General features: G+C 35.8%; 2 protein-coding genes across 8 annotated transcripts; both read right to left on the bottom strand.

Moving 5' to 3' along the window:
• Positions 1-14,928: 14,928 nt before the first annotated feature.
• LOC120259998 lies at positions 14,929-17,177 on the bottom strand. Its single transcript, XM_039267444.1, has 5 exons — positions 17,133-17,177; positions 16,300-16,553; positions 15,597-15,945; positions 15,268-15,504; positions 14,929-15,183 (listed from the first exon to the last, which is right to left on the bottom strand). The coding sequence occupies exons 1-5, from the start codon at positions 17,175-17,177 to the stop codon at positions 14,929-14,931; spliced, it is 1,140 nt and encodes a 379-aa protein (XP_039123378.1).
• A 2,841-nt stretch (positions 17,178-20,018) lies between these two features.
• On the bottom strand, positions 20,019-37,449 carry LOC120262160. Of its 7 annotated transcripts, XR_005536709.1 has the most exons (3): positions 37,145-37,449; positions 34,686-34,803; positions 34,298-34,560 (listed from the first exon to the last, which is right to left on the bottom strand). XR_005536709.1 is itself a non-coding variant. In XM_039270232.1 (2 exons), exons 1-2 carry the CDS (start codon positions 26,646-26,648, stop codon positions 20,158-20,160), a joined length of 711 nt encoding a protein of 236 aa, XP_039126166.1. In that variant the 5' UTR covers positions 26,649-26,937; the 3' UTR covers positions 20,019-20,157. The 7 variants fall into 7 exon arrangements, 1 of the variants encoding a protein (XP_039126166.1); XR_005536710.1 differs by lacking the exons at positions 34,298-34,560; positions 34,686-34,803 and adding an exon at positions 20,019-20,228; XR_005536712.1 differs by lacking the exons at positions 34,298-34,560; positions 34,686-34,803; positions 37,145-37,449 and adding exons at positions 20,019-20,228; positions 29,665-30,756.
• Positions 37,450-72,089: the final 34,640 nt, after the last annotated feature.

The following is a 72,089-nucleotide window of genomic DNA, read 5'->3' as shown; positions in this document are numbered from 1 at the left end:
TTCCATAAAAGGTATCATTGTGTGATGATATATATATATATATATATATATAGTCACATTAATTCTTTAGCGAGGGAGAAAAGGGGACAAAAAGCGGTGACAACAAAGAAATGTCACAATTACTTTTAGTGACGGAAATATATTATTTTATGGCATTATTGAATATCTTAATAATTGATAAATTTGTTGTAGTATATGTTTTTAATCCCAAGAAGAACAAATCATGCAACTTCAAATTGTTGGCACAAAGGAAAACCCCACTATTATCACTACAAAAAGTTTGGGCATGTCGAAAAGAATTGCAGATTTAAAGTTGAAAATCAAGCAATGAAGAAAGATGTTGATGATAGGTATCTCTTCTATCCTTGTAAAGAAAAGCCTTTTAAACATGCACATTTGGTATTTTGATAGCGGTTGTAACAATTTTCTGACAAGCAATGAGAAGTTTTTTTTTTTATTTTAGATACCAAAAGTTCATCTTGTTGATAAGATAGTTGTGAAATCTAAGGGAAATATGAATGTTTTTTTGAAATAAGAAACCAACTAAAATTGTCCTAGATGTGCAATTGGTTTCTAAATTCCTTCAGAATTTGCTAAGTACAAAACAACATATAGAAAAAGGGTTATACTTTGCATCTTAAAGCAAATAGAGATCACGTCATGTGTTATCAAGATAAAAAAGAATAAAAACTTTCTGCTTGAAGTCATGTGTGAAGCTTCCTTGTTTCTTGGCTATGGCTATGAGGTTTTGTCACCTAATCATCTATGGTTTTAATGTATTATAGCAGAAAAACATGTTGATTAGACTTTGAAAAATTGAAATCAATCTCAATATATTTAGATGAAGTTTGTATCATGGGAAAGCAACATAGGCTTCCATTTCTGAAAGAAAGAGCATCATGAACAAAATAACAGCATTGGAAGGTCTAGTCCTAATCATCTACCAAAATTTTATAGTGAAAGTAAAGTTTGAAGACAAGCTTGGAAATAATGAACCATATGGATGCAAAGCATATGTAAAGAAAAAAAAGCTGGAAATGATGGAGGGTTAAGAGTTATAAGTCATCTAGAGAAGTATTATAATGTTTTCGTGAAAGATAGGAACGTGAGATAGTTATATGAACTCAAACATGCGTTTGAAGACCTCAAAGATGCTAATGAAGATTTTTAGAGAAGCCTCATTGAAAATAGTGACAAGTTGAATGAATTTAAAATTAAGGTGAAGGCTAGAGATTTAGCAAATCTAAAAATAGTAATAGTTTATTTCTGAATCAAGCCAAAAGAAGCACTACTGTATTTCATGATTTTCTTGCTCGATGTAGATGAAATCTTCCATAGATAGCTACTAAAATATAACTTTAAGGGAGGTTGCTGGAAAATATGAACTTTAATATTTTCATAAATGTGTCTTTAGGAGTTATAAAGAAGTAAGGAGTCTTACAAGTTATTGAATTTAAAGAGGTGGGAGTTATATTATAATGAAGGTATTTTAATGAAGGTATTTTAATGAGACGAATTCTGAGTCCTAATTGTGGAAGCTAGGAGTTAAGCTAGGTGAAGAGTGCCATTGGTAGCATATAGAAATTTTGAGTTTTTAAGAGGTAAGAGTGAAGAGGCTTTCTTTAATATTTCTATGCTATAATAATATACGTTCATTTTTCTAGTATCTTTTTGAGGTAATAGAGATAATTATGCCTACCATTGCTTCTTAGAAAAAAAATCAAATATGTTTTATGAAACCCTACGCTCTACTGTAGCAACCCATCCACAACACTACAAGAATAACCACTATTTGCAATACATAAATTTGCTACCAAAAAAAAAATCACAATTCTTACAACAAGTATTACAACGTTTTGCTACAAAAATACAAAAACCTAACAAAATGAGTCCAACATCCTCAATGTTTCATAGTGTCACAAAATTTGCAACGCATTTTGCACACAGGTCAAAGGCATAACTTATTTGGAACACTTTGCGACACGATTACAAAATGTTCAAATGAATATAATAAATGTTCCAAGTTTCAATAATAAAATAAATATTGCTACTAACCATGACAATTTATTTTTATTTGGATAAATGTAGTAAATCTTAGTGATAGTATTTTAATACAATTAATAATTTTCTTTTGAAATAATCATAAATTTTTATAAAATTATTAGTGATTTATTTAGAATAATCATAGGTAACAATACGTATAACTTACCAAATTTTAATATATTGATCTTCAAAAATCTTTTAAAAATAAAAAATGAAAAATGAAAAGTCTGTATATAAAGAAAATTTTATAATTTTCTAAAAAAATTATAATTTATATGAAGAAAATTTTTTTTATAATCATACATTTTTGAAAAGTATATTTTTTATAATTTTGATATAAAAGTCATGTTTTCTTTTATATTTATAAATATTTAATTCTTTATTATATATATTTAAAATATAAAAGTTACATTTTGTTATACTACAACGATATATGTTGTAATTATTTGCAAAATTCATCGTAGATTTAATTCAAATATTATCGTTGTAGAGTATCGCAATACACATCCCAAAATGTCTTACTTCACAGAAATTGTCATTAATCTTGTTATTAACTTCCTATAATACATTTCCAAGGTAGATAATGACTTTTATATATGTCTAATTAACCTTAAAAAATATATATGCATGCTTATTTGATCATAAAGTTAATATCCAACACTTAGATTAAGTATTGATGGTAATGAAGAACTACTTAACCGTTGGTAAAACTTATATAGCTTAACTATGTAAGTTAATTCATTAAACATGCTTTGTACCAAAATTATCAATTACAATAATCCAACCATTAGCTATGTTAAATGTGACATAGATTCATTTTATCAATGTATATATAAAGCAAAGATGAATCATAAGATATTTATACTTAATAATATTATAATAATTTGATCTGTTAAGATATTCATGATTGATATATCCTAAATAATGAATCGAATCATTATAAAAAGTCATATGGTCAATTCAAACAAGTATAGTATGAAATTCAATGATGGGATAAATTTCATAAGAACATTAGCCCTTGTAAATGGTAAAACAATTATGCATGTTACAAAATTTGTCACATAATTTTTCTCAGTTTGTGATACGCTCCAACACATTGCAACGTTGTTCAAAGAAATTTAATTAATTAATTGTTTAATTTTTATATTTTCTCAAGTAAAAAAAAATAAGCCATATTGTGATGCATTTTGCAATATTTTGAGAGATTTCAAGAGTCTATTTGGAAATTGTGTCGCAGAATGAAATTTTTAATTCAAACATATCATCATAATGATGCTCATTTGTTTTAATTCAAGGTATGATTTTTAGTTATTTGATTGTTAGTTGGGACATCTAGAATGCAACATTTGTTTGTAGTGCCACAGAATGTGCCACAGATAAAATTTTGTTATCAATTTTGTTATTTTATATCTAAAATAACGTTTTTTTTCTTGTAATGCAATTTTAGTCTCTAAAAAGTCATTAAAATCATCAAATACCAATAGACATATCTTGTTGAGTCCAGTCTATTTGTGGGTTGGATGGAATAGATGGGCTTGGAGCCCATGATGTTGAGAAAAAAAAATGATGCTATGTCAATTAATGGAATGCCAAGGGTAAAAGAGTCATTTTATATGAATGCCCTATTTGAGTAAAACTCTCATTCTTGGGATGACCAGATGAGAGGAAGGAGGCTAGGGTAAGATAGTGAGAAGGAAATTTGAAGAGAAGAAAAGAGAGAGTGAAAAGATAGGGCTCAAGAAGAAGGAGTAGGTGGTTAGGGCATACTTGGCAAGAAGATCCCCTGCGATCAGCACCGGACTTCATCACATTTGTGAGAAGGGCATCCTTGCTAGTAAGACACTTAATATTTTGGGTTGATTCCCATTTTATCTCTTCTTGGAGTCCATGTTTCCATCTTGTGTGAAGATGATGATGAATGTGTGTGTTGGTATACTCTCTTGTTGAACTCTCATGTTTTTGAGCATGTATACCTCTAGTTAGCTAAAGAGATCTTTGTAAACTCCATTAATTGACATAGAGGAAGCATTGTTTTCCCCTCGATTCGAAGGGTTTCCACACTAAAATTGGTGTCTTGTATTGTATGTTTGCATGTTCATAATCTTCGTCGTCTTTACCTATTTCTAGATCACAAGGAGGGGCTGTAATCGCACCCTTGAGGGTTGTATTTGAGCTAGGAGGGTCTTGAGCACGTATAGAAATCATTCGGAGTTGTTTTGGAGTCATACAAGGTCCTTACAGCCCTTATAGAGGTTAGTATAGAAATTCCCGAGAGGTTGAACTAGGCCATACGGGGTTCATACGACCATATGGGGGTCGGTATGAATTTCCCAGAAAGTTTTCACTAAGTCATACGGTCGGCATTGAGGCCATATAGAGGCTGTATACATGAACAGTAAATCGCTACAGTATCATAAACAATGATTTTGCTACAATAATTGAAACAATTCGGTAATGGGTGGATGTAAACATTTTTCATCACATTTTCGAAGAAGTGAAGGTCAATGAGCTTTGGAAAAAGTTAGAAGGCATGTATGAAAAAGCACTTCTAGGAACAAGGCCTCAATCATTTGAAGGCTGGTAAACTTGAAGTACAGAGATTGGAAAAGTATGACAGAACATACTAGTAACTTCCAAGGCTTAGTGAACCAATTGGCATCTATGAAGATGACTCTTGAAGATGAGTTACAAGCATTGCTACTCCTAAATTCCTTGCCAGATAGTTGGGAAACTTTGGTAGTATCTCTGAGTACTTCAGCACCTGGTAAAAAGCTAACCATAGAAATGGTTAAGGAGAGTCTATTAAGTGAAGAGGCTAGGAGGAAAGAAAAAGATGAAACTTCCTCGGGCGTTCTTGTTTCAGAAAAGCCAGAAGGTCATGGTAGAAGCAAGATCATGTATCCTCATGGTCATGGCAACGAAGACACATCAAAAGGAAGATCAAAGAATAGGAAGAACATTAAGTGCTTTCATTGTAACAAGATGGGCCACATGAAAAGGGACTACAGGCTCCTTAAAAGAGAATAGAATGGTGGAAGTAAAGAAGAGAAGGAGACTAATACAATAGCCACAGAAGGTGACATCAGTGCCTTTTGTGATGATGATTGTATTAATCTTGTAAGCTAAGAGAGTGACTAGGTATTTGATCCAAGAGCTTCATTCCATGTCACTCCCCATGGTAACTTATTTTCTACCTACTCTAATGGTGATTTTGGAAATGTCAAAATGGGTAACAATGGTGCATCAAAAATAGTGGGTATTGGACACATTTGCTTGGAGACCAATTAGGGCTCAAACTAGTACTCAAAAATGTTAACACATTCGCCTAAATTTGATATCCACAGGAAGACTTGATGATGGGTTTGTCAATTGGTTTGGTGAGAGCAAGTGCAACCTCACAAAAGGTTCCCTAGTGGTTGCTAGAGGGAAGAAGACAAACACACTCTATGTTATGCAAGCTAAGTTACACATAGGAGAGTTGAATGCAATTCAGAAAGATGCAAGCATTGAGCTATGGCATAGAACACTTGGGCATGTCAGTGAGAAAAGGCTACAACTTCTTTTCAAGAATAATTTTCTACACAATATGCAAGAGGCATCTCTCAAAACATGTGTGGATTGCTTGGTAGGAAATACACATAGAGTGGCATTTCATTCTAATTCCCCATCCAGGAAATCAAATATTCTTCATTTGGTGCATACTGATGTTTGTTCTATGCAGGACAAAACACTTGGGGGTGAACACTATTTTGTGACCTTCATTGATGATCACTCTATGAAGGTCTGGATAATTATTTTAAAGACCAAAGATCAAGTGCTTGATGTCTTCAGGGATTTTCATGTCAAGGTTGAAAGGGAGACAGGGTGTGGCTGAGAGAATGAACAGAACAATTGAAGAGAGAATTAGATGTATGCTCTCTCATGCAAAGCTTCCTAAGTCCTTTAAGGGAGAAGCTATGAGAACTGCAGTTGATATGATAAACCTTTCTCCAGTAACAGCTCTAGATGGTGATGTGCCAAATAAAGTGTAAACTGGGAAAGAGATCTCTTATACTCATTTGAGAGTATTTGGTTGCAGGGCATTTATTCACATTCCTAAAGATGAGTGGTCCAAGCTTGATGACTAAGCGAAGCAGTGCATTTTCATGGGTTATGGTCATGAGGAGTTTGGCTACAGATTGTGGGATCCAGTAAATAGGAAGATTGTCAGGAGCAGAGATGTTGTGTTCTTAGAAGACCATATGGCTGATTTTGATGAGCAGGGTGAGACCTCTAGTTCCTCAGTTGAGATTCCTGTTATTGTTGATCTAGTTCCTTCACCTATACAGAATTCAACTCAATAGGAGATGCCCAAGAAAATGGTAATGATGTTATTAGTAATGAAGTTCCTCGAGTTGAAGATGTAGAACCAATTGAAGAAATTGAAGAAGCATCTCCAACACCATCAGTTGAGACCCAAGTGAGAAGATCTACTACAGACCATCATCCCTCTAGTAGATACAGTACAAATGAATACGTTATGCTTAGTGATGGGGGAGATCTAGAAACATATGAGGAAGCTATACAACATGAGAAGAAGCAGGAATAGTTTGGATCCATGGAGGAGGAGATGAGTTCCTTGTGTGAGAACCACACCTATGATTTAGTGAAGCTTCCTAAGGGCAAGAAGACACTCAAGAACAAGTGGGTGTACAAGTTGAAGACTGAAAGTAATATCTCACAACCAAAGTACAAGGCAAGGTTGGTTGTGAAGGGGTTCGGTCATAAGAAAGGTATTGACTTTCAAGAAATATTTTCTCCAGTTATGAAGATGTCATCCATCAGAGTTGTGCTTGGTTTAGCTATTAGTCTAAACCTAGAGGTGGAACAACTTGATGTGAAAACTGCATTTCTTCATGGTCATATAGAGGAGGAAATATATATAGAGCAACCAGAAGGGTTCAAAGTCAAAGGCAAAGAGAATCTAGTGTGCAAGCTGAAAATGAGTTTATATGGACTCAAACAAGCACCAAGACAGTGGTATAAGAAGTTTGACTCGTTTATGATAACTCAAGGGTACACTAGAAGTTCTGCTGATTATTGTGTGTTTGTGAAGAAGCACTCAAATGATGACTATTTTATTCTTTTGCTCTATGTTGATGACATGCTAATAGTTGGTCGTAATGCAAGCAAGATTGAAGACCTGAAGAGACAGTTAAGAGAGTCCTTTTCTATGAAGGACTTAGGCGTAACAAAATAGATACTTGGTATAAAAATCTCCCGTGACAGGATGAATGGGAAGTTGTGGTTGTCTCAAGAAAAATACATTCAGAAGATTCTTGAGAGGTTAAACATGAAGAATGCCAAGGCTGTTTATTCTCCACTTGCAAGTGATTTTAAACTTAGCTCAAGTCAATGTCCTTCAAGTGACAAAGAGAAGGAGGAGATGAGTTGAGAAATTTGCCAACATGGCAGTTTGATGTATGCCATGTTGGCAGATTTCTCTCAAATTTGGAAAAGGAGCACTGGGTTGTAGTGAAGTGGATATTGAGGTATCTAAGTAGTACTTCCTATGTATGTTTGTGTTTTGGTAAAGGTGAACCTATTTTGTATGGGTACACAGATTCTAATATGGCAGGCAATGTGGACTCTAGAAAATCAGTTTCAGGGTTCATGATGACTTTTGTAGGGGGAGTTGTCTCTTGGTAGTCAAAGCTACAGAAGTGTGTTGCATTATCCAAGACAGAAGCTGAATACATTACAATTATTGAGGGTTGCAAGGAGTCTTTGTGGATGAAGAAGTTTCTTGAAGAATTGGGTATACAACAAAAGAAGTGTATTTCTATTTTGACAGTCAGAGCGCCATCCATCTTTCCAAGAATTCAACATTCCATTAGAAGTCCAAGCATATCGATGTTAGATATCATTGGATTCAAGATGTTCTTGATGCCAAAGAGTTGTACTTGGAGACGAAACACACTAGTGGAAATGGGGTCGATATGTTCACCAAAGCATTGTCCTAGGAGAAGCTTGAAGCATGTCGGGAAAAAACAGGGTTAGTAGAGCCTTCCAAATGGTGCTGAGGGGGAGAATTGTTGAGTCTACCCCATTTGTAGATTGGATGGAATAGATGGGTTTGGAGCCCATGATGTTGAGATAAAAAAAGGAAAAAAAAAATTGAAGCTATGTCAATTAATGAAATGCCAAGGGTAAAAGGGTCATTTTATATGAATGCCCTATTTGAGTAAAACTCTCTATCTTGGGATGATGAGATGAGAGGAAAGAGTCTAGGGCAAGATAGTATGAAAGAAATTTGAAGAGAAGAAAAGAGAGAATGAAAAGATAGGGCTCAAGGAGAATAAGTAGGTGGTTAGGGCATATTTGGCAAGAAATCAACAACGATTGGCGCCGGACTTCATCACATTTGTGAGAATGGCATCCTTGAAAGTAAGACACTTAATCTTTTGGGTTGATTCCCATTTTATCTCTTCTTGGAGTCCTCGTTTCCATCTTCTGTGAAGATGATGATAAACGTGTGTGTTTGCATAGTCTCTTGTTGAACTCTCATGACTTTGAGCTTGTATACCTCTAGTTAGCTAGAAAGATCTTTGTAAACTCTATTAATTGGCTTAGTGAAGTATTGTAAGAGTCTCTAAGTAGTCCCATGGTTTTTCCTCGATTTGAAGGGCTTCCACGCTAAAATTTGTGTCTTGTATTGTATGTTTGCATTTTCTTAATCTTCATCGTCTTTACCTATTTATAGATTACAAAGAGGGGTTGTAATCACGCCCTTGAGTGTTACATTTGAGCTAGGAGGTTCTTGGGCACGTATAGAAACCATTCAGAGTTGTTTTGGAGTCATACAAGGTCCGTACTGCTGTATAGAGGGCGGTATAGAAATTCCTTAGAGGTTGAACTAGACCATACGGGGTCCATACGGCTATATAGGGGTCAGTATGAATTTTCCAGAAAGTTTTCAATAAGTCATACGGTCGGCATCGAGGCCGTATAAGTGAACAACAAATTGCTACAGGATTATGAATAGTGATTTTGCTACAATACTTTCTGCAGAATTTTCAATGTTTCAGCGTAGGTAACCCAGACATATCTGTTTATCTAGATATGAGCAAAGGAATAATCCTTGAAATTTCCATGATTCAAACATGTATGACTCATCTTATTGAGCTTTCTCAAGTCGATATGAGGGAAAAGCTTTTCAATGGTGATGCTATGTTGCAAGAGTTGCATAACAACTACTTACATCTTAAACATTTTATGGTTTCTATTCAATTTAATAATTAATTAATATTCAAAATAATCAATATTTGTAGTAGTATAAATTATGTAGGCACATTTGGTAGGTATACAAAAGATCATGATTTAGAAATTTTTGGTGATAACTTGCTTGAATAAGTTTAAAATCCAAACAAAACAAAATATTTATTAGAAATTATAAATCAATGCATTCTGCTTTGACCATAATTATCAAGGGAAAAATAACCATCTGCACTCCCAAGATTTCTCTTACTTGAGTTACACAATAAAATTAAGTTTGGTTGGTGCAATGTTGCATTCTACTATAAATTCAATCACTTGGAAATATGAAAATGGGAGATCATTTTTAAGAAAATGATGCATTGTTTTGTAGCTCCACATTAGAATATTAACAGATGTGTTCCTTTAAATTGTATGGTTTGTTTGATGAATGCTTTGAAATGTACTATGATCTTTTTTTTTGGGATAGAGGCGATAACCATAGCCCCACAAGGGGTTGTCAAGGGACATGCAGGTATGGCGGTGCACCAATTATGGTAGCTTATAAACCTCTTGGGAGTTGGTCATATTTACTTTAGTGCTTTTGATTCCTGTTTTCTTTTTAATTTGTTATTACATCACACCACTTTGAGTAAGCTACTTTTCGAATTAAGGATTAGTACTCACTACAACCAAAAAGGGTTTCTGTGACATTTGTCATCTGTTATAAAATAAATAAAAACCATTGGAATAACTCTATACTCGACTTTTTTTAACAAATGTTAATTATATGTTGCAATTGCCACAGTTAGTATATTTTGTTGTGACATTTTTAAGAAATTTCAGTAACTATATATCTCGACATTTATTGTGATATTTTCCCAACATTTGTAAACAATCTCAATATTGCTTTTATTCCAGCATTGTATATAGCTTGAGCAACACTTTTTTTTATTTTGTGCAACATTTGCAGATGTCGTCACAAACTTTTATCAAATTAATCTTGAAATATTGGAACACTTATAATTGTTGTTATAGAGATTATATAGTAACATATGTTAAAGTCTCTTAAATTACTTATATCGACTTTTTATAAACAATGATTTACCAAAATAGCAATTATGAATCCAAATTTAATTCGATATTTGTAAATGTTGGTAAAAGTTATTCATCACTACAAATATTTAAATTAAATATCATTTATAAATGTTGGTATAAGAATTATTTACTAACATTTGTTAAGTGTCTCATAAAAGTCATATATCGACATTTCATAATTATTGTTTTAACATATAGTATTTGTGGTTAACAACGAAATGCAACATTCACAAGTGTTGGAAAAATATTGTATAATTTTTCACAATATTAATTTAAATATTATTTATATATAATTTAATAGTCAAATGTGAGATAAAATTTAAATTCTATAAAATTAATTTACATAATTTAATAAAATAGTAATACAAATTATTCATTAAAAATTTAGAAATCCCACTTAGCACTAAAATAATGTCAACATGATGTATAAATCTTAAAGAAATTGCTTTCAAACATTATAATAAACCTAAGACTTCAATCCTTGAATTGCTTTTAAATTTATTATGGTGGCCTCTTATCCATAAAATGAAATACACTAATATATTAGTGGAATCTAAATCAATTAATTTAAAAAGTGATAAATAAATAATAAAATTTATAATTTTAACAATTTAAAAGTATAATTAGTTGATATTATAAAAAGTGATACCATCAATAAGATCATTATCACTATAATGAAATTGAGGAGTTATAGCTAATTGAGAACCAAGACTACTTATATCATATCCGCCTACAATAATTTTTATATTTAATAAAAACAAAGCAAGATAACAATAAAAATTAAATTAAATATAAATGTATATGATACATTGGAATTAATAATACTAATTTGAAATATTAAAAAATATATATGCAAAGGATATATAATTTGCATAAAAAAGAATACAAATAAACTATTCTTATGTAAAAGGAGAATATATGATTTGTCTAAGTTTATCTATGTGTTTGTCATAACTAGGGGTGAGGAAAAAAATCCAAATCCCTCATTTAAACCCTTGAAGATAATTTTTTTTCTTTTTTACTTTTTAGACCATATAAAATTTAAATTTATTATATATATTAATAAATTTAAAATTTTACGAGGGTGTAAGTAGAAAAAAATAAAAATCCCTCGTTTAAATACTTAGAGAGTTACTTATATATAGTTATATTATATATATACATATTAATAAATTTAAACTCTTCTAAGATTAAAAGTAAATGGAAAAAAATTCCAAATCTTTATGTCTAAGATTGGTGAAACTCTTTATTATGATTTTGACTTTTTTTGTGGGGAGAATAATGTAAGGTTTTAATCCTCTTTATAAGTTACAAGTTTCTCATTTATTTTATTTTATTTTTTTTATGAATGTTGATGTTGTTATATAAAAAAAATCCATGGAGGAGATGAAACTTAAATTTGGATCCGGATATCCGATATCCGATATCCGATCCGGTTTAAACTGGGTACCCGATTTTTAGTACCCGATTTAAATCGGGTCGGATACGGGTCAAGCTTTTGGTTATCCGAAAAACCGGGTACCCGATCCGGTTTTAAAAACCGGGTCGGGTACCCGGTTTTGCTCACCCCTAGTCATAACTATAATAAGAACCCTAAAAAATTTAACTTAAAAAAAAGGATGAAATATAAAACTTCAACAAAGCTATTTGTGTGTCTGAACTATAACATTAACCTTATAAAACTAAAAAAATTATATAAGCAGCAAATTGTAAAACTTCATCAAAGCTATGTATGTCTCATTAAGTATAGCAAGAATCCATAAAAAAATAGAAGTTAAAAAATGAACAAATTGTAAAACTTCAACAAAACAAGGGTTAAATAAAAAAAACTAAAAGGCAATCTCAATGGTTGAAGCCTTAGATCCATGCCATGATTACACCATCATATCACAACCATGACGTCATCACATCCGCAAAGTAAAAAGGCAAAACACAATTTAATCTCCAACAAAAAAGGGCTATTTTGGAGATCCCATCCCAATCTTCTTTTTTTTTTAAATATTGTTAAACCCTAGATTAATTAGAATTCTCATACTTTTTTAATATTAAACTAATTAAAAAATTAATTATCTATCAATCATCCAACAAAATAAACAACAAATTAAATATTTAAATAATATTATAAGAAAAACAATGCTAAAAAATATTATAGAATAAAGAAAAATTGAGGTGCTTACTTTTCCTTCTAACAAGAACTTTACTCTTGGCCTTTTGCATTATTATGGTTTCTTTATTGTCTTATAGATCTTCAATACAAGAGTCAAGACTTTTAGTGACAACTTTATTGTGTTTCTATGTTATTTTGTCAAACATTATAGGTTTTTTGTGTTAAAAAAAAGTTAAGTGACACTATTATTTATATTAATTGTGATAACTTATGTTTTCATCACTATTACATCAATAACTATAAAAATTTAGTATGTTACAATTAAGTCGTCACAATCAATGTATTAATAGTGTCAAAAATTCTTTTGTGTCCATTGTTTGTCACTAAATGCATATAAGATGTGATATTGAAAATCTCTAGATGAGAATGGCTTCTAATTGTGACCAAAGATAAAGTTGTCACCACAAAAGTCAACATTTTTAGTGACAATTTTTTTGTGTCTCTCTATTATTTTGCCACAAATATTAGGTTTTTTGTGCTAAAAATTAAGCGACACTATTATTTTTTATTAATTGTGATAACTTATTTTTTCGTCACTATTACACTAATAATTATGATAATTTAGTACTTGTCACAATTAAGTCGTCACAATTAACATATTAATAGTGTCATTAATTCTTTTGTGTCCATTGTTTGTCACTAAAAAAAATACTACTTAATTTTTGGCGCTCTTGAAATTCAAAATATCTTCGCTTTTATTTTTTTTAAATATTGTCTTTTTATTATTTCAAATTATCTTTTATATATTTTGAAACTATACATATACCTAACTTAAAATGATGCTTCCAAATATGTCATAAGAAATTGATCCAATAAAAGTCATATTGAATTATGATATTTGTTACATAGGTCGTAATAAGCGTCTAAATAAATAATATTATATGGATAGTTCTTTCAACGTACTTAAAATCCTCAAAAATATCACGAAACGAAAACTTCTTCTGACTATAAGTAGAAATGACACTATAAACATAGGAACAAATAAAAGTATGCTAACATTTACTACAACTATCACTTAGAAGTCATTTTAATGGCTTCCAGTAACATTTGCCAAAAAATGTTGCTTCAAAAATGTCACAATAATTCTTTTTTATTGCAATGAAATTTATTAACTTGCTCAGACAGTATATGGGACAATTTGAATCCTATGACATGCACTCTTAGAAGATTTTCAGGAACCAAACCCACTAATAAATCCCGCTACTATGCAACTCTGGAAGGGAGAGAAATGACATCCTCCTACAGGAGATTCAGTAAACAGTGAATGAATAGTACTACTATACTATTTCTACAATATTTGAATAGTACTACCATAGTACTACTAACCCAGGATTCAACCTTAGATTTGCTTATTCACCATTCAGTTAACCATCGACTGTACTAGGCAACGGTTGTTTTTATGTGAATTATATAAATACTCTTATATATTTTTGAATAATAATTATAATAAAATAATTATTGTATCAAATAAGTTAATAGCTTTAATAAATGAAGAAACAAAATTTAAATTAAAAAAGAAAATCATATGCATTCTTGTTAAACAATGGAAATGTGCTGACTAACTTTTTATATGTTTTAGTAAAACACTTCAAATTATTGATGCAAGCGTGTTTTAATAATTTGATTTTGTAAAACAACATTGGCTATTTTAGGAAGGTAATGGTATTCCTACTAACTTAAAATTGCAAGCTTTCGGAATTTTTGATAAAGCCATTGGGTTAATTTTTCAATGATATTTTACTTTTTTTAAGCAAAGCATTTTGATTGATTTTTATATGTTAATAATTTTTCATCATTTTAAAAAAAATTAAGGGTATTTTGGCTAATTTGAACTAAAATTTAAAGTGCGGGTATAATCATGCAAAAGAATTTTAAAAAGGTGGAATTAATTAAAAAAAATAACATGTATCATTGTAATATGCACTGTTGTTACATTCCCTATTAATGATATTGCTTATTTTGATCTGAATTATATTCTCATGCTTTATAAGAATGTATAACTTATTGAAAAGAAAGATATGTGGAATTAATGGCAATTGATGAAGCTAGCATGAAAATATTTCATATTTATGCGGAATGCCTGAGAATTTTATAGGATGCCATCAAACAATCATGACCTATATTTTTGAACTGTATTTGAAGTGAGATTTAGGTTGGCTTAAAATAAACTTAACGCATGTGCACTTTGCATAGATAGCCCTTATAAATGGCTCCAATAACCAGTGGCGGAACCAGGATTTAGTAGCAGGGGGGGCTAATTCAAAATATATATATAAAAAAAATGCATCTAAATAAGCATTTGTCCGATTTGTAAATAATGAGATAATAAATTTTTTGAATAAAACAACCACAATTTGAATACATAATTAGGGAAAAACATACAATAGCTATTTGCGTACACTTGAACTAGAACCAATGCCAATGTTAATGCTAGAAATGTGAGCCATGTGGCTCAGACTAAGAGGAGGTAATAGAATTGCTTCATTGTCTATAGTTGCAAAAACCTCGCGCTCAATATAGACAACCAGGCTATCATTCATCCACTCGTCTCCCATTTTATTGCGTAAGTCAGCTTTCACAATATTCATCGCCGAAAACATCCTCTCAACACTAGCTGTCGCAACTGGTAAAACCAATGCCAACTCAATAAGGCGATAAATGAGTGGAAAAATAATATGTTTGCCTGTCTCAACCATCTTCCTAGCAAAACCTCCCAAGTCCCCAACATTTATAAAATCTGTATCATGCCGCACATCATAAATAAAAGTAGCAAGTTGATCCTCAAGCATCATGCGCTCAGTCATTGTGAAATCTTCTGGATAAAGTTCTGCAAGACGAAGTAGCTTGTAGATGTTGAATTTGGAAAATGAGTCCCTTGGATCAAGGCATGATAGAAGAAGAAGTAATTCTGTGCTAGTTTCTGGGAAGCGGTTTTGCATTTCTTGTGAAATCAAATCAATGACCTAACATTGCAACAATGATAAAATTACAAATATTTCTAAGAAACTAAATTAATGAGATTTACAAAAATATAATAACTATAAATAATACTAACCTCACAGAAAATTTCAACGCGGTAATGGTGAAAATGAGTAATGACTTGCCCTTCCCGTCTAGAACGACCGCGGACTCGCATATTATCAGCCATATTAGGCACTGGGATTGAGTTTTGTTCACAAAAAAAGCTGACTTCCTCCAAAAATGCCTCCCATCCTGTCTCCCTCAAGTCTTGAAGACGAGCCTTTACAACTTCAATCAAACGCATTGCTTGAACAATATTTTGATCTTTTTGTTGTAAAGCAAGTGATAACTCATTTGTTATTCCCAATAAATGCCTCATCAAATACATCACAAACACAAATTGATAATTCTCCATTTTTTCAATCAAACTTGCCGCTATGCCTCTATTATCATTTGAAGCACCATCAGCATGCACATTTTGGAGGACATCTAACACTGAAGTACACATTGAGATTAGTCGGAGAATGGTAGTGTAATGCGACCCCCAACGAGTATCACCCGGTCTTGCTAAGCTAGATTCTTGATGTTTTCCTCATCCACTGACTATCTCTACCTTTTCCAATTGCTCAACCAACCTATCATGGTGATGTTTCCGAAGTTGGTCTTTTCTTTTGCATAATGATCCCGCCGCATTAACAATCATAATAACATATTAGAAAAAATCACTCACAATTCGATTGTCTTTAGCAACAACGACAATCACTAATTGGAGCTGATGAGCAAAACAATGGATATACCTTGCATATGGATTTTCTTTTAGGACAAGTGCCTTCAAACCATTGAATTTTCCTCCCATATTTGAAGCCCCATCATATCCTTGTCCTCTCAGTCTTGAAAGAGATAACCCATGTTTGGCAAATAGACAACCAATGGCATTCTCAAAATAAGTATCAAGCAACTTACAGATGATGGGACAATCTTTAGGCTTTAGATTTAGGAACTCCTCCACATCAAGATTGCAATAAGGAATAAATAATAACTTTTCTCCACACTACAATGCACATAACCAATAGAAATCAATTAACAAGAACAATTTAACATATAGCAAGATTTTTTAGTAGAATAAACATTTTTTATTAAAAACAAAATAAAATAAAATAAAATAGTACAAATACATACATAGTACAATTTTTTCATGTATGGAACCCTAAGTGTCTCATGAATTTTGTAAAAAAAAAACAGAGATAGTTAATCATGGGAACTAATCTCCAAGTGAACTTTTGGCAAGTGACAAAAAAGAGAGTATGTATGGAATCCTTTTTTCTTCCTAATAAAATTCTCATAAAATTCATAGTTTTTTTTTTAACAATTTAACAAGTAAAATCCCAAGCCCATCTGCCCATATATTCATTGTTGTTGCCCCAACCCCCATGGATAGATGGAATACTCAAATAAGTGCCAACATTCATCAAGACAACCTGACACAACATTTGAATAACAAAGTCAAAGAGCACTTTGGTGGCATAATATGGCCATATGGGGTTATTTTATAAGAAGCATCCTGCATCCTTCTAACTTTCTAAGTCCTAAAACAATGAGTCAAATCCATCATAAATTTATAAACTCAAACCATTGAACCAGCCCCTCCAAGGATGTTTGATGTTTCATCCACCATCATTCCCACATCATTTACAATTTTACATGTTAACCAATAACCATGTCCACATTCTTTCTTCAAAAGAAAAAAACATTGCATGGACATCAACTATGAGTCTATGATTCACTTCATAGAATCACAATTTATACAAATCTTCTTTCTAAAAAATAAAATCTTAACACAAATATAACTTGCTTTACATGAGTAATGAGTTATAACAATTAACAAGCATAAACATAAAGCATTTTAGACTTTAAGCTCCATGAAACTAAATTCAATAACCTTATAACCATTAAGGCATTAACTATTAACCAGCTAACCTAAACATTGGCGTCTGGGAGTGGTGGAATCCAAGTTGCCAAATGCCAATTTTTAGATTTGAGATTTTGTGAAAGGGCTGCAGCTTGCAAGAGAAGGAAATGGATGAAGAAGGAGAAGAAAAAGAGAGGAAGGAAGAGAATATGATGCAAATTAATTTGGCTGCCTTTCAAGTTTTAATGATTCAATCTTTTCATTGTAATTTGTAATAGATGAGTACATACATAAGAAGACAACAAAGATGTAGTAGCCCCTATAACTCTATGAGACATTTCTACAAACATGTGGTATGCCAACCCATTCCACACTAACTTCATGATTGTTTACAACCAATCATGCTTTTACTAATTACAAATTTACATCTTAATTGCCCTGTCTCTCATTGTTTAGTTAACAACCACATTACCATAATACCATGACACCATCCATCATAACAAAATCATCCATTGTTTGTCTGGTGTCCATTGAATCATAAATCATTGATGCACTCATGAGTCATGGCTCATGCACGGATGCACCCATGGCCATAAATCATAATAATACCAGGTTGAGGAGAGTCCTTTGCTCATTATCTGATCGTCGGCGTTCGGCTCGCCATCATTCATCGTCCCGTCGGCAGTCCGCGTCGGCGTTAGTGACTTGATGGAGATTCACACATTCACAGCCATAAAACATGAGCCATCCAAGATCCAAACATAGGGGGCTGATTATGGGCAATGAGGGGGGGCTGCAATCAATGGACAATGAAGCTTATCAAAGGTTTTTCAGGAGCCAAGGGGGGGCTGAAGCCCCTGCTCGCCCCCCTTGGTTCCGGCACTGCCAATAACACGATTCACTTCTGGAACGATCCAAAACTAATTCAAATCTATTTAAGGCTTCAATTTAATTAATAGGGTGAACATTATCTAGGAGAAATGAAAAAGAACTAACTCACCTGTTTAAAAGCATTTCAGGGTTCATTCATCTCTCCAATGGGCACTCTCACAAATGATATTGGTTAAAGGAACTCTAGGTAGAGACCTGTAAGCAATTTTCCAATATCTTGTAATTAACAAGTTCCTTTGCTTTTGATTTTTAAATTTCAACATAATTAGAAGTTCCTGTTAGTAATCCTAGATCAATTCCATTTGGCTATCAGTTTCATATAATGTATTGTCTTGGATTATCAAAATTTAGAAACGGATTTACAACAAAATTAAATCAATTTTCAAATTTATAAATAGAAATAGAATAAATTTCATTTTAATTTCTAAACAGATATAAACATGTTAGTTCCGCCAATGTGGTTTGTGGTTTAGAGAACACTCAAACACTCATGCAAGCTCACACAAACCAAACAAGAAGGAGACACACAAGATTGGTAACCCAGTTCGGTGTCCACTCGCCTACGTCTGGGGGCCAAGCCCAGAGATAAACAATCCACTAAAAGAGGTGAAAATAGATGAGTACAAACACTTGTAACTCACTCTCCCAACAATAAAGATCACTACCCTCTTTAGATTGTCTTATGCTCACACACTCTCCTTCACAAGAGAGACGCCCAATATCAGAGCAAGGTAGCGTATATAGACGCCTCAACATCCCAAATATAGCACATACCTCTTTTAGAATCTCTGCTGCTACTAATTTAAAAACCTTCTAAAATTAGCTGTTGTAACTCTTGTTGTAACATGAATTGCAACATTGCCCTGACTGCTGACTTGACTGAGTTCTGGTTAGGTTACGGATGACCTCAAGACCCATCAACCTCCAGGTCATGCTTAGTCCGAGTCGGTGCAGTCAAATTTCCCTATCCCAACTGCCGGCAACTAGCCTACCTCCTTAGTTCCTCATCACGCAGTCCCCTTGCAAAAGGCGCACGTCCTTGTGCGTCTTCACGAAACTGTCCAAACTTGATCTTCAATTTATCCAAGTTTGGTCTTCAAATCTTCATAAGAAAGATCTTCAATCAATCATCTCAATCATGCCAACAATAGGCATATCTTCAAATCTTGCCCTTAATAGTCTTCAATCATCCTCATTAAGGTTTCTTCAAATCATACCATCAATAGCCTTCAATCATACCATTAATAGGTATTTCTTCAATTAAGCTCCATCCATATTTAGTCTTCAATCAAATCACCTAAATATGGTCGTGATATGATTTTGTCTTCAAGTTGTAACACATTACCAAAAATAGCTTCTCCAAGATCTCCCAGGATATTTGCCTGCAAGCTAAGACTACTTGCCATGTCACCATGCTTTGCCATGTCATCAATTATGCCACATCACACATGGTGCCACGTCATCTTGTCTTGGTGTTAAATCATGCCAATTATAGTGCGGTTGTACTAACAAAACCCATACAAATCAGTTTCAGAATTTGGAAACTGATTTATATCTAAACAAAAAATTAGAAATGTATTTGTCACTCCCCAGCCTCACAGCCGGGCCAGCTGACAGATCGGCCGCACCCAATGGGACTGGGTCCCACTGGGTGCAAGGCCTCAGATTTGACCTGGTCAGAGTCAACCCTAATAAGCAGAATATGAACAGTATTATAGAAGCACAAATAGGATACTAGAGACTTAAAGAATACAAGTACGGGCTTTAACAACCCTACAAAATACAAAGACAATCCAATAGTTTACAAAGTACAAATACAGTCAGAATACAAGCCTTACACTCACAGAAAAGTGCACTACAGTGATACTGACAAAAAGCAGAAAATACAACTCCTAGACACCCCCCGATAATAGACTTGATCTTCTCCTGCGAGAAAAGAATTCACAGAGTGCATGAGCCACAAGGGCCTAGTAGGATCACAGCAACAACAGATAAAGCAGATATTGCAGAATAATAGATCATAATTCATACAACATGCAGAAAATACGCAGAATACAGAAATAATCCAAAAATACAAAAAAACACGCAGAAACAGTCATGTACATCTCTCTGGCTAATAACAGAAATCAACATCACGAGACTAGATCATCGACTATCAAGTCAGAACAGAATAGAACAGAATATCAACAGCCGAAGCCGGATCTTTGACCGCAGTCGGGGGTAGCGCTACTACAGAAAACATGTACACATGGCTAGGACTTACTCCTCCTAGCTGAGTGAGCCAGGAATGGAGATGTACTAAAAACTACAGAAATACGAAATACAGACAGAGAAAATACTGAATAAATAGAACAATTAAATAAATAAATAGATGACAAGTAAGTAAATAAATAATTAAATAAAATTTCAAAAATAATGAAATAACTTAAATACATAATAATTGTCAGAAATACGGAGATTTCGGGTGCAGAGCCCACCTGGCTCCGAGCTACGAAGTTGGGTTCGAAAAGTCCCGCAGATTTGGGCTCGCTACCGAATCTACCCAAACACAATAATCTAACTTAGGTTACAAATCTTGGGTCGGGGCCTAGATTATAACTATAGCCCGAGCTAACCCAACTAATAAAAGATTTCAAAGCTAGCAAGGCAACAGAACAACCATGCACACTAAAAGGGGCATAAACGAATATTACAACCAATTTGAATGATCTAAGACGGAAGTGTTAAGCTTTGAACTAAAATCACTTAACATGCACACTCCTAGAATGGATACACAGTACATATACAAGAACTAAAATTTACAGGAATATTAAAGAGAGTTAAGCCAATAAAAATTAACTATGATATATATAAATACTCCAGGAAGGCTTGATTGAACACCAGCACATAAGGATTTTCCAAAACTAATAATCACTATTAACACACGTTCAAACTACATGCATAAATATATATATAAATGCTTCTACATGCACACATAAACATTAAAAATAAAAACTCTAATTTAAAGTAATACTAAAGAAACCAACTTGGAATGGAGTTGCCAGGAAGAAGATAAATACTCAAATGCCTTACAACCTTAAATTAAACACCAAATAGTAAAAAGGACAAGCATTAAGACCATGCCTAAATCAAAGATGGACACTAGGTGGTTAACACCAACATCAAGGCTAAATAAATCTCCAGGACATCAACAATTGCATGGCCAGAGAATGTCTTTACAAATATAAAAACTAACCACCAACAAAATAAAATAAAACAAATCAAAGGAATCACACATTGCTGGCATGCTCACACTCTAAATTTTCAAACGTAAGCACATAAGTAGGGATTTGGTTAAATGACTCATGAATGTAATGCTCACTAGTGCCATGATAACTAAATTCAGAATCCCAAACAACAGAATTAAGAACATAATTAAAATGGTAAGGTTTAAGAGGCATGAGTGCTGACATCAAGTTTACATGGAAAACACACTCCAGCTGCAGCCTTACCTGACCAAGTTAACCGATATGAATACCCATGCATGATACCGGATTACTCTAAGGAAAGATGCTGATTGCTAACAACCTACATGAATCTACACATGTGCATACATTTAAATGGTCACTAAACACCAAAAAAATACCAACATCGAGAATCAATCAAGGCACAAAATCAAATGAGTGGTTACAACACTAACACTGTAACCATGCCTACCAGAACTTACTTAGCTCACAAAGACAAGCTCAACACTAGATTATAAGCACAACCAAACACGAGTTGAAGAGATATTAACACAACAAGCTTTTAAGTTCCAAAGTATAAAAAAATTTAGGGAAACATGGTCCTAAGCAAGCCAACCTCACAAGAAGCATGCATAGAAACAAAGAGGTAATGCTAAGCTCCCAAGGAAAAATATAAACTCATGCTTACACCCAAAGACAAACAAACAAGCATAGGCTACACACCAACTAACCTTAAGAGGGCAAGATCGCAGACCCACCAACAAACTGAAGCACGACCACCAAAGATACCCAAGCTTGGAGCTTCCAACAAGGAGAAGGAGGAAGCTTGAAGAAGATTGGGAAGACTAGAAGAGGGAGTTGCTCTAAAAGGCAACCTTCCACCAACCCCGACAAGACTGAAGCATCACGGGTGTGAAGCTAGCTGGGTGAGAAGCCAGGTTAAGGAGAAACAGTGTCGGGAAGCCTAGTATTCGGTCAAATAGTCAAAGGAAACAAATATCTCTGTCCAACTTGGTCAACATGGCCAAGGTTGCAAACATTACAATCTCGCCCTCTTAAAAAGGAGTTTAGTCCTCTAAACTCACTTTAAGAGTGGGGAACAACTCGGGATTGCGCTCCCTCAGATCGACCTCTCACTCCCAAGTAGCTTCATCACTTGAGTGGTTGCTCCACCGACTTTGATTAATGGAATCACATGGTTTTCCCACTCGCTGCTCTTTGTATGAACGGAACTCCACCTGGGTTGCTATTCATTGGACAAATTCTTCCGAAGCTCCACTGGTTCCTACTGAATGACAAGCGATGGGTCCAGCGGATACTTCCTCGAAAGATATGGATATGGAAGACATTGTGAACCTGCGCTAGATCCGGTAGTAAGGCCAAGCGATAACTCGCTCGACAATCTCAAAAGGTCCGATGTAACGGGGGTTTTGCTTCCCACGCTTTCCAAATCTCACAACGCACTTCATAGGAGATGTCCTCAGGAAAACAGAATCCCCAACTTGAAACTCTAGGTCTAAGCGGCGCTTGTTTGCATAACTCTTCTGTCGGCTCTGAGCAGTCTTCAATCGCTCCTTGATCAGTTTCACCTTCTCTTCTGCAATCTACAACATCTCTGGACCCAGCAGCTTCCGCTCTCCCACATCGCTCCAACACACCGGAGATCGACACTTTCACCCATAAAGAACCTCGAACGGTGTCATTTGAATACTCGCCTGGAAACTGTTGTTATAAGCAAACTCTGCCAAAGGCAAATAACGATCCCATGAATCGGTAAAGTCAATGGCACATGCCCAAAGCATATCCTCCAGAATCTGAATAGTCCTCTCAGACTAGCCATCTGTCTGTGGATGAAACACTATACTGAATGTTAATCTGGTACCCAAAGCTAATTGCAGACTTCTCCAGAACCTTGAGATGAATCTTGAATCATGATCAGATGTGATTGATACAGGAATGCCATACAGTCGCACAATCTCTCCAAGGTACAACTTGGCTAGCCTTTCAAGACCCAAACCAGATTTCAAAGACAGGAAGTGTGCTGACTTGGTTAGGCGATCCACAATCACCCACACAGACTCATGCTTCAGCCGAGTACGGGCAACCCAGTCACAAAATCCATCGTGATGTGCTCCCACTTCCACTCTGGTATCGGTAACGGTTGAAGGTAACCTGCCAGTCTCAGATGCTCTATCTTTACCTACTGACAGGTAAGACAGTGGGCAGCGAAAGTAGCTATCTCTCGCTTCATGTTGTTCCACCAGTAATGTTCCTTGAGTCCTCTATACATCTTCGTACCTCTAGGGTGGATCGTGTAGCTTGAGTAATGGGCCTCCTCCAGAATATCTCTCTTCAAATCAGGATCATCAGGGACGTAAACTCGATCTCCAAATCTGAGGGTACCATCCTCATGCACTGAGAACTGAGATAACTCTCCTTCCTGAACTTTAGCACAAATTTCTTGTAATTTGTGGTCCGACATCTGAGTCTCTTTGATCCTCTGCAGCAAATTCGGTGGGATGTGCATGTTGGCCAGACTAACTTTGGAGCTTGGCGGAATGACTTCCAACTCGAACCTCCTCATCTCCTCAAGAATTGGTTTCTGCTCAGTCAACTCCGCGGCAGTTCCATAACTATGTCTCCTGCTCAGCGCATCAGCCACCACATTGGCTTTGCCTAGATGATAGTGAACACTGAGGTCATAGTCCTTGATTAGCTCCAACCACCGCCTTTGCCTCATGTTCAGCTCTTTTTGGGTGAAGATGTACTTTAGACTCTTATGGTCGGTGTGCACTTCACAAGGCTCCCCATATAGAAAATGTCTTCAGATCTTTAGTGCAAAATGACTGCTGCCAACTCTAGATCATGGGTGGGGTAATTCTCCTCATGAGGTTTCAATTGCCTTGAAGCATAGGCAATGACTCGACCATTCTGCATCAGAACACACCCCAAGCCTGTCTTGCAAGCATCACTATAGATCACGTATCCACAACCACTCTCTGCTAAGGCAAGGATTGTTGCAGATATGAGTCTACGATTCAACTCTATGAAACACTGCTCGCAAGCTTCAGTCCAAGTAAAACGGGTAACTTTTCGGGTCAGTCTTATCAATGGTGCTAGTAATCTGGAGAAGTCCAGCACAAACCTTCGATAGTAGCCAGCTAAACAGAGAAAGCTCCGAATCTCCCTGACTGTGCTAGGTCGCTTCCAGTCCACGACTGCTTCCACCTTTTTGGGATCCACAGAAACACCATCCTTGCTGATGACGTGGCCCAAGAAAGCCACATTATCGAGCCAGAAGTCACACTTGGAAAATTTGGCATACAACTCATGTTGTCTCAGTGTCTCCAGTACAATCCTCAAGTGTTCCACGTGCTGCTACTTGCTTTGTGAGTAAATCAACATGTCATCAATGAAGACAACCATGAATCGATCTAGGTAGTGTCGAAACACCCTGTTTATCAAATCCATGAATACCGCTGGGGTGTTTGTCAGACCAAAAGGCATCACCAAAAACTCATAGTGACCATACCGTGTACGGAAAGCACTCTTCGGGACGTCCTCGCCCTTGATTCGAACCTGATGATATCGAGATCGCAGATCAAACTTAGAGAAGACATGAGCTCATTGCAACTGGTCCAAAAGATCATCAATCCTCGGCAAAGGGTATTTATTCTTGACCGTCACCTTGTTCAACTCACGGTAGTCAATACACAGTCTCAAAGATTCATCTTTCTTCTTGACAAATAGAACTAGGGCTCCCCAAGGTGACATGCTCGGTCGAATAAACCATTTCTCCAACAGTTCCTCCAGTTGCTTCTTCAGATCTTTCAGCTCAACGGGTGCCATCCGATACGGTGCCTTAGATATAGGAGCCATTCCTAGAGCCAGATCGATGGCAAACTCCACCTCTCTCACAGGAGGTAACCCGGGAAGATCCTCAGGGAAAATATCAGAGAACTCGCTGACAACTGGTACATCTGCTACTGTGCCTCTGGTGCGAGTGGCCTCCTGAGCAGCTTCTGAGCTTGCAAAGAATAGATCTCTTGAGCTAGGGTGTACCCCTTACTGCCACTGAAGGTAAATTCCTAATGGTCAGGAAAACAGAAGTGCACTTTCTTTCTGTGACAGTCCACTACAGTGAGCTCTGAAGAAAGCCAGTCCATGCCGAAAATGACGTCATAGTCTCGCAGCTCCATCAAGTACAAATCAACAAAAAGCTCACGCCCTTCAATGACCACAGAACAGGATGGTGCTAACCGATTAACCGTTCTCACCGCTACAATAAGAGTGGCAACACACAGAACATGCAACAAATCCATAACATACAGAGAATTCTTGCGAGCAAACAATGACGGCACAAAAGAATGCGTAGCACCAGGATCAAACAAAGCACAAGCATAGCAGGAATGCACTGTAATAATACCTGCAACAATGTCGTGAGATGCCTCAATATCCTCCTGTGTTAAATCAAATACTCACCCCTAAGTAACTGGCCTACCACGGCCTGCTGGACGGGAAGAGAAAGAAGGTTGGTCTGCCATAAGTGCCTTCCCTGGCCTACCCCTCGAGGCACTCTGCTGGGATCAGGCTGGAGCGCCCGTGTGTCGTGACCCCTCAGACGATCTGGGCTGCTCAACAAGTGCACTACAAGTCCTATCGCCTTCCTGGGGCCAAGGCGGACTTTAAGGACACTGAGCAACAAAGTGGTCCCTACTGTCACACTGATAACATGCACCTGCTGTACGGCGACACTTCGCCTGTGAATGGCTCCCCCCACAAGTAGGACACTGAACAGTCTGTGCAACACTACCATAAGTTCTCCTACCTCTATAACCTGATGATGTGCTCGGGGGTCTGCTATAAGGCTGTGACCGATGCTTTCCTCTAGAATACCCTGAGCTACTCCCGGAAGACTGATTCTTTCGAGGGTTCTAGCGGTGGCGCGGGTGCTCCGGATGGCCCACCGGATGTAGGTCTTCAAACCATCTATGAAGCGCCTAGATCTGCTGCTCTCATCCGACACTAAGGTCGAAGCAAACTGCGATAGCCTATCAAACTCAGCCTCATACTCCTCCACACTCAATGACCCCTGCTTTAGACTAAGGAACTGCCTCTCCATCTGCACTCATCGGCTCATAGGAAAATACTTGGCGTAGAAGGCTTCCTTTAACTGCTTCCAAGTCCTGAAAGAACTCTCTCCTTTGAGGTGTAGTTAGTTCTCAAACCAATGCGCTGCACTGTCCCGCAGCATGAAAGTAGCCAACCTGACCTTGTCTCTGTCTGGGCACTGCATAGCTCAGAAGGTCCTCTCATCTGACTAACCCAATAACCAGCTACCATCGGGTCAGTGGTCCCTGAGAACTGGGGTGGCGCATGTCGTCCGAACTTGGCCGATAAGTCTCAGCCACCTCCAGGAGTATGTCTGCGACATCGAGCACGCAGACAACAATATCACGTCCCCTCATGATGTCTGGGTCATGGAAGCTGGATCCGGTAGATCTTCCAGCTGTATTTCCTCATCCGAATGATCAGGAGCCTCCTGCTCCTCCTGCATGGGCTCTAGGGATAGGCTTGTAGGCCCTCCGCGAGGTCACCCTCTACCCATTGGTATGATTCTCGCAGCTTAAAAGACATACGTAACTTTAGAACAGAGTTACACTACCAAACCCACTCTCGGAAAAGAACTCTCAAAGATAGACAAAAATTTAAATCAAGTAGGGGTGACATCTAACAACGAGTCTCGATACCACTTTAATCTATCACACCCCAGCCCCAGTACCGGGCTCACTGACGGATCGGCCCGCATCCAATGGATTTGGGTAGCACTAGATGCAAGGCCTCAGATTTGACCTGGTCAGAGTCAACCCTAACAAGCGGAATATGAACAGTAATACATAAGCACAAATAGGATACTGGAAACTTAAAGAATACAAGTACGGGCTTTAGCAGCCCTAAAGAATGCAAATACAACCCAACAGTTTACAAAGTACAAATATAGTCAGAAAACAAGCCTTACACTCACAGAAAAGTGCACTATAGTGATACTGATAAAAAGCAAAAATACGACTCCTACACACCCCCCGATCCTAGACTTGATCTTCTTTTGAGAGAACAGAATTCACAGAATGTATGAGACACAAGGGCCCAGTATGGTTGCAAAAACTACAGATAAAGCAGATATTGCAGAATAATAGATCATAATTCATACAGAATGCAGAAAATATGTAGAATACAGAAATAATCCAAAAATATGAAAAACACGCACAAACAGTCATGTACATCTCCCTGGCTAATAACAGAAATCAACAACACGAGGCTAGATCATCGACTGTGAAGTCAGAACAGAATAGAACAGAATATCAACAGCCGAAGCCGGATCTTCAACCGCAGTTTGGGGGTAGCGGTACTACAGAAAACATGTACACATGGCTAGGACTTACTCCTCCTAGTCGAGTGAGCCGAGGAATGGAGATGTACTAAAAACTACGTAAATACTGAAAATACTGAGACGGAGAAAAATCATCGAATAAATAGAACAATTAAATAAATAAATAGATGACAAGTAAGTAAATAAATAATTAAATAAAATTTCAAAAATAATGAAATAACTTAAATACATAATAATTGTCGAAAATCACGGAGATTTCGGGTCTAGAGCCCACGGCTCCGAGCTACGAAGTTGGGTTCAAAAAGTCCCGCAGATTTGGGCTCGCTACCGAATCTACCCAAACACAATAATCTAACTTAGGTTACAAATCTTGGGTCGGGGCCTAGATTATAACTATAGCCCGAGCTAACCCAACTAATAAAAGATTTCAAAGCTAGCAAGGCAACAGAACAACCATGCACACTAAAAGGGGCATAAACGAATATTACAACCAATTTGAATGATCTAAGACGGAAGTGTTAAGCTTTGAACTAAAATCACTTAACATGCACACTCCTAGAATGGATACACAGTACATATACAAGAACTAAAATTTACAGGAATATTAAAGAGAGTTAAGCCAATAAAAATTAACTATGATATATATAAATACTCCAGGAAGGCTTGATTGAACACCAGCACATAAGGATTTTCCAAAACTAATAATCACTATTAACACACGTTCAAACTACATGCATAAATATATATATAAATGCTTCTACATGCACACATAAACATTAAAAATAAAAACTCTAATTTAAAGTAATACTAAAGAAACCAACTTGGAATGGAGTTGCCAGGAAGAAGATAAATACTCAAATGCCTTACAACCTTAAATTAAACACCAAATAGTAAAAAGGACAAGCATTAAGACCATGCCTAAATCAAAGATGGACACTAGGTGGTTAACACCAACATCAAGGCTAAATAAATCTCCGGGACATCAACAATTGCATGGCAGAGAATGTCTTTACAAATATAAAAAAACTAACCACCAACAAAAATAAAAATAAAACAAATCAAAGGAATCACACATTGTTTGGCATGCTCACACTCTAAATTTTCAAAGCGTAAGCACATAAGTAGGGATTTGGTTAAATGACTCATGAATGTAATGCTCACTAGTGCCATGATAACTAAATTCGGAATCCCAAACAACGAATTAAGAACATAATTAAAATGGTAAGGTTTAAGAGGCATGAGTCTCGACATCAAGTTTACATGGAAAACACACTCCAGTGCAGACCTTTACTCGACCAAGTTAACCGATATGAATACCCATGCATGATACTGGATTACTCTAAGGAAAGATGCTGATTGCTAACAACCTACATGAATCTACACATGTGCATACATTTAAATGGTCACTAAACACCAAAAATACCAACATCAGTAATCAATCAAGGCACAAAATCAAATGAGTGGTTACAACACTAACACTGTAACCATGCCTACCAGAACTTACTTAGCTCACAAAGACAAGCTCAACACTAGATTATAAGCACAACCAAACACGAGTTGAAGAGATATTAACACAACAAGCTTTAAGTTCCAGTATAAAAATTTAGGGAAACATGGTCCTAAGCAAGCCAACCTCACAAGAAGCATGCATAGAAACAAAGAGGTAATGCTAAGCTCCCAAGGAAAAATATAAACTCATGCTTACACCCAGCACAAACAAACAAGCATAGGCTACACACCAACTAACCTTAAGAGGGCAAGATCGCAGACCCACCAACAGCTGAAGCACAGCCACCAGCATACCCAAGCTTGGAGCTTCCAACAAGGAGAAGGAGGAAGCTTGAAGAAGATTGGGAAGACTAGAAGAGGGAGTTGCTCTAAAAGGCAACCTTCCACCAACCCCGACAAGACTGAAGCATCACGGGTGTGAAGCTAGCTGGGTGAGAAGCCAGGTTAAGGAGAAACAGTGTCGGGAAGCCTAGTATTCGGTCAAATAGTCAAAGGAAACAAATATCTCTGTCCAACTTGGTCAACATGGCCAAGGTTGCAAACATTACAATCTCGCCCCCCCTTAAAAGGAGTTTAGTCCTCTAAACTCACTTTAAGAGTGGGGAACAACTCGGGATTGCGCTCCCTCAGATCGACCTCTCACTCCCAAGTAGCTTCATCACTTGAGTGGTTGCTCCACCTGACTTTGATTAATGGAATCACATGGTTTTCCCACTGCTGCTCTTTGTATGAACGGAACTCCACTGGTTGCTATTCATTGGACAAATTCTTCCGAAGCTCCACTGGTTCCTACTGAATGACAAGCGATGGGTCTGACAGATACTTCCTCAGCATATGGATATGGAAGACATTGTGAACCTGCGCTAGATTCGGTAGTAAGGCTAAGCGATAACTCGCTCGACAATCTCAAAAGGTCCAATGTAACGGGGGTTTTGCTTCCCACGCTTTCCAAATCTCACAACGCACTTCATAGGAGATGTCCTCAGGAAAACAGAATCCCCAACTTGAAACTCTAGGTCTAAGCGGCGCTTGTTTGCATAACTCTTCTGTCGACTCTGAGCAGTCTTCAATCGCTCCTTGATCAGTTTCACCTTCTCTTCTGCAATCTACAACATCTCTGGACCCAGCAGCTTCCGCTCTCCCACATCGCTCCAACACACCGGAGATCGACACTTTCACCCATAAAGAACCTCGAACGGTGTCATTTGAATACTCGCCTGGAAACTGTTGTTATAAGCAAACTCTGCCAAAGGCAAATAACGATCCCATGAATCGGTAAAGTCAATGGCACATGCCCAAAGCATATCCTCCAGAATCTGAATAGTCCTCTCAGACTAGCCATCATGCGTGGATGAAACACTATCTTGAATGTTAACTGGTACCCAAAGCTAATTGCGAGACTTCTCGGAACCTTGAGATGAATCTTGAATCATGATCAGATGTGATTGATACAGGAATGCCATACAGTCGCACAATCTCTCCAAGGTACAACTTGGCTAGCCTTTCAAGACCCAAACCAGATTTCAAAGACAGGAAGTGTCTCGACTTGGTTAGGCGATCCACAATCACCCACACGGACTCATGCTTCGACTGAGTACGGGCAACCCGAGTCACAAAAATCCATCGTGATGTGCTCCCACTTCCACTCGGTATCGGTAGCAGTTGAAGGTAACCCGCCGGGTCTCGGATGCTCTATCTTTACCCTCTGACGGTGTAAGGCGATAGGGCGCGAAAGTAGCTATCTCTCGCTTCATGTTGTTCCACCGATGAATGTTCCTTGAGTCCTCTATACATCTTCGTACCTCTAGGGTGGATCGTGTAGCTTGAGTAATGGGCCTCCTCCGAATATCTCTCTTCAAATCGGGGATCATCGGGGACGTAAACTCGATCTCCAAATCGAGGGTACCATCCTCATGCACCGAGAGCGAGATAACTCTCCTTCCTGAACTTTAGCACAAATTTCTTGTAATTTGTGGTCCGACATCTGAGTCTCTTTGATCCTCTGCAGCAAATTCGATTGGGATGTGCATGTTGGCGGACTAACTTTGGAGCTTGGCGGAATGACTTCCAACTCGAACCTCCTCATCTCCTCAAGAATTGGTTTTACGCTCGATCCAACTCCATGGCGGTTCCATAACTATGTCTCACCTCGCAGCATCGGCCCACCACATTGGCTTTGCCTGGATGATAGTGAACACTGAGGTCATAGTCCTTGATCAGCTCCAACCACCGCCTTTGCCTCATGTTCAACTCTTTTTGGGTGAAGATGTACTTTAGACTCTTATGGTCGGTGTGCACTTCACAAGGCTCCCCATATAGAAAATGTCTTGAGATCTTTAGTGCAAAATGACTGCTGCCAACTCTAGATCATGGGTGGGGTAATTCTCCTCATGAGGTTTCAATTGCCTTGAAGCATAGGCAATGACTCGACCATTCTGCATCAGAACACACCCCAAGCCTGTCTTGCAAGCATCACTATAGATCACGTATCCACAACCACTCTCGCTAAAGGCAAGGATTGTTGCGAGATATGAGTCTACGATTCAACTCTATGAAACACCGCTGCATAGCTTCAGTCCAAGTAAAAGCGGGTAACTTTTTCGGGTCAGGTCTTATCAATGGTGCTAGTAATCGGAGAAGTCGAGCACAAACCTTCGATAGTAGCTGACTAAGCAGAAAGCTCGAATCTCCCCGACGTGCTAGGGTCGCTTCAGGTCCACGATCGCTTCCACCTTTTTGGGATCCACGAAACACCATCCTTGCTGATGACGTGGCCCAAGAAAGCCACATTATCGAGCCAGAAGTCACACTTGGAAAATTTGGCATACAACTCATGTTGTCTCAGTGTCTCCAGTACAATCCTCAAGTGTTCCACGTGCTGCTACTTGCTTTGTGAGTAAATCAACATGTCATCAATGAAGACAACCATGAATCGATCTAGGTAGTGTCGAAACACCCTGTTTATCAAATCCATGAATACCGCTGGGGTGTTTGTCAGACCAAAAGGCATCACCAAAAACTCATAGTGACCATACCGTGTACGGAAAGCACTCTTCGGGACGTCCTCGCCCTTGATTCGAACCTGATGATATCGAGATCGCAGATCAAACTTAGAGAAGACATGAGCTCATTGCAACTGGTCCAAAAGATCATCAATCCTCGGCAAAGGGTATTTATTCTTGACCGTCACCTTGTTCAACTCACGGTAGTCAATACACAGTCTCAAAGATTCATCTTTCTTCTTGACAAATAGAACTAGGGCTCCCCAAGGTGACATGCTCGGTCGAATAAACCATTTCTCCAACAGTTCCTCCAGGTTGCTTCTTCGGATCTTTCGACTCAACGGGTGCCATCCGATCACGGTGCCTTAGATATAGGAGCCATTCCTAGAGCCAGATCGATGGCAAACTCCACCTCTCTCACAGGAGGTAACCCGGGAAGATCCTCAGGGAAAATATCGGAGAACTCGCGACAAGCCGGTACATCCACTCATCGTGCCTCAGTGCGAGTGGCCTCCTGAGCAGCTTCTGAGCTTGCAAAGAATAGATCTCTTGAGCTAGGGTGTACCCCTTACTGCCACTGAAGGTAAATTCCTAATGGTCAGGAAAACAGAAGTGCACTTTCTTTCTGTGACAGTCCACTACAGTGAGCTCTGAAGAAAGCCAGTCCATGCCGAAAAATGACGTCATAGTCTCGCAGCTCCATCAAGTACAAATCAACAAAAAAGCTCACGCCCTTCAATGACCACAGAACAGGATGGTGCTAACCGATTAACCGTTCTCACCGCTACAATAAGAGTGGCAACACACAGAACATGCAACAAATCCATAACATACAGAGAATTCTTGCGAGCAAACAATGACGGCACAAAAGAATGCGTAGCACCAAGATCAAACAAAGCACAAGCATAGCAGGAATGCACTGTAATAATACCTGCAACAATGTCGTGAGATGCCTCAATATCCTCCTGTGTTAAATCAAATACTCACCCCTAAGTAACTGGCCTACCACGGCCTGCTGGACGGGAAGAGAAAGAAGGTTGGTCTGCCATAAGTGCCTTCCCTGGCCTACCCCTCGAGGCACTCTGCTGGGATCAGTTTGGGAGCGCCCGTGTGTCGTGACCCCTCGAGCGATCCGGGGCTGCTCAACAAGTGCACTACAAGTCCTATCGCCTTCACAGGGGCCAAGGCGGACTTTAAGGACACCGAGCAACAAAGTGGTCCCCTCTTGTCACCCTGATAACATGCACTGTCATGTCGGGCGACACTCACTGTGAATGGCTCCCCCACAAGTAGGACACCTGAGCAGATCAGTGCAACACTACCATAAGTTCTCCTACCTCTATAACTCGATGATGTGCTCGGGGAGTCCGCTATAAAGGTCGTGACCGATGCTTTCCTCTAGAATACCCTGAGCTACTCCCGGAAGACTGATTCTTTCGAGGGTTCTAGCGGTGGCGCGGGTGCTCCGGATGGCCCACCGGGATGTAGGGTCTTCAAACCATCTACTGAGCGCCTAGATCTGCTGCTCTCATCCGACACTAAGGTCGAAAGCAAAGCTGCGATAGCCTATCAAACTCGACCTCATACTCCTCCACACTCAATGACCCCTGCTTTAGACTAAGGAACTGCCTCTCCATCTGCACTCATCGGCTCATAGGAAAATACTTGGCGTAGAAGGCTTTCTTTAACTGCTTCCAAGTCTCGAAAGAACTCTCTCCTTTGAGGTGTAGTTAGTTCTCAAACCAATGCTGCTGCGATCGTCCCCTGACATGAAAGTAGCCAACCTGACCTTGTCTCTGCATGGGCACTGCATAGCTCGGAAGGTCCTCTCATCCGACTAACCCAATAACCCGACTACCATCGGGTCAGTGGTCCCTGAGAACTGGGGTGGCGCATGTCGTCCGAACTTGGCCGATAAGTCTCAGCCACCTCCAGGAGTATGCTGCTGACACTGAGCACGCAGCAACAATATCACGTCCCTCATGATGTCGGTCATGGAAGCTGGATCCGGTAGATCTTCCAGCTGTATTTCCTCATCCGAATGATCAGGAGCCTCCTGCAACTCCTGCATGGGCTCTAGGGATAGGCTTGTAGGCCCTCTGCGAGGTCACCCTCTACCCATTGGTATGATTCTGCAGTTTAAAAGACATACAGAACTTTAGAACAGGTTACACTACCAAACCCACTCTCAGAAAGAACTCTCAAAGATAGACAAAATTTAAATCAGTAGGGTGACATCTAACAACAGGTCTGATACCACTTTAATCTATCACACCCCAGCCCCACAGCCGGGCCCGCTGACAGATCGGCCGCATCCAATGGATTTGGGTAGCACTAGATGCAAGGCCTCAGATTTGACCTGGTCAGAGTCAACCCTAACAAGCAGAATATGAACAGTAATACATAAGCACAAATAGGATACTGGAAACTTAAAGAATACAAGTACGGGCTTTAGCAGCCCTAAAGAATGCAAATACAACCCAACAGTTTACAAAGTACAAATATAGTCAGAAAACAAGCCTTACACTCACAGAAAAGTGCACTATAGTGATACTGATAAAAAGCAAAAATACGACTCCTACACACCCCCCGATCCTAGACTTGATCTTCTTTTGAGAGAACAGAATTCACAGAATGTATGAGACACAAGGGCCCAGTATGGTTGCAAAAACTATAGATAAAGCAGATATTGCAGAATAATAGATCATAATTCATACAGAATGCAGAAAATATGTAGAATACAGAAATAATCCAAAAATATGAAAAACACGCACAAACAGTCATGTACATCTCCCTGGCTAATAACAGAAATCAACAACACGAGGCTAGATCATCGACTGTGAAGTCAGAACAGAATAGAACAGAATATCAACAGCCGAAGCCGGATCTTCAACCGCAGTTTGGGGGTAGCGGTACTACAGAAAACATGTACACATGGCTAGGACTTACTCCTCCTAGCTGGGCGAGCCAAGAATGGAGACGTACTAAAACCACAGAAATATGAAATATAGACAGAGAAAATACTGAATAAATAGAACAATTAAATAAATAAATAAATGAAAAAAGTAAGTAAATAAATAATTAAATGAAATTTCAAAAATAATTAAATAACGTAAATACATAATAATTGTCAAAAATACGGAGATTTCGGGTGTGAGAGCCTACTTGGCTCCGAGCTGCGAAGTTGGGTTCGATAAGTCCCGCAGATTCGGGATCGCTACCGGATCTACCCAAACAGAATAATCTAACTTAGGTTACAAATCTTAGGTCATGGCCTAGCTTATAACTATAGCCCGAGCTAACCCAACTAATAAAAGATTTCAAAGCTAGGAAGGCAACAGAACAACCATGTACACTAAAAGGGGCATAAACGAATATTACAACCAATCTGAATGATCTAAGAGGGAAGTGTTAAGCTTCGAAATAAAATAACCTAACATGCTAAGCTTAATTGCCAACTAGATAAAACTAATATAATTGCATGAATAGAATGGATACACAGTACATATACAAGAACTAAAATTTACAGGAGTATTAAAGAGAGTTAACCCAATAAAAATTAACTATGATATATATAAATACTCCAGGAGGGCTTGCTTGAACACCAGCACATAAGGATTTTCCAAAACTAATAACCACTATTAACACACGTTCAAACTACATGCATAAATATATATAAATGCTTCTACATGCACACATAAACATTTAAAATAAAAACTCTATTTTAAAGTAATACTAAAGAAACCAACTTGGAATGGAGTTGCCAGGAAGAGGATAAATACTCAAATGCCTTACAACCTTAAATTAAACACCAAATAGTAAAAAGGACAAGCATTAAGACCATGCCTAAATCAAAGCTGGGCACTAGGTGGTTAACACCAACATCAAGGCTAAATAAATCTCCAGGACATCAATAATTGCATGGTCAGAGAATGTCTTTACAAATATAAAAACTAACCACCAACAAAATAAAATAAAACAAATCAAAGGAATCATACATTGGTGGCATGCTCACACTCTAAATTATCAAACGTAAGCACATAAGTAGGGATTTAGTTAAATGACTCATGAATGTAATGCTCACTAGTGCCATGATAATTAAATTCAGAATCCCAAACAACAGAATTAAGAGCATAATTAAAATGGTAAGGTTTAAGAGGCATGAGTGCAGACATCAAGTTTACATGGAAAACACACTCCAGCTGCAGCCTTACCCGACCAAGTTAACCGATATGAATACCCATGCATGATACCGATTTACTCTAAGGAAAGATGCTGACAACCTAGATGCATCTACACATGTGCATACATTTAAATGGTCACTAAACACCAAAAATACCAACATCAGTAAGCAATCAAGGCACAAAATCAAATGAGTGGTTACAACACTAACACTGTAACCAAGCATACCAAAACTTACTTAGCTCACAAAGACAAGCTCAACACCAGATTATAAGCACAACCAAACACAAGTTCAAGAGATATTAACACAACAAGCTTTAAGTTCCAGTATAAAAATTTAGGGAAACATGGTCCTAAGCAAGCCAACCTCACAAGAAGCATGCATAGAAATAAAGAGGTAATGCTAAGCTCCCAAGGAAAAATATAAACTCATGCTTACACCCAACACAAACAAACAAACACAGGCTACACACCAGGTTCTCAAGCAACAACCCTACCATAGCTAGCTCCTCAAGCAAAGTCACAACAAATAACCTTAAGAGGGCGAGATCGCAGACCCACCAACAGCTGAAGCACAGCCACCAACACACCCAAGCTTGGAGTTCCAACAAGGAGAAGGAGGGAGCTTGAAGAAGATGGGGAAGACTAGAAGAGAGAGTTTCTCTAAAAGGCAGCCTTCCACCAACCCCGACAAGACCGGAGCATCACGGGTGAGAAGCCAGCTAGGTGAAAAGCCAGGTTGATGTGAAACAGTGTCAGGAAGCTCAGTATTCGATCAAATAGTCAAAGGGAAACAAATATCTCTGGTAAACTTGGTCAACAAGGCCAAGGTTGCAAACATTACAGTATTTGGCACAGAAAATTTTCTAGTTTACATATATTTCTAATATTACAAATAGAAATAATTCTGTATTTAATCCGTTTATTTATAATCCATTTAAAATATAAAAAGTTTTAAAAATGAATTATTTTCGAAAATGCGTATCAGGTTTCAAATACATTTCTAAATCATCAGCACATAAAAAGAATAAAATAATAAATTTATTTCAATAATCCATATAAAAACAAAGTATTCCAACAAATCTGTTTAACTAAAAATATTGACAAATAATAATATCATTGATTCATATGCATAAAAATTATTCCAAAAAATTTGTTTAATAAAAATATGAATAAATAATAAACAAAACTATAATTCATCTAGTTAATTAAAATGTCACTACCATCACTAGTAGGGCGTGAGTCTTGAGAAATAGACGTTGAATGCTAAGTGAACCTGGCCTCTAAATTTGTCATCTTGTGAGACTATAATTTGTCAAATCCAATTTGATTATAAATTCATATAGAGGAAAAAGACATAAAAGTTACCTTCAAAGAATGTTAAACTTGATTATATACCAATAATCCTAATAAATCTATCGGGGCAAGACCAAAACTAACAAGGAAAATTCAATTAATCTAGGCAGTAGTTGATAAAAGAAGACTTAGATTAACCTCCTCATAATTATAAGGAACAACCCTCGTCCTTTCAAACTTTTAAAACGAATCATAAATCTGTTACTAATTATATTTTATAAAGGAATAGTTATAGTTTGAAAGTAATTTATATACTCATAAAAATTTGTATTTATAATTAGTTATAAAATATTTCATAAGAAATACATTTACAAAAGAAATTTAAAAATATTTAAATTTATTTTTAAATTACAATTATTTTTCACATAAATATAATTAAAAATCGTGATCGGTTTCAATTTATGCATATTTAAATACTCATGCCTATATTTTAGAAGCTCATCCATAATAGATATATCTTTAATATAATTTTTGGAACAATTATTATAAATATTATATATATATATATATCTAAGTTATTTATAAAATTTGTTTCTAACTATTTTTTTGGAAAATAATTATAACAAAAATTATTTTATATAATTATAATATTATAAATGTTTATAAAATCATATTCTACATAATTGTCTGAGCAATTATAAAATAAAGTTATTTCCATAATTTTCAGTTTATTATAGCAAGCACGAGGAGCCTGTTTAAGGCCATAGAGGCCTTTGCATAAGCGGCATACATGATGAGGGAATTGGGGATCAATCATACCCTGTGGTTGTACCATAAACACCTCATCAGTAAGATGCCCATTAAGGAAGGCATTATTAACATCTAGTTGTTTAAGAGGCTACTGATAGTGTAGGGCGATGGAGAGGACTGTACGGATGGTAATAGGATTGACAAGCAAACTGAAGATCTCATGAAAATCGATCCTAAGATGCTGATGAAATCCTTTTGCAACTAGTCGGGCTTTGTATTTATTAATGGACCCATTGGGATAGCATTTAATATGGAAGACCCACTTGTTGCCAACAAAATTTTGATTTGGATCTAGAGAAACAAGGTCCCAAGTGTAATTCCGAAGAAGAGCGTGATATTCATCATGCATTGCCTATGCTGTTAGTGTATGCCCTACCCCCAATACATTGTATGAACTCTTATTTTTTTAATTGTTATTATGAGACATCATTTTATTTATTATTATTTCTGTGCATAGTTAATAAGATAAAAACATCCTTGAATATTTGATTCTGCTCAAGTTATCAAATACGTGATTTGTATAGTAAAACCTTGGAGCATAAACTAGAACAATATTCTAAATGTCCCTAGTTGATTATTTTCATGGAAATGAAAATAAATTAAGACTAGTATGCCTTTTGTGAGATGGCCTTGTTTTACGGGTCATAGAAAATGGGATATCAATCAAAGGACATAGATACATGTTAGGGAACAATATACGTGGATCGATCTGCTCTTGAGAACACTATATGGTTGTAAAGTCATAAGTGTTTTTCTCAAGTAATTCTTAACTAAGTGGATCTCAGATAAATCCTAACATGCTCTGACTTACACCTAACGTCATTAGTAATTGAGTGGCAAGTATGGGTATGTTTGGGCATGTCACGGTTCAAGTTGAGAGACATGAGTGAAGTGAAGGAATTGTCTTTCTCTATAGAGAGAGTGAATATCACCGGCCCTTTGATTAGAGAGATTGAGTAGTACGTGGCCACACCCAAGGAAAATGATAAGAGTTATCATTTACTTGACCTAGTCAGTTCACTAAGAGATCAAGAAATTAATTAGCATTAAAATAAGGGTGACTTACTCCTAGAGGGGTCAATTCGGGCTGGCGAGGTAGGGCGGGCCGGCAAAATACCAACCCGATCTGACCCAATTTGGGTTGTGGGTTGGGCTAGCCGGCCTGCCAAAAATATAAAAAATAAAAAATAATTATACTTCATAGTTCTCATATATTTGTTTATATGTTTGACATAACCTGGCCACAATACATAAAAAAATAACAAAATCCAAAAATAATCGCAAAATAAAAACATCCATTACTATTAAAAATCATCAATCCATCAAAATTATCTCAATCCTATTAAATTTGGAAAGTTTAACAAAATTTAAAAAAAATCAAAATGTTAAAAACATCAATATCTTTCGCATAGAAGTCCCTCTATAAACATGTATTTACATTTTCCAACTTTGCAATTAATTTAATAATTTTTCATTTTTAAAATTTTTTTATAAATTAAGGGAGGTGGGCTAGCCACCGCAACCCGCGGCCCGCCCCGCCCCAACCTGCGGCCTGCGAGGGCTGACCCATTTAGACCCACCTCCAAACGAGCCTATATAAAGCTAGCCCAACCCAGTTATTTTAGTTGGCAGGGCGGGCCAGCCCGGCGGGCTAGTCCCAAATTGATAGCTCTAGTTGCTCCATGCCTTATGCTAATTAAGATATTCAGTGGCAAAAGATTGTATGAGGTTGTCATAGGTTCATTAATTCTTGAAATTGACCTCCGTTTAATATTGGGTAATCGTATTATCTTGCTATAGAATAATTATAATTTATGAGCATTAAAATTGTTTAAGCTCATTGTCAATGTTGAACGGACCTACAAGATCATATACTAAGAATGCCGCAAGATTCAGTACTTGTTACTCATTGGATCACTTGATTAGAGTTTTGGTGAGAAACCTAATTAGGTGGACAGAATAGTTTATTCGGGTTGGATCTTATTAAGTTTGGTTAATTAAAATAGTTTAATTAATCAAGTAAAGAAGAGAGTGCTAATTTGATTAGGAGTGAATGGTTTTTTCATAAATTAGGGTTTTGGGTTTCCAATATAAATAGAACGTCTAACCCTAATATGAGTGAGAAGATATAGAGTGATTGAGAGATAGTCTCTTGAGAAACCTTAGCTATCACCCATTCCTCTTCTCCCTTAGCCGGTGCAGCCGGTGCCCGCCATCGGAGCCTGTCGCCGCCGTGCATACATCCCCTCTTTCTCTTCTCGTTGATCGATATCGGGTGCTTGCCATTCCAATTTAGAAATAAGCGTTGTTTCTCATGGTACTAGCATACCTGCTTGAATTCCCAAAGGTGTTCATGTGTATGTGATTGTAGAGTGGAGTCGCGTTTCGCAGTCCCTTTTTCAATTTCGGGGAAACAAGGGTATGTTCGGAATTGTCATCAAAATAAAGGTAAAAAAACTTTTAATCCTAGTTTTGTCATTCAATAGGGTTTTATCATGTTTACTTGCCATTAAATTTTGCTATCTGCTATGTTTCAACATGTATTTTTTCGCATGAAAATTCCCTTGTTTGCTGATAAGTTCTTAACATGTGCCACAGTGATTCTACATCGCTTGAGAGATAGAGAAAGGCTCATTTCACCAGAAACTACAGTAGAAAGACCATATTTGGGATTAGGCTTCACAATTGAATTCTTGAGTGTGGTGATCATAGGATGAAAATTCCCATGATAAGAAGCTTTGGGCTCCAAGTTAGGGGTTCCAAGATTAGGAGAAGCCAAAGGAGCAGTGATGGTATCTGGGAAGCATCAGATAAGGCACACTCAGCATCTGGTATCGATGCCACTTATGATGTGACTAATGAATGAAGTGTCAAATCACTTGGTGCTAAATAGTTAGACGAAGACAATTATGGTAAGAGAAGCAATGATGTAGCATTTAGTAGTGAGTCTAGGTTTGAATAGGATGAGGATTGGTAAGATGGATATTGGAACTCATGTTCAACAAACTGAACATGTCTAGAAACAAAAACACGATGATTAGAAAGATCAAGGAATAAAAAAATGCTATGAGTAAGAGAATACCCAAGAAAGGGACACAGATGAGACCTAGGAGATAGTTTGTGAGAATCGTATGGACGTAACTACAGAAAACAAAGATAACCAAAAACTCAAAGTTTGGTGGACAACACCTGTTTGTTGAAGATGTTTTGGAAAGGGGGACGAAAGGATAATTTCTTCTTGGGCATTCGATTAATGAGATACACAATTATCATAAATGCATAGGCCCATAAGTTTGATAGGAGAAAGGCACGATGTAATATTACAAGGTTGGTTCCAACAATATGTTGGTGGCGACGTTCAGAGTAGCCATTGTGTTCAGGTGTATGTGGTGGAGTGGTGAGATGAGTGATACCATTAGTGGAAAGGAGTGAGCGAAGAGTGACATATTCTTCTCCATTGTCTGTAAACAAGGTTTTAATGGTGGAGGAGAAATAATTTTTAACAAGAGCTTTAAAAGTAATAAAAATAGAGTAAACTTCATATTTGTTTTAGAGGGGATAAAACCAAATATATTTTGCAAAGTGATCCACAACAATAACATAATACTTATAGCCATCAACAAAAAGGGCAGGTGAAGTCCAAACATTCGAATAAATAACATCAAGAGGAGTAACAAAGGTAAAAGAAGACAAAGCAAATTGAATCTTGTGACTTTTATTAATATTGCAAGAAGAACAAGAAAAGTTTTGAAAAGAAGATTGAGCAAAAGAAACATTAAACGAAGACAACAATTTCTTAAGAACTTTAACTGAAGGATGCCCTAAACGACTATGCCATTGCAAAAAAGAAGAAGACAACACGACAGATGACAAAATTGAACATTGATTGGTTGATGAGTGTGAAGATGATTTGGGCCAAGATAAACACTATCATGGCACTACCCCATGACCATAATTGTCCCCGTGCGATGGTCCTGCACCTGAAAGCAATCATTAAAAAATGCAACAGTCACATCATTAGTAGCACATAAGGTATACACCAAGAGTAGATTCATAGACATAGCTAGAATATGCAAAACTTTATCCAAAAAAAGTGTTGAAGAAGAGATGGGTAAGTATATAGTGGCAGAGTGAGCGATAGAAAAACATGTACTATCACCAAGCACTATGCTATCAAGACTAGAATATGGATAATGTAGAGAGAGAGTGTGTGCTCATGTCATTGGTGATGTGATGTGAAGCATTAGAGTCAAGTACCTAGTCTGATGAAGTAACTAGTGAATAATAAGTAGACGTGTTGGCTTGTGGCTTAGTTCAAATTGGTAGGCGACCAAGATATCTCCATGGTGTTAACCTAGGTGATGCAGTAGGTAGACGAGTCCCACACTATACAGGTGAGAGAAATGATGAAGTCATACCTAGCGGCGATGACCCATGGAACTGGGGTTAAGGTGTCTGAGTTGGTCTATGCTTTAATCCAAAGCGCGAAGGTTTGGGGTGTGATGAGCTAGTAATAATAGTGAAAGTTGTGGCAAGAGCAACCTGTTGAGGATTTAGAAGTCTGGCTATGGCAGGAGAAACTAATTAATAATTCAGAATTCGTAATTAAGCTTCATAGCTGAGCAGGATTTCAAATAGTTCCTCAAAATCAAGAAGTGAATCTCAAACTTGAAGAGCATAAGACAAATTGGAGTATGTTGGATCAAGCCAATTTATAATGTGGATCGATAAATCATCAAATTTAACGGGCTTGTTCATAAGAGCAAAGAAGTCAATACAAGTTCTGATGTCCTACATATAGGCAATAATAGTCTGAGTGCCCTACAAGAGGTTAGCAAGATAACTGCGAAGTTCCTTGATACAGCCACGAGATGGAGAGGCATAGGTTTCTTTTCTAAGATTTTCTAAGCATTGTGTGCAGAGGAAGATGATGCAATAAATGGTACTAAGGCAGGAGAGACTGGTCCAATAATGTCATTCAGAAGTAATTGATCTTGCTAACCCAAAGTGCAAAAGTCGAATTAGGTACAGGTGCAGTTGAATCAGAACTTGCAACAATAGCAGACAGACAGGGATGTCTGCCATCAATAAATCCTAATAGATCATACCCAATCAACAAAGAGTTAAATTTATCACACCAAGCAGTATAATTTATAGGAGTAAGTTTGAGAGGAGCCTGAGCACTGACATTGATGGCAATGAGTGAATGATGTTGATCATGAGAAGTAGAGAAGATAGGAGAAATTGAAGAGACAACGTTGAAGATTAGACATGATGATAGTACAATTAATAGGAAGATGTACTGAAGTACAAGAACATAATATGTAATTGTCTTCTTAATGAAGACCTAAATGTTTTGAATAAAGAAAAACATGAAACTTGAATAGAAAGAGAGAAGGAAATTGATAAATGTGGCTAGTTTTTGTTCAAATTAGGGGTTCAAACCCTATTTCCACTAGTAAAGGTTGACGGCAACGACTTGGATGGCCGGATCTATGTTGATGTTGTACATCACTAGATCTTTGTTGTAGGTGACCGGATCTCGCTTGTAGATGGCCGGGATCTATATTGATGGTTTAGATCACTGGATCTTTGTTAAAGATGGCCAAATCTTGGAGATGGCCGGATCTTGAGAAGATGAGAGAAGGAAAGACAAGGAGAAAATGGTTGGATGTTGTAGATGGTTGGATCTCGGTTAATGATGATGACGTCGGAGTGGCTAGTGATATTACCTGTGCCAGAGAAAAAGCTTTGGATGGAGTCCGGCCGGTAAGCGGCGTGAAGATCTTGATTTGGTGTTATCCTTTAGAGCTCTGATACCATGTGGAGGAAAAACAACTCAATGTATTGATTATCAGTTGTCATAAAAGATTACAAGTGTGTGGGTAAAAATGTAATATTACTAGTACATGTGCAAGAGTAATAACCCTAATATAATTTTATATTGAAATTTGAGTTTATAATCTAATAGAGTCTTGTACTGCAATTTTTTTATATTTTTTTTTTCAACCATTTCGACATTATTTAAACTTTGAATGTCGCATCTTAGTTTTGAATAAAGTAAAATTATATAATTTCGAAGTAGTAGTAACTAAAAATACCTACTTGTATATACTTGTGAGCAAGGCGTACGTATTACATAAATGTTGAAGTAAGAAACCATACTTTTTGTTAGCAATGTTAGGATATAGATTTGTACAAATATATCAAACTCAATAAGAAAAAAAAGTGAGGAATAATCCTACAATGATAGTACTCTCAAATGATTTGCCAAGGTGACAAGTACACACACCAGCTTTCTATTGGGAGGTGTCTGGAACTTTAGTCATTGAAAACCTTATGATGCAATAAATTGGTCTTTGGATCAGTTCTTCTTTCTTTAGAAAGACCAAGCTAAGTGCCTATGGTGTTGAGGCCAAGTAGATCGATAGCTCGTCCCTAACTTGGGCTTGAGCTTTGTGAGTAATAGTAGAGAGCTCAAATACTATTTTAGTTGCTAAAAAAGCCATTGCACTCTTTGGTCTACTCAATCTTTGACACTTTTTGAAGCACATAAAGAAAAAGAGGCTCTTATCCCTAGACTTTGAAATGAAACTACACAAAATGGCCAACTGCACATTTCGCTATTGTATATATATATATATGATTGTCAAGGAGGGCTCCTATTCAATATTACCTTGATTCTTTGTAGGTTTGCTTCAATCCCTCTTTGTATTATTATAAAGATAAAGAATATTCTTAACTTGACTCTAAAAAAGCATTTGCTATGATTGAGGCCATATTTTATATTACTAAAAGACCTCAAATGTCCCATCTACGTCGACCATTTTATCCATATTAGCTTCTATATTTCTCATGATCTACTTTCAAAAAACTTTATTCACTAGCCTTTTAATGGTAGTCCTCATTCTTTAACTTGAAAGGTATACCCTTATAACTATATGTTCTCTTATTAGTGATGAAAAAGGTCATTTCCTCATCTATCTTTGCATCTAAATATAATTATACTAGAGAAGGCATCAAGAAAATTGATGACATCATGTCCCTTGATAGATTGATGAGCTTATCAATTGACTATTAATTATCTTATAATGAACTCAATAAGTGAACTATCGTTCAAACATGCTTTAATGAAGTCTATACATAATCACCATTTGCCATTTTTTTATTCACTATTACTTAATTGGCAAACCACTACGAGTAATATATTTCTCAAATGAAACACTCTTTAGTAATTTCTTAACTTCTCTATCAATAGCCTATTATTATTCTATATAGAGTATTGTTGCTTCTATTTTTAGAGGAGTTCCAACCAATTTTTCCACATGAGTAGCTTTTCAAGGAAATTTCTTGAAAGGCTCTTTTTGAATTCAAATTTAAAAAAACTTTTGCATCTTCTTCCAAAATGAGGTGGCATAGCATTTCAAAGCTATTGGTTGATCTCTCCTCAATTTTCTATATCTTTGTTTTATAGGAAACCTTATGATAAGTTAAAACTACCAACCTTAAGGCATTAATGGTTGCCCTGTCAATAATGACATTATAGGTAGAAGCATATTTTATATCCAGGAAATTCACCATTACCATGCTCTGCCGAAGAGAGCTCCTTATAATATTATAATAATTATCTTATTTTAATTGTTAATATTTTTATTGTTGTTGTTGTGGTTATTATTATTAATTATGGTATTAGTCTCAAATTCTAATTAAAATTCTATCTGGAACAAAATTTGCATTAATGTTACGAAATATAGAATTAAACATAAAGTGTAAAGAGGGAAACCTTATTCATCAAAGTGAGAATAAGCTAATGTCATCATTAGGTTTAAAAATGCAACTAGCTTTCCATTGTTTGTTTAGTAGGATTAGAAGCCTATGTAGTTGGAATTACATTTCCTCATAGTATGTTGTTTGGTTAGATGGATTTGAAAAAGTTAGTGGATTCGAGAATACTCTTTATTTTAATTTGGGTGGACTTGGAACTATGCCATATTGGACATAGTTCCAAGTCTAGGATTTGGAACTCCATCAAAGGTTATTACTTAAGTCTTTAGATGGCGGTTACTGGATCCCTATCACAACATTAATATCCTTTCCTATTTTCAACTCCATCTCCAATATCTCTGCATCTCTATTGCATCTCTCTCTCTCTCTCTCTCTCTCTCACAAAAAGATCCCCATCGCCCACTAACGCAAGGCTTACATCAGGGTTACAAGATCCTTATTGTAGCTCCTAGGTTGTTGATCTTATTTGCCATATGGCCAGCACTACTTCATTATTTATTTTATATTCAAAAAATCTAATGGTGTAGTTTACACCTCACCATCACCATCCATAACATCTAAATACATCAAATCAAACATATGTTTTCGAAATCTAGATTTACGAAACCCTCCAACCAAACAAAAAATTCTATAATTCTTAGTAAAAATACATCCAACCAAACTCTGAATTTGACTCTCCTATATCTCAAATACAAGGATTTACAAAAACACCATTATTATAAATTAATTACATTTTCAATTACATCTAACCAAACCCCACCTAGACATCTAAGCAAATGATTTAAGCAAAAAGATATGGTTGTAATATATACATCAAGTATTAAATTCAAAAAGTTGTGTATATATATAACTACAAATAGTGAAGGTTGTAGAAACTTTAGCTGTCATTTAAGTCTAGATTTTAGATGTTGAATCTAAGCAACAAGATGTATTGTCTAATCAATTATGAGAAAAATCATAGGTGCTTCTCGAGATGGCTATACATCTAATCCCAATAATCGAAACAATTTTCACACATGAAAAGCCTCATGTCCACAAATTGATCATAGCAACATCAGGTGAAAAGAGACAATAGTGCATTGGTGACTAAATATTAACAAGAAACTCCAAGGATCTTCATATAGTTTCTAGAGAAGAATAAGTCTTCATGTGGATGTCAAGTTTTCTAGGTTTCATCCCCTAAAAACTACTTATAGTTGGGTGTAATAAAAATCAAAAAATTAAAATATAGGTAGAAAGATTGAAGATCGTTGAGGAGGGTCAATTATTTTACTCTATGTTTGTTTGAGAAATAATTTTTATTCTCCCCACTAAACAACTTAGGATAAGATATAACTTTTTGGGTGAACTATACAAATGGTCCCTACACTATTCTACAAATCTTATTTTGATCTCTTAACTATAAAAACGTTCAATTTGGTGTATTAAATTGTTATTTCTTTTCAATTGGGTCACCAAAACCTATGCCACTAACTACAGGTGTGGCAAGCCACGTCACACTCAACTTACCTCGTCAACGCTGCCATAAATTCCTAGCTGCTAACGAAGCTTTTTTTCCCTTTTCTTTCTTTTCCCCTACAAGTTCCTTTGTTTAACAACTTAAATGTGCTACAAAAAAATGAGAAATTTTTAAATCATCAAAATATAGTGAAAGGACTATACTGATTTGAAAGTTTGGGAAAGACATAAGTAACACCCTGATGTTTAGTATTTTGATCATATTGGTTATTATCTTCTCGGAAATAAATTTCTAGATTTTCTTCTTTTATACCTATTCATGAATGAACTACACCTATTTTCACATGTAGGATTTACATATATAACATATGTCAGTGTGAAGACTGCATTTCTGTTACTATTTTTAGATACTTAGATGAAATCTACAAGGGATCAATTCAATGATATACTTCATAAACAAGGATTAGGTTGTGCAATTGAATATAGATCAAATTAGTTGGTGGGTTAAAATTAGTTGGTATAATTTTTTTTTCATAATATTAGTTCATAATACTTAGATTAAAAATTAGAAGGGGATCACCAATTTATCACTAGTAGCTAATAATATTTGCTGACAAATTTTTGAAAGATTCTTGTCAAAAATGTTATTACTTGTATAAATATTCTTGGGTAATTTTTCTGTTCTAGTAGTTCAATTCCTTATTTACTAAGGTCTTTTTTGTGCCACATATTGCTTTTGTGGTCTTAATGATGAATAGGTTTTTCAAATGATAAATAAGTTGTATAGATTAGTTTGATGTGAGGTTTTCATATGCTGTTTTTATTTTTAATCTTAATATGTTGTTTCATGCTCCGCAACATAAGACATTATTTAAATCTTTCTTTTTAATTTTGTTTTGTTGTATTAGTTTAATTCCTCCAACAATATTTGTTTTTTTTAGATGCTCTGCATGCCCAAACTAAGTGCGGTGGATCGGAAATGTTGAGATGAATGCTTTTCTATTCTTAATGATGAATGGAATTTTCGACTAATAAATTTGATGTATATAATGCATTGGTGTGTTGTTTTCTCATGTGTGTGTGTGTGTTTTTTTGGTGTTCTTATTGTGTTATTTCATGGTCCAAAAAACAAGATATTATGTAAATTTTCTTGTCCGCTTTCATGTTTTGTTGAAGTAAGTGAGAAACACAAATCTTTTTGACCATTAAGAAACATCCTACATGAAACACTAATATTTTCAATAATTTTACTTGAGCTTTCCCTTTGGTCCATATTATTGGCTAATGTTGTAGATTTAGTATGTCATCTTAAACTTTAAAGGAAAAAGGAGTACCATATTAAAAGGAAGACATGTATGACTATGATAATTGTCTAAGAGTATGTATGACTACAATACTAAAAGGAGACATGTATGAAATTATGCTTTATTAATTGTCTAAGAAAAGATAGATTGCTCTTTATTTTCTATAGTTTCCAAAAACTAGTAGAATTATGGTAGGGCAAGATGTAAATCAAGCTAGATTTGAAAGGGTACAATTGGGTGCAAGGAATACATTAAAAATTTGATCTAAATTACATAGCCTTGTGTGAGCTACTAACTTTTTATCTTAACTCAGAGACATACTCTAAGAAGACTAAACATCATCTCAAGCAACCACCTGCACTGACTATCAAGTAAATGCCTAATCTATGTTTTTTATTCTTGGATCTCCTTTTGATCTTCTTCTTTTTTTCCTTCTTTTTTTTGTTTTGTTTTGTTTTTGTTTTATGTTTTATGTTTTTGTCTTAATAATTTTTCAACATTGTCAATTTGTGTCTTTAGCCTATTTATATAGTATTTCATAAGCTGTAAGTCAAGCTAGTCTAAAAGTTTAGAAGTTGATGTAGCTAACAAATTTCGATAATTGTTTGATACAAATTTCTAGGGAAGTTGGTGTAAGCCCTATCCCCAATACATTATATGAACTCTTATTATTTGGATAATTATTATGAGGCATAGTTTTATCGATTATTTTTTCTGTGCATAGTTAATAAGATAAAACATCCTCAAATATTGGTTCTGCTCAAGTTATCAAATGAGTGATTTGGATAGTAAAACCTTGGAGCATTAAACTAGAACAATATTCTAAATGTCCATAGTTGATTATTTTCATAGGATTGAAAATAAATTAAGAATAGTATGTCTTTTGTGAGATAGCCTTGTTTTAAGGGTCATAGGATATGGGATATCAATCAAAGGACATAGATACATGTTAGGGAACAGTATACCTGGATCGATCCGCTCTTGAGAACACTACATGGTTGTAAAGTTATAACTATTTTTCTCAATAAATTCTTGTACTCGAATCCTTCTACCTGAAATCAATATGGATCTCAAATGAATCCTTACATGCTTTGACTTATGCCTAACATCATTCATAACTGAGTGGCAAGTACGGGTATGTTTGGGCATGTCACGGTTCATGCTGAGAGACATGAGTGAAGCGAAGGGATTGTCCCTCTCTATAGAGAGAGTGAATATCACCGGCCACTTGATTAGTGAGACTAAGTAGTGTGTGGCCATGCCAAAGAAAATGATAAGAGTTATCATTTACTTGACCTAGTCAGTTCACTAAGAGATCAAGAAATTCATTAACATTAAAATAAGGGTGATTCGCTCCATGCCTTATGCTAATTAAGATATTCAGTGGCAAAGGATTATATGAGGTTATGATAGGTTTGTTAATTCTCAAAATTGACCTTCATTTAATATTGGGTAATAGTATTATCTTGCTAGAGAATAATTATGATTTTTGATCATTAAAATTGTTTAAGTTCATTGCCAATGTTGAATGGACCTACAAGTCGTACACTAAGAATGCCGGGATCAAGGTTTAGTATTTGTTACTCATTGGACCACTTGAATAGGGTTTTAGTGAGAAACCTAATTAGGTGGATCAAATAGCTTATCCAGGTTGGGTATTATCAAGTGTTAATCCAATCTAATCGATTTGGTTAATTAAAATGGTTCAACTAATCAAGTAAAGAAGAGAGTCCTAATTTGATTAGGAGTGAAGGGTTTATTCATAAATAGGGTTTTGGGTTTCCAATATAAATAGATGGTCTAATTCTAATATGAGGGTGAGGATATAGAGTGAATGAGAGAGAGTCTCTTGAAAAACCCTAGACGTCACCCATCCCTCTTCTCCCTTGGCTACCGTCACAGGTGCCCATCGTCGGAACCTGCCACCACTCTTCTCGTTGATCGATATCGGGTGATTGTTATTCGAACCAAGTAATAAGCATTGTTTCTTGAGGTACTAGAATACCTGCTCGGTTCCCAGAGATGTTCATGTGTACGTGATTATAGAGGGGAGTCACTATTCATAGTCCCTTTTTCAATTTTTGGGAAAAAAGGGTATGTTCTGAATCATCATCAAAATAAAGGTAAAAAAAAACTTTTAATCCTAGTTTTGGCATGCAATATGGTTTTATTATGTTTACTTACGGTTAAATTTTGTTTTTCGCTGCGTTTCGGCATGTATATTTTTTACATGATAATTCCCTTATTAGTTAATAAGATCCTAACTGTGGTACCAGAGCCTAGTTTTTGCATGCTTATAGGATTAGATGTTAGATCTCTTCATACTGTTAATTTGATTGACATTGCATGCTAATAGAATAGGATGATAGATCCATATTCTGTTAATTTTGTTAATCTTATTGACTAGTTAATATTTCCTAATATGATTGTGAAATAATTGATCATGCTTAATTTTAGAACGATTTTATTTCCTATTAGCAAATCTTGATTGAATTAGGATTTGGTACATTATGATTTTAAAATCTGTATATATATATATATATTTAGGGTGGAAATTGCCAAAATAACCCCCTAAGGTTCTAATATTTCCAAAAACACCCCATTAATTTGGGAATCCCTAAAAACCCCTTCCTTTTAAATACAATGAATTTGAAACCCCTCAAGCATTTAATGGAGTTAGTTTTAAATTTTTTTGGACGAAATTATCCCTTGCATGGGAAATTGCGGGAAGTGAGACGTGGTTTGACCATAACGCCCTTTGCTGCAATAATTTTTTCTCTTTAAGAGGAATCCGTTTTTTTTCTTGGTTAATCCCCAGAGAACACCATTATTGGTGCTGGTTTCTTTTTTCTCTCTTCATCTCTTCATCTCTTCAGCTTTTCCTTTTTCAAAGTTGTCGTTACCTGGACATCTTCTGTAGGATTGGACCACTGCCTCGAAGAAGAACTCCCACTCAACTCTTTGGCATTTCATTAGTTTGCGCTCCAAGGTATTGAAGCGAGGTGGATGCCGTTGAAGATGTTGTGCAGTTTCCTTTTGTATTGATATTCTGTGGGTTTCTTTTTAGTTTGATTTCTAAAGTATTCTATTAGAAAGAGAAATTTTTCGGTTTCATGGTGTGATTATTGGATGATCTTGTAGTTTGTAGAAAGATTTTTCGGCGAGAGTTTTGTTTGTTTTTCATTTTCGTTTGTGTACATAATCAAAAGCAATAATATTGTGTTGAAGGAGATTTTTCGATTGTTTAGCAATTTCATTGTGATGTCCGACTCGATCCACATTTGTCTAGGACGGCCAGGTTTAATTTTGAATGTAAATATTGTTATTTCTGTTTAACTATTGATTGTTCTATTTAAGTTTCAAAATTTATATTTAAATATCAATGTTTCTGTTTAACTACGATAGTTTCTATTTAAATTTCATCATTTCTTTTTAAATTTGCATTTATTTACGAAAACGATTTTCATAAATAACAAGCAAAATGTATAATAATATGCGATAGTTTGTGGCAAACATATGTAACGAATATGAGTTATCATTTATGCTTAGTTGGCGATAATTTCTTTGCAAGATTTACGATTGCGTCCGCACTCGTGGTAGTGAAGTGAGTTTTTTAAATGATTAACGCATACAAAACGTTGTCCGACATGCAATGACAAAACTTCAAAATGATCTAACGAGTAAGGAAGGCTTACTAAATCGTCAGGGTGGCCTTGAGGTGGGACGGATACGCTCGTAGAATACGAATACCTACTAAAATCATTTCTGTTTAAACTGAAATTGGATATATTTAAACAGAGACATAACATTTTAAACAGAGACTTGATAAATTTAAACGGAAACATTTATGCTTAAACAAAAAACTGTATAATTTTAAACGGAAACAAGGACATGACAATAATAGTTGAGAAAAAACATAAGTTTTAAGCGGAAACTGGGATAATTAATCAATAATTAACTTGTACAACTACGTTTATATTTAATTATCATTGTTTCATTTTAAATTTGCATTTGTTTATGAAAATGATTTTCATAAATAACAAGCAAAAATTTACAATAATATGCGATAGGTTGTGGCAAACATATGTAACGAATATGAGTTATCATTTATGCTTAGTTGGCGATAATTTCATTGCAAGATTTACGATTGTGTCCGCAGTCGTGGTAGTGAAGTGAGTTTTTTAAATGACTAACGCATACAAAACGTTGTCCGACATGCAATGACAAAACTTCAAAATGATCTAACGAGTAAGGAAGACCTACTAAACCGTCACGGGTGGCCTCGAGGGTGGGACGGATACGCTCGTAGAATCTGAATACCTACTAAAATCATTTCTTTTTAAACTGAAACTGAATATATTTAAACAGAGACATAACATTTTAAACAGAGACTTGATAAATTTAAACGGAAACATTTATGCTTAAACAAAAAACTGTATAATTTTAAACGGAAACAAGGACATGACAATAATAGTTGAGAAAAAACATAAGTTTTAAGCGGAAATTGGGATAATTAATCAATAATTAACTTGTACAACTATGTTTATGTTTAAATATCATTGTTTCATTTTAAATTTGCGTTTGTTTATGAAAATGATTTTCATAAATAACGAGCAAAATGTACAATAATATGCGATAGTTTGTGGCAAACATATGTAATGAATATGAGTTATCATTTATGCTTAGTTGGCGATAGTTTCTTTTGCAAGATCTACGATTGTGTCCGCACTCATGGTAGTGAAGTGGGTTTTTTTAAAATGGTTAGTGCCTACAAAACGTTGTCCGACATGCAATGACAAAACTTCAAAATGATCTAACGAGTAAGGAAGGCCTACTAAACCGTCACGGTGGCCATGAGGGTGGACGGATACGCTCGTAGAATCTGAATACCTACTAAAATCATTTCTGTTTAAACTAAAACTGTATATATTTAAACAGAGACATAACATTTTAAACAGAGACTTGATAAATTTAAACGGAAACATTTATGATTAAAGAAAAAATTGTATAATTTTAAACGGAAACAAGGACATGACAATAATAGTTGAGAAAAAACATAAGTTTTAAGCGGAAATTGGGATAATTAATCAATAATTAACTTGTACAACTATGTTTATGTTTAAATATCATTGTTTCATTTTAAATTTGCGTTTGTTTAGGAAACCGATTTTCATAAATAACGAGCAAAATGTACAATAATATGCGATAGTTTGTGGCAAACATATGTAACGAATATGAGTTATCATTTATGCTTAGTTGGCGATAGTTTCTTTGCAAGATCTACGATTGTGTCCGCACTCGTGGTAGTGAAGTGGGTTTTTTTAAATGGTTAGCGCCTACAAAAACGTCTGTCCGACATGCAATGACAAAAAACTTCAAAAATGATCTAACGAGTAAGGAAGGCCTACTAAACCGCCACGATGGCCTCGAGATGGGACGGATCACGCTCGTAGAATTTCGAATACCTACTAAAAATCATTTCTGTTTTAAACCGAAAACTCGAATATATTTAAACGAGACATAACATTTTAAACAGAGACTTGATAAATTTAAACGGAAACATTTATGCTTAAACAAAAAATCAGATAATTTTAAACGGAAACAAGGACATGACAATAATAGTTGAGAAAAAAACATAAGTTTTTAAGCGGAAATCGGGATAATTAATCAATAATTAACTTGTACAACTATGTTTATGTTTAAATATCATTGTTTCATTTTAAATTTATGTTTGTTTATGAAAACGATTTTCATAAATAACGAGCAAAATGTACAATAATATGCGATAGTTTGTGGCAAACATATGTAATGAATATGAGTTATCATTTATGCTTAGTTGGCGATAGTTTCTTTTGCAAGATCTACGATCGTGTCCGCACTCGTGGTAGTGAAGTGGGTTTTTAAATGGTTAGCGCCTACAAAACGTTGTCCGACATGCAATGACAAAACTTCAAAATGATCTAACGAGTAAGGAAGGCCTACTAAACCGTCACGGTGGCCCCGAGAGTGGACGGATACGCTCGAGAATCTGAATACCTACTAAAAATCATTTCGCTTAAACTAAAACCCGAATATATTTAAACAGAGACATAACATTTTTAAACAGAGACTTGATAAATTTAAACGGAAACATTTATGCTTAAACAAAAATCTGTATAATTTTAAACGGAAACAAGGACATGACAATAATAGTTGAGAAAAAACATAAGTTTTAAGCGGAAATTGGGATAATTAATCAATAATTAACTTGTACAACTATGTTTATGTTTAAATATCATTGTTTCATTTTTAAATTTGCGTTTGTTTATGAAAACGATTTTCATAAATAACGAGCAAAATGTACAATAATATGCGATAGTTTGTGGCAAACATATGTAATGAATATGAGTTATCATTTATGCTTAGTTGGCGATAGTTTCTTTGCAAGATCTACGATTGTGTCCGCACTCGTGGTAGTGAAGTGGGTTTTTTAAATGGTTAGTGCCTACAAAACGTTGTCCGACATGCAATGACAAAACTTCAAAATGATCTAACGAGTAAGGAAGGCCTACTAAACCGTCACGATGGCCCTGAGGGTGGACGGATACGCTCGTAGAATCTGAATACCTACTAAAATCATTTCTTTTTAAACTGAAACTGAATATATTTAAACAGAGACATAACATTTTAAACAGAGACTTGATAAATTTAAACGGAAACATTTATGCTTAAACAAAAAACTGTATAATTTTAAACGGAAACAAGGACATGACAATAATAGTTGAGAAAAAACATAAGTTTTAAGCGGAAATTGGGATAATTAATCAATAATTAACTTGTACAACTATGTTTATGTTTAAATATCATTGTTTCATTTTAAATTTGCGTTTGTTTATGAAAACGATTTTCATAAATAACGAGCAAAATGTACAATAATATGCGATAGTTTGTGGCAAAACATATGTAACTGAATATGAGTTATCATTTACGCTTAGTTGGCGATAGTTTCTTTTGCAAGATCTACGATTGTGTCCGCACTCGTGGTAGTGAAGTGGGTTTTTTAAATGGTTAGTGCCTACAAAACGTTGTCCGACATGCAATGACAAAAACTTCAAAAATGATCTAACGAGTAAGGAAGGCCTACTAAACCGCTCACGATGGCCACGAGAGTGGACTGGATACGCCGTAGAATCTGAATACCTACTAAAATCATTTCTGTTTTAAACTCAAAACTCGAATATATTTAAACAGAGACATAACATTTTAAACAGAGACTTGATAAATTTAAACGGAAACATTTATGCTTAAACAAAAAACTGTATAATTTTAAACGGAAACAAGGACATGACAATAATAGTTGAGAAAAAACATAAGTTTTAAGCGGAAATTGGGATAATTAATCAATAATTAACTTGTACAACTATGTTTATGTTTAAATATCATTGTTTCATTTTAAATTTGCGTTTGTTTATGAAAACGATTTTCATAAATAACGAGCAAAATGTACAATAATATGCGATAGTTTGTGGCAAACATATGTAACGAATATGAGTTATCATTTATGCTTAGTTGGCGATAGTTTCTTTGCAAGATCTACGATTGTGTCCGCACTCGTGGTAGTGAAGTGGGTTTTTAAATGGTTAGTGCCTACAAAAACGTCTGTCCGACATGCAATGACAAAAACTTCAAAAATGATCTAACGAGTAAGGAAGGCCTACTAAACCGTCACGATGGCCCCTGAGGGATGGACTGGATACGCTCAGAGAATCGAATACCTACTAAAAATCATTTCTGTTTAAACTCAAAACCGAATATATTTAAACAGAGACATAACATTTTTAAACAGAGACTTGATAAATTTAAACGGAAACATTTATGCTTAAACAAAAAACTGTATAATTTTAAACGGAAACAAGGACATGACAATAATAGTTGAGAAAAAACATAAGTTTTAAGCGGAAATTGGGATAATTAATCAATAATTAACTTGTACAACTATGTTTATGTTTAAATATCATTGTTTCATTTTTAAATTTGCGCTTTGTTTAGGAAAACCGATTTTTCATAAATAACGAGCAAAATGTACAATAATATGCGATAGTTTGTGGCAAACATATGTAACGAATATGAGTTATCATTTATGCTTAGTTGGCGATAGTTTCTTTGCAAGATCTACGATCGTGTCCGCACTCGTGGTAGTGAAGTGGGTTTTTTAAATGGTTAGTGCCTACAAAACGTTGTCCGACATGCAATGACAAAAACTTCAAAAATGATCTAACGAGTAAGGAAGGCCTACTAAACTCGCCACGATGGCCCACGAGGGTGGGACTGGATACGCTCGTAGAATCTGAATACCTACTAAAAATCATTTCTCTTTTAAACTGAAAACTCGAATATATTTAAACAGAGACATAACATTTTAAACAGAGACTTGATAAATTTAAACGGAAACATTTATGCTTAAACAAAAAATCGTATAATTTTTAAACGGAAAACAAGGACATGACAATAATAGTTGAGAAAAACATAAGTTTTAAGCGGAAATTGGGATAATTAATCAATAATTAACTTGTACAACTATGTTTATGTTTAAATATCATTGTTTCATTTTTAAATTTGCGCTTTGTTTATGAAAAACGATTTTCATAAATAACGAGCAAAAATGTACAATAATATGCGATAGTTTGTGGCAAAACATATGTAATGAATATGAGTTATCATTTATGCTTAGTTGGCGATAGTTTCTTTTGCAAGATCTCACGATCGTGTCCGTACTCGTGGTAGTGAAGTGGGTTTTTAAATGGTTAGTGCCTACAAAACGTCTGTCCCGACATGCAATGACAAAACTTCAAAAATGATCTAACGAGTAAGGAAGGCCTACTAAACCGCTCACGATGGCCCCGAGGGTGACTGGATACGCTCGTAGAATCTGAATACCTACTAAAAATCATTTCTTTTTAAACCGAAACTCAATATATTTAAACAGAGACATAACATTTTTAAACAGAGACTTGATAAATTTAAACGGAAACATTTATGCTTAAACAAAAAAACTCAGATAATTTTAAACGGAAACAAGGACATGACAATAATAGTTGAGAAAAACATAAGTTTTTAAGCGGAAATTGGGATAATTAATCAATAATTAACTTGTACAACTATGTTTATGTTTAAATATCATTGTTTCATTTTAAATTTTGCGCTTTGTTTATGAAAAAACGATTTTCATAAATAACGAGCAAAATGTACAATAATATGCGATAGTTTGTGGCAAAACATATGTAATGAATATGAGTTATCATTTATGCTTAGTTGGCGATAGTTTCTTTGCAAGATCTACGATTGTGTCCGTACTCGTGGTAGTGAAGTGGGTTTTTTAAATGGTTAGTGCCTACAAAACGTCTGTCCGACATGCAATGACAAAAACTTCAAAAATGATCTAACGAGTAAGGAAGGCCTACTAAACCGTCACGCGTGGCCATGAGGGTGACTGGACACGCCTGTAGAATCCGAATACCTACTAAAAATCATTTCTGCTTAAACTAAAACTCGTATATATTTAAACGAGACATAACATTTTTAAACAGAGACTTGATAAATTTAAACGAAAACATTTATGCTTAAACAAAAAACTGTATAATTTTAAACGGAAACAAGGACATGACAATAATAGTTGAGAAAAAACATAAGTTTTAAGCGGAAACTGGGATAATTAATCAATAATTAACTTGTACAACTATGTTTATGTTTAAATATCATTGTTTCATTTTTAAATTTTATGCTTTGTTTATGAAAACGATTTTCATAAATAATCGAGCAAAAATGTACAATAATATGCGATAGTTTGTGGCAAAACATATGTAACGAATATGAGTTATCATTTATGCTTAGTTGGCGATAGTTTCTTTGCAAGATCTCACGATTGTGTCCGCACTCGTGGTAGTGAAGTGAGTTTTTTTAAATGGTTAGCGCCTACATAAACGTTGTCCCGACATGCAATGACAAAACTTTCAAAAATGATCTAACGAGTAAGGAAGGCCTACTAAACTCGCCACGATGACCCTGAGGTGGGACGGATACGTCGAGAATTCAAATACCTACTAAAAATCATTTTCGTTTTAAACTTAAACCGGATATATTTAAACGTAAACTTGATAATTTTAAACGGAAACATTTATGTTTAAACAAAAACTCGTATATTTTTAAACGAAAACAGGGACATGACAAGGATAAAAGTCTTCCAAAGTTTGTTTCAGAAAATAAAAAAGAAATGTAAAAAATATTAGACATGATGTGATTAGACGTTTTTTTTTCCCACCATTTTTATGGGCAATGATGGAATTTCACAACATGGACCCAATCCAAGTGACCTACAAGGGGTAAAAAGGAAGTAAAATGATAAAGGAAGGGTTGTCCGCGGTATTCATAACTTGCAGGGGTTATTTGGGAAATTTTAAACAGTGTAGGGGGTAAATAGTAATTTTCCCATATTTAGGCAATGCATCCATTTATAAGTCTTTAAAATTGTTTTGTTAGGCTTATTTTTCGTATGTGCCATATATATATATATGTGTGTGTGTGTGTGTGTGTTGTGTGTGTGTGTGCTCTTATGGTATGATTATTTTATTGTTTTTTGGTATAATTGTTTGTCTTAAACATTAAAAATTCTATATAAGGAATTGATTAGTTTGATTGATAGCACAAATCAACTAAGTGAGTTTGAGGGTTTTTAAGAACATTTCATTTGATGAAATAGATCAAAGGGTTTGATGGTTTGGGTTAACACCCAAGCCCGCGCCATAGGGTTAGTTCTTAAAATCTAAACACACAATTCTTGTATGGTTTAAATTAAAAGTTTATTTAAATTCTAATTCAATGTCTTTCTTTCTTGGTTTATTTAATATGCATGTGTTGAATGTTGGTTGGTGCATTCATGGGCCTTAGCTATTTAAATGGCCTGCATGTTATTTTATTTTATACGGGCCATGAGTCGTTATATTTTTGTGTACGGCCTGTGTGTCGCCGTTAGTTTTGTTTTTTTAATTTTATTTTGTATAAAATTGAAGACAAGGCGACTTGATTAACATGGAGCCCCGAAGGTTGGTGGGAAAGCTTGTCATGGCACAACCAAAAAAGGAACATGCCAGAGATAGTCTCTAGGCTTAGGTTTTTCTGGCCCATGAATGTCACATTTATTTCTGGTTTTTATTTATTCCTTACATATGTTTGGATGAATGGAATTCCGTTATTTCCATGTAAGCCGTAATTAATCCCAACAATAGTAAGTCATGAAAATTTTCTTCCCTTACTCAAAAGTGACAAGGCATCGATCATTGAAATGCGGGTCATGCGAAAGCTGAGCGCATTAGATTATCTTTGTGAGGCAAGTGTTGGGATAATGGTTACGTCTAACGCTTGAGTAAAGGTTTGACTTAACATGGGTAGTGGGATGGTCCTAGCCCTAGGCATTGAAAAGATTGGAGTTATGCTTTAACACTATATGTTAACCCCATTATATCCAAAAATCACATGTGATGTGATTGGAAAGAGTTCCTACCTAAATAACCTAGTCTTGGGTTTACAAGCTCAGCATGACCAAGATGAAGTGAAATATAGATCTTGGCCCAAAGTAAATCACTAACAATGAATTATTTACATTAGGATTTTAATTCATAATTGTAGGAAACTTTATAAGACCTCATAACTGAATCTTGCTTTTAATTCTATGTAGATCATAATGACAACCAATAATGCTAATCCACAAATTTTTTTGTTGCAATTTATCCTTAAGAAGGACAAGCTCAACAGAACTAATTTCCTTAATTGGTCTCTTAACCTAAGAATTATTCTTAGGCAAGAACAGAAACTGGAATCCATTGAGAAACCGTTGCCTAAAGCACTTGAAAGAAATGCTACGGTTGTTGTTAAAGAGGCATTTGATAAGGCAAAGAATGACTCTAATGATGTTACCTGGCTCATGTTGGCCACCATGAGTCCATAATTGCAAAACCAATCCATGAATATGGAGGCTTATGATATTATGGTGCATCTTAAGGAAATGTTCCAAGAACAAGCCAGCCATGAAAGTTTCATGACCACAAAAGTGTTAACCTCCTGTAGGATGACTCAGGGCACTTTGGTAAGTGCCCATGTTCTCAAGATGAAGGGGTATATTGATACGCTCAAGAAACTTGATGCTCTTGGATCCCAAAAGAACTTGTAGTGAACCTTATCATAAGGTCCTTGCCAGATAGTTATGATCAGTTTGTCATGAACTATAACATGCATGGTATGGATAAGCCACTTAGCGAGCTGCATGGGATGCTTAAAAATGCTGAGCAGAGTATCAAGAAATCCATCCTGGTGCTTATGGAATAGAAGGACAAGGGCAAGATTGAAAAGGGGAAGGGTAAAGCCAAGTCCAAGCCCAAGAAGAAGGTTGGACCTTATTTCAAAGGCAACAAGACTAAGAAACCCAAACACAATCCTCATAAGGAGGATATGTGTTTTCACTACAATAAAGCTTGTCATTGGAAAAGAAACTGTCCACTCTACTTAGAAGAGTTGAAGAAGAGAGCCATGGCCTCTACTTTAGGTATCTATATGATAGAAGTCAATCTCTCTATTTCTATATCATGGGTATTGGATACTAGATGTGGTTCTCACATTTGTTCAAATGTGCAGGGGCTTAAAAATAGAAGACGTTTGACTAAAGTGAAGTTGGCCTAAGAGTAGGGAATGGAGCAAGGGTTTCTGCCATAGAGATAGGAGGTTATCCATTAACTTTATCTTTCAGACTTGTTTTGAATTTAATAAATTGTTATTATGTGCCTACTATGAGTAGAAACATTATCTCAGTTTCTTGTCTGGATAAGGATGGTTAAAATTTCATTATTGAGAATAGTTTTATTTCCATTTTTCATGGGACATTCTGTATGGCAATGCTATGCTTAGTAATGGGCTTTAGGTTCTAGACTTAGAAAATCACAAGTCCATCTATAACATAGATACTAAGAGGGTTAAATTGAATGAGTCGAACCCTTCATACTTATGGCATTGTCGTTTGGGTCACGTAAATGAGAAACGCATCTCAAGACTTCATAGGGAAGGAGTTATTGGTTCATTTGATTTTGAATCATTTGAGACATGCGAATCCTGTCTCCATGGCAAAATGACTAAAATACTCTTTAACAAACAAGATGAAAGGGCAGATAATTTATAGGGACGAATACATTCTGATGTATGTGGACCATTGAGCACACATGCTAGAGGTGGTTTTGCGTACTTTGTTACTTTCAAAGATGACTTCACTAGATATGGCTACGTCTATATTATGAAGCACAAGTCTAAGAATTTTGAAAGATTCAAGGAGTTTCATAATGAAATGCAACCAACTTGGCAAAAGTATTAAAGCCATTGGATCGGATCAAGATGGTGAATACTTAAGTCGAAAGTTTGACCATTATTTGAAAGAGTGTGGAATACTTTCATAACTCACTCCTCCTGGAACACCTCAGTAGAATGGTGTGTCAGAAAAGAGGAATAGGACTTTATTGAATGTCCTTTTAGGGATATGCCCTTGAGACTACTGCATTCCTACTAAACAGAACTCCAACAAAGGCAGTTGTAAAGACACCATATGAGATGTGGACTTGGTGAAAGCCCAATTTGACATTTTGAATAGATTTGGGGTTGTGAGTCACATGTTAAAAGGTTAACATTGGACAAGCTCGCATACATGACCAACAAGTGCCTATTTGTGGGGTATGCCAAGGAAACTAAGGGATACTATTTCTACAACCCAAATGAGAACAAAGTATTTGTTGCTCAAAATGTTGTTTTCTTGGAGAAGGAGTTTCTTTTCAAGAAGAACAGTGGGAGTGGATTACAACTTGAGGAGGTTCAAGTACCACAAATTCCTGTAGAGGATAGCTTAGAAATGGAAACAGATTCACAAAGAGTTGTAGAACCCGAACCCATTACACAAGAACCAAGAATTCTGGTAGGATTCATCATGAGCCTGAGAGATATGGTTTTCTCATTGCTGATGATCAAAGCTTAGAGCTTGTGGATCAAGATGAGCCCACCACCTACTGAGAGGCAATTGAGAGTTCCGATTCAAATAAATGGCTTGGTGCTATAGAATCCAAAATGCAATCAATGTATGATAACCAAGTATGAACTTTGGTTGATCCACAGGAAGGTGCTAAGATCATTGAGTACAAATGGATTTTCAAACATAAGGCCGATAACACATTCAAAGGTAGACTAGTTGCCAAAGGTTTCAAATAGACTCATGGTATTGACTATAACAAAACCTTTTCACCGCTAGTCATGCTCAAATCCATTAGGATTCTTATTGCCATAGCAGCATATTATGACTATGATATATGGAAAATGGATGTAAAAATGGCTTTCCTTAATGGAAAACTTCTTAAGGATGTGTACATGACACAGCCTGAGGGTTTTGTCGATCAGAAAAACCCTAACAAGGTATGCAAGCTACTGAGGTCCATTTATGGACTCAAGCAAGCATCCCGAAGTTGGAACCTCTATTTTGATGAGGCAGTCAAAGGGTTTAGCTTTCTCAAAAATGAGGATGAGCCTTGTGTGTACAAGAAGGCTAGTGGTAGCATAGTCATTTTCCTTGTGTTGTATGCCGATGATATCTTACTTATTGGAAATGACATCCTGACATTGTTAAATGTTAAGTAATGGTTAGGGAAGTGTTTCTCAATGAAGGACTTAGGTGAAGCTGAGATTATACTAGGTATAAAGATCTATAAGGATAGATCACAATGGCTTTTGGGGCTAAGTCAATAAAAGTACATAGATACGATACTGAAATGGTTCAGTTTGTCTAACTCCAAGAAAGAGTTTTTACCAATGTCTCAGGGAGTTGTTTTAAGTAAAGGGGATTATCCTCAGACTGAAGAACAAAGGGAACACATGAGTAAGATCCCTTGCGTGTCTGCTATTGGATCTATTATGTATACCATGCTATGTACTAGGCTGGATTTCACACATGCACTAAGCATAACTAACAAATTCCAACAGGATCCAGGGAAAAACCATTGGTCTACTGTCAAGAGTATTCTTAAGTACTTAAGAAGGATGAAAGATTACTTCTTAGTGTACGACGGTGAAAATGAGCTCATTGTAATGGGTCACACTAATGCTACATTTCAAACCAATGCCGATGGCAGTGAATTGCAATCTGGTATGTGTTTTGCTTAAATGGAGGTGCTGTAAGCTGAAAAAGCTCAAAACAAGACACCGTCACTAACTCTACCACAGAGTCTGAGTATATAGTTACATCAGATGTTGCTAAAGAATCTATTTCGCTTATGAGGTTCTTTACTGGGTTAGGAGTTGTCCCAAGCATCCTCGATCCAGTAAACCTCTTTTGTGACAACAACAAGGCCATAGCATAGGCCAAGGAGCCCTAGTCACACCAGAATTCCAAACGCATACTCAGGAGATTCCATCTCATTCGGGAGATCATCGATAGAGGAGATGTGAAAGTTTGCAAGATTGTCGGAGAAGACAATGTAGCTGATCCTTTGACCAAATAGTTGGCTAGGCCAAAACATGATCGTCATGTTAGGTCTTTTGGTCTTAGAGTTACACCGTCACTAATTCTACCACAGAGTCTGAGTATATAGTTACATCAGATGTTGCTAAAGAATCTATTTCGCTTATGAGGTTCTTTACTGGGTTAGGAGTTGTCCCAAGCATCCTCGATCCAGTAAACCTCTTTTGTGACAACAACAGGGCCATAGCACAGGCCAAGGAGCCCTAGTCACACCAGAAGTCCAAACACATACTCAGGAGATTCCATCTCATTCGGGAGATCATCGATAGAGGAGATGTGAAAGTTTGCAAGATTGTTGGAGAAGACAATGTAGCTGATCCTTTGACCAAACAGTTGGCTAGGCCAAAACATGATCGTCATGTTAGGTCTTTTGGTCTTAGAGTTATGCCTGATTGGGACTAGTGCTAGTGGGAGATTGTTAGTCTAAGCCCTAGCCCTAATACATTGTATGAAATCTTATTATTTGGATAATTATTATGAGTCATCATTTTATCTATTATTATTTCCGTACATAGTTAATAAGATAAAACATCCTTCAATATTGGTTTTGCTCAAGTTATCAAATGTGTGATTTGGATAGTAAAACCTTAGAGCATATAAACTAGAACAATATTCTAAATGTCCCTAGTTGATTATTTTCATGGGAATGAAAATAAATTAAGGCTAGTATGTCTTTTGTGAGATGGCCTTGTTTTACAGGTCATAGGATATGGGATATCAATCAAAGGATATAGATACATAATAGGGAATAGTGTACCTGGATCGATCCGCTCTTCAGAATACTACATGGTTGTAAAGTCATAAGTGTTTTTCTGAAGCAATTCTTGTACTTAAATCCTTCAACCTAAAATCACTATGGATCTTAGATGAATCCTTACATTCTTTGACATACACTTAACATCATTCGTAATTGAGTGGTAATTAGTATGTTTGGACATGTCATGGTTCATGCTGAGAGACATGAGTGAAGCGAAGGGATTGCCCCTCTCTATAGAGAGAGTGAATATCACAGGCCACTTGATTAGTGAGATTGAGTAGTGCATGGCCATGCCCAAGGGAAATGATAAGAGTTATCATTTACTTGACCTAGTCAGTACACTAAGAGATCAAGAAAATAAATTAGCATTAAAATAAGGGTGACTTGCTCCATGCCTTATGCTAATTAAGATATCAGCAGCAAAGGATTGTATGAGGTTGTGATAGGTTCGTTAATTCTCAAAATTGACCTTCATTTAATATTGGGTAATCGTATTATTTTGCTAGAAAATAATTATGATTTATGAGCGTTAAAGTTGTTTAAGCTCATTGCAATGTTGAATGGACCTACAAGATCGTACACTAAGAATGTCGGGATCAATTTTTAGTATTTATTTCATTGGACCACCTGATTAGGTTTTTGATGAGAAACCTAATTAGGTGGACCGAATAGCTTATTCAGGTTGGGTCGTATTAAGTGTTAATCCAATCTAATCGATTTGGTTAATTAAAATGGTTTAATTAATCAAGTAAAGAAGAGAGCTCTAATTTGATTAGGAGTGAAGGTTTTTTCATAAATTAGGGTTTTGCGTTTCCAATATAAATAGATGGTCTAACCCTAATATGAGGGTGAGGATATAGAGTGATTGAGAGAGAGTCTCTTGAAAAACCCTAGTTGTCACCCATCCCTCTTCTCCTTTGGCCGCCACCGCCGGTGCCAACCGTCGCCTTGGCCGCCGGAACCTGCCGCCACCGCGCCTACAGGCCCTCTATCTCTTCTCGTTGATCAATATCAGGTTCTTGATATTCGAACCAAGGAACAAGTATTGTTTCTTGAGGTACTAGTATACCTGCTTGATTCCAAGATGTGTCCATGTATACGTGATTGTAGAGGGGAGTCGCGATTCATAGTCCCTTTTTAGATTTCAAGAAAACAAGGGTACATTTAGAATTGTCATCAAAATAAAGGTAAAATAAAACTTTTAATCCTAGTTCTGACATGCAATAGTGTTTTATTATGTTTACTTGCCATTAAATTTTTCTATCCACTGAGTTTCGGCATGTATATTTTTTTCGTGATAATTCCCTTGTTTGTTGATAAGATCCTAACAACTTTGTCCTATGTGAGTTCTTAACACGTAGACCTAATCCAACTAGATAAAATAGATTAACTCAACCATATGCAATGACTATTAAGTGAATGCCTGATGTAAGTTTATTAATTCTAAACATTTTTCTTCGGTGCAATGCTTTTCTGCTTTGATGACATGTTATTTGGGATTGTAGTATAAGGTTCTTCTCAAGTTGTAAATACACAACAATGTTACCTAATTGGAACTTGTTTTGCAAATCTACTTAGGCAACAATAAAGATAACAAGAGAAATAAGAGCCTTCAAGGTAAATGGGAGATTTATCTCTGATAGGGACTAATGCACCTATGGAATGGAAGTGCATGTGCCAATTAGGTAATATAATGTGCATGAATCATATTGATCCATGAGGAACTATAGAATACTAATACTAATTTAGGATGTGTTCATTATCCTAAACTAAGATCAAAGATGTTAAATCAAGAGTGAAAACTATAAGCTATGAGAAAAATAAAATAATAGCCAACCAAGCATGGAAGAGAGGTGTTTAGGCATAGGTTTCCCTTAGAGTCTGATTGAACTCCAGATAAGGTTACACTAAATTTTGTAGTACAAACAAAGAGAGTTCCTAAATCTTATCACCCTCTCTCTCAAAGTGAGCAATAATTAGTCCCATACGGTGTTCATATAGACTACCCTATGAGTGTATTCACTACACCAAATTATGCTTTTCGCGGCGTTTTATTAGCGGCGTTTTATGTAAACCCCGCTAATATTTTACATTTGGCGGCGTTTTTTGGTCATAAACGCCGGCATGTGATTTTGTGCACTTTGAGGGATTAAAACGCGAGAAAATATTTTTTATTAGCGCCGTTTATTTTATAAGACGCCAGGATTTTTTTTTTAGTGGCGTTGAATTAAAAAACGCCGTGAGTCGTATTATTGGAGAAATTAGGGCAAGGGGGAAAAATTCAATCAGCGGCGTTTATTTTTTAAAACGCCGGGAAATTATTTATACTTAGCGGGGTTTAACTGAATAAACTCCGGTAAGTTCTTATTAATTTTAGTTTGGAGGGATTTCGCATAAAATTCGCGGGTTAAAAAGTTTGTTTCGTGGCATTTTTTGCAAGAAGCCCCGCTACTTAATAACAAATTAAAAATGTGTTAGTTTAAAGAAGACAATTCACTTTACATTATGAAAATAATATATATAATAATTAGTTTATATCTCGTACGCCTCTCTCTCCTTTTCTCTCTCCCTGCGCGCTGGCCCTTCCTCTCTTTCCACGTCGACCCTCTCTTTGCTCTCTCCTCACTCCCAATTCCGACGGCTCCTTGACCACCTTCGGATCCACCACCATCACCAACGTCGCCATCGTCTACGGCCACCGCAACTCCGGCCTTTTCACTAGTGATTCCGGCCTTCTCGGCCTTTACTCAGGTCCTATATCTTTCATCTCCCAACTCGCCGGCCAACTCGGTAGCGCCTTCAGCTACTGCCTCCTCAGGCAAGTCGGGGAAAATCATTCAGGCAAGTTGACTTTCAGAAAATTAGAGCAATAATCAAAAGTGGCATCAACTTCCTTCTTAGCTCCCTTTTATCATGAAAGACATAACCATTTACCAAAATCTGATATTGAAGGCGTGCATAAAACTAGCTCAGCACATGTCAGTGTTACCTATGACAAAATATTTGAGCAAACTGGCATATACCACATTTTTCATGCTGCCATATGCTTATCAGTATTGTTAATAAACTAACCAAAATAACTCTTTAATTCTTATTTTGTAGGTTCTGTAAGATGTTTAGTGGCCATGAACCCATTCAATTTTGTGACATGAGAGAATCTGAGAATGAGTGAATGAAAACATGTATGTAATCCAAAGTCAGTATTCCATTGACTGTCTCAATCACAATGGTAGCATTTGAACAAGCTTAACTTTAAGAAAGTGAATGATGCCGATATTTTCTTTGCTCGGTCAATATTTACTTGGAGTTTGATGGAAATTCTTATTCATCAGTGCACATTATTTGGTCTATTTACTCTTCGTTATTTCATTCTTCTCAATGTTGTACTACATCAGCATGATAATCCTACATGCCCTGATTTTATGAGAAACTTGCAAGCTTTGAAAAGTTTAGCTACCGGAATTAAGCAATTGACTTTTAGATTTTGGCAAGTTGACTTTCAGATTTTGGCCGTGGCACTGACTCCTCCTCCACCGGCTCTCTCATCTTCGGCCGTTCCTCCGTCGTCCCCGTCGGCGCCGTCTGGGTCCCTCTCCTTTGTCTCTATTTTCTTCTAGGTTTTCTTCACATTGAAGCTAATCAGGTATGTGAGTTCCTAATTAAAAGGATGTGTGATGCCCTAATTTGCCAAAATTTTTTTGGGGTTTTCCCCCTTTATGTTGTTTGTTTCCGAATTTTAATTTGTAGTGTTTTCATTTACTTGTGTTTGTTGATTTAGTTTTTTTCTTTTTAAATTATTTTTTTGGGATCTTGTCCGGGTTTTTGGTTGTTGCTTGGGATTTGTTTGGAAAAAAATTTGAGGTTTTTCTTAGGGTTTGGGATAAGGGGATTAGTATCTCATTTTGGCTAGGGTTTGGTTTGGATAAATCAATGAGCTAGTGTATTGTTGATTATTATGAAGGAAAAGTTAATTTTTATCTTTTGATTCTTTTTTTAAATGTTTGAGAAATTATTTTGTCCTCTGATTTGATGTATATACATGCATACATACCATGGTTTTTTTAATACTCTATTTGAAGATCATTTTTTTATTCCCCCGATTTATATATATATATTGAGAATTTATACTCTTGTTTTAAATTATAATATCATTCATTTGATATAATATATACTTTTTAACCGAGATCCCACAAACATAGCTCAAATTGATCGGGTAACTCATGAACTAATTTTTTTTGTTGTTTAGTGTCGGTTTTTAATTAAAAATAAAGAAGTCCCACTATCGAATAAGTTAAGACAATTATTTTTAAAAAAATATATTTACATATATATATACACTAAAAATATTAAAAACTTGTACATATATCCGCAATTTGCACATGAAACTTTTCACAAATCTGAAAAAAGGAGATGCTTGTATATGATTATGTTATTTCCATGGATATACACTCAATTATAATCTCTTTTGGGATATGTATGCAATTTTTCTAAAAAAATTATAAAAATTATTACCATTATCACCCTCCTCTAATTTAATTAACAATTGAACTCCTTCAACAAATTCAATTAAATTTAGTGATTCGTCCTTTGTTTTTCATCCAAGAAAAGACTTGTTGATTTATATATCTTTTAATTTTTGTTCCATGGTTGAGAGTGGATTGTTTTCTATTCATGTGTTACTTGCTTATTCTAATATTTTAGTTTTATTTCTAGATTTGATGGTGTGTCAAAATGATTGAAAATTTATTAGGCGATAAAGAAATTTGCTCTATTACCTCAATTGGATGGCTTCTATTTCCCTTTTAGATTTGATTGTGTATTTATTAGATCTAAATAAATAGGTTGATTGATAAAGCTCAAGTTAACCTTCATTGTTATGTTTATGTAATTTTTCTAAATACTTTTCATGTAGCTTAAAATTTTTTGAAGTAATTATTGACAAACTTGATCATGACCTTATTATTATTATTATACATTGGATCTTCATTTTATTTTAACTAATAAGGAGTGCTAGCATGCTAGCTAGTTCTTTGTGGCTTCATTATAAAATATCTGTGTTAGATATAAAGTTTAAGACTTGTGATTCATTCATTTATTATTACTTGTTTGAATGACGAGTCTTTTCAAATTTATTATTCTTAAATACATTGCTACTATCAATGGATGTGGACCTTTCGTGTGAATTATGATTGCTGCGTACAACATGTTAGGTTTGAATTGGACTGACTCATATCTTCATACTCTAATTGCTTCTTTGCATCACTTCCCAATATAATAACTTGTTCTGAATTATGATAGCATGTTTATATTGATATAATGCAGACAAGGAAAAAAACATGCCGAAATTAAAATTGAAGGGTATGAAAATGGTCTTGTCTGAAACTGCTGCTAATAATGGCGATGAGTGTGACGTTGGTGTGGGTGTTAGAAAGAGTAACACCTGCAGCTCCAATCCATCAGTCCCTGTTTGTTCTAGTAGGTCTGCTCCAATACCTGATGTTGCTTCTCACTGCTCAATTCCATCTTCTTCAGCTGGTTCAAATCATAATGAAGGTGATCCAAACCAAAATAATAGCACCAGCTTAGAGAATGTTCCCCCAGTCAATGAAGCAATAAATTTAAATGCAGGTTAATTTCAAATATTCAATTTTAGTCATAAGTTATTGTGTTTGCATTAATGTTCTAATGTTATATTGAGATATAAATTATTGTAGTTGATAGGAATGGATAACAAAAAAAAAAGAGGTCGGACTACTTTGAAGGAATTGTGGGCATTAACACCAGAAGTGAGGATTTTGGTGAATGCAAATCATTTGGGACAACCAATTGGGCCTGAAGAACAAATATTGGCTGGATTTCTTGGCATGCTTGCTCGAACTGGTCAACAAATTGGGCTCCATTATGAGAGTTGGCATAAAGTTCCAAAAACATTGAAGGATGAATTGTTCAAATTTATTGAGGTAAATCCACATAATTTAATTGTTCAAATAGTATAGCTATAAATATAGAAACATTATTAAGTTATATTAATAAACTAAATTGATTGTAATGTTTTCAAATAGTTACGATTTGCTCTTGAAATTTCGAGAGAGTATGTGCTAAGGTCCTTGGGGAAGAAATGGAGAGATTACAAACATGATTTAAAAAGCGTCATTTCAAAGCGAGAAGATGGTTTGCAAGCAAACAAGGACAGACATCCTGATGCAACCATTCGATGGCAAAGTGGGAACAATTAGTTGATTTTTGGTATTCAAGGAAAGGAGAGGTATGAATAGTTATTTTACATACTCTTATAAAATTATCATATCTGTATTATTTATAATTTAATATACGTGACATTATGTAAGATTCTGAAAAGCTTGGGGTTGCAAGTAGAAAGCAACAAAAATATACGCATACCTCTGGGTCAAAGAGTTTTGCAAGAAAGGAAAAGGAAATGGTAAGTAATTATATATTAGGCATTAAATTGTTAGTACGAGTTCTAAATGTTGTTTT

The sequence above is a fragment of the Dioscorea cayenensis genome, chromosome 5 (assembly GCF_009730915.1).
Source record: "Dioscorea cayenensis subsp. rotundata cultivar TDr96_F1 chromosome 5, TDr96_F1_v2_PseudoChromosome.rev07_lg8_w22 25.fasta, whole genome shotgun sequence".
NCBI classification, from domain to species: Eukaryota; Viridiplantae; Streptophyta; class Magnoliopsida; order Dioscoreales; family Dioscoreaceae; genus Dioscorea; species Dioscorea cayenensis.
The sequence above is the reverse complement of the archived record's forward strand: the minus strand, read 5'-3'. Positions and strand labels throughout refer to the sequence as shown.

Excerpts from the sequence above, each read along its gene's own strand:
- LOC120259998 (XM_039267444.1), bottom strand. The coding sequence starts at position 17,177 with ATGGTGGATGAAACATCAAACATCCTTGGAGGGGCTGGTTCAATG. Across the intron at positions 15,946-16,299 it reads AAAGAAAATCCATATGCAAG|AGGCATAGCGGCAAGTTTGA; the intron begins GTATATCCATTG and ends AAATGATAATAG. Across the intron at positions 15,505-15,596 it reads GCGTTGAAATTTTCTGTGAG|GTCATTGATTTGATTTCACA; the intron begins GTTAGTATTATT and ends TTGCAATGTTAG.
- LOC120262160 (XM_039270232.1), bottom strand. The coding sequence starts at position 26,648 with ATGGAGAGGCAGTTCCTTAGTCTAAAGCAGGGGTCATTGAGTGTGGAG. Across the intron at positions 20,229-26,008 it reads GGTAGGCCAGTTACTTAGGG|GAGAAGATCAAGTCTATTAT; the intron begins GTGAGTATTTGA and ends CTTTTCTCGCAG.